Below are 72,089 nucleotides of genomic sequence, written 5' to 3' on the forward strand. Positions count from 1 at the left end.
GAGCGTTCCGACTCTAGGAATGTTGAAGTTACATGTTAATAACAGTTCTGTGTAATATGAGCCTTATGATATTGCCTGGACACCATCTGATGTGAATCATGGAAATGGCTAGCGGTATCGACATCACAACACATCTAGTCAGTGAAGGGCAAAAAGGAAGCTATTACTCATCAAAACTGATTTGATAAAGAGAGCCAATAAAATGATGTAGTCAGAATAGTGCATCGGATCGCAAGAGCTTTTCTCTAGCTGGGGATTAATGTGTCTGCAATGCAGTTACTGTAGTTTCTTTTTTACATGCTTCTTCTTGGAAGTCAGTAGTAGAGAGTGCTTCTTTTTAATTTACTTACTTATTTCTGACTTCACGAGAGTTGTCAGCCACATAGTTGTATATCGGAGCACCACAACAAACGATACAGTCTCCTGATTCAGTGAGAAACAGAGACTGGTAGCACTTTGGCTCCTGTGTAATCGGAGCAACATCTCAATAGTAGGACATGGAGGCTTTTGCGTTGCTCAAGCTTAGAATCTCCCGTAATACTCAATTTAAAATTAGAACGCGATACTATATTATGTCTCTGTAAGGAGCGAGCTTCACGAGTTGATAGACTAGAAGTTATGGCCATTGCAGCTGGCTTCTGAACTGACAAGTGTCTCTCGATGTCATATGTTGTTGTTGTTGTTGTTGTTGTGGTCTTCAGTCCAGAGACTGGTTTGATGCAGCTCTCCATGCTACTCTCTCCTGTGCAAGCTTCTTCATCTCTCAGTACCTTCTGCAACCTACATCCTTCTGTATCTGTTAAGTGTATTCATCTCTTGGTCTCCCTCTACGATTTTTACCTTCCACGCTGCCCTCCAATACTAAATTTGTGATCCCTTGAGGCCTCAGAACATGTCCTACCAACCGGTCCCTTCTTCTTGTCAAGTTGTGCCACAAACTCATCCTCTCCCCAATTCTACTCAATACCTCCTCATTAGTTATGTGATATACCCATCTAATCTTCAGCATCCTTCTGTAGCACCACATTTAGAAAGCTTCTATTCTCTTCTCGTCCAAACTATTTGTTGTCCATGTTTCACTTGTATACACAAATACATTCAGAAACGACTTCCTGACGCTTACATCTATACTCGATGTTAACAAATTTCTCTTCTTCAGAAACGCTTTTCTTGCCATTGCCAGTCTACATTTTATATCTTCTCTACTTCGACCATCATCAGCTATTTTACTCCCCAAATGGCAAAACTCCTTTAATACTTTAAGTGTCTCATTTCCTAATCTAATTCCCTCAGCATCACCCGACCTAATTCGACTACATTTCATTATCCTCCTTTTGCTTTCCTTGATGTTCATCTTATACCCTCCTTTCAAGACACTGTCCATTCCGTTCAACTGCTCTTCCAAGTCCTTTGCTGTCTCTGACAGAATTACGATGTCATCGGCGAACCTCAAAGTTTTTATTTCTTCTCCATAGATTTTAATACCTACTCCGAATTTTTCTTTTGTTTCCTTTACTGCTTGCTCAATATACAGATTGAATAACATCGTGGCGAAGCTAAAAACCAGTCTCATCCCCTTCCCAACCACTGCTTGCCTTTCATGCTCCTCGACTCTTATAACTGCCATCTGGTTTCTGTACAAATTGAAAATAGCCTTTCGCTCCCTGTATTTTATCCCTGCCACCTTTAGAATTTGAAAGAAAGTATTCCAGTCAACATTGTCAAAAGCTTTCTCTAAGTCTGCAAATGCAAGAAACGTGGTTTGCCTTTCTTAATCTCTCTTCTAAGATAAGTCGTAAGGTCAGTATTGCCTCACGTGATCCAATATTTCTACGGAATCCAAACTGATCTTCCCCGAGGTCGGCATCTACCTGTTTTTTCATTCGTCTGTAAAGAATTCGCATTAGTATTTTGCAGCTGTGACTTATTAAACTGATAGTTCGGTAAGTTTCACATCTGTCAACACCTGCTTTCTTTGGGATTGGAGTTATTGTATCCTTCTTGAAGTCTGAGAGTATTTCACCTGTCTTATACATCTTGCTCGCCAGATGGTAGAGTTTTGTCAGGACTGGCTCTCCCAAGACCGTCAGTGGTTCTAATGGAATGTTGTCTACTCCCGGGGCCATGTTTCGACTTAGGTCTTTCAGTGCTCTGTCAAACTCTTCACGCAGTATCGTATCGCCCTTGTATAGACCCTCTATATTCTCCTTCAACCTTTCTGCCCTCCCTTCTTCGCTTAGAACTGGGTTTCCATCTGAGCTCTTGGTATTCATACAAGTGGCTCTCTTCTCTGCAAAGACCTCTAATTTTCTTGTAGCCAGTATCTATCTTACCCCTAGTGAGATAAGCCTCTACATCCTTACATTTGTCCTTTAGCCATCACTGCTTACCCATTTTGCGCTTCCTGTCGATCTCATTTTTGAGACGTTTGTATTCCTTTTTGCCTGCTTCATTTACTGCATTTTTATATTTTCTCCTTTCATCAATTAAATTCAATATTTCTTCTGTTACCCAAGGGTTTCTAGTAGCACTCGTCTTTTTACCTATCTGATCCTCTGCTGTCTTCACTACTTCATCCCTCAGAGCTACCCATTCTTCTTCTACTGTATTTCTTTCCCCCATTTGTGACAATTGTTCCCTTATGCTCTCCCTAAAACTCTGTACAACCTCTGGTTTAGTCAGTTTATCCAGGTTCCATCTCCTTAAATTCCCACCTTTTTGCAGTTTCTTCAGTTTTAATCTCCAGTTCATAACCAATAGATTGTGGTCAGAGTCCACATCTGCCCCTGGAAACGTCTTACAATTTAAAACTTAGTTCCTAAATCTCTGTCATACCATTATATAATCTATGTGATACCTTCTAGTATCTCCAGGATTCTTCCATGTATACAACCTTCTTTTAAGATTCTTGAACCAAGTGTTAGCTATGATTAAGTTACGCTCTGTGCAAAATTCTACGAGACGGCTTCCTCTTTTATTTCTTACCCCCAATCCGTATTCACCTACTATGTTTCCATCTCTCCCTTTTCCTACTCTCGAATTCCAGTCACCCATGACTATTAAATTTTTGTCTCCCTTCACTACCTGAATAATTTCTTTTATCTCATCATACATTTCATCAATTTCTTCATAATCTGCAGAGATAGTTGGCATATAAACTTGTACTACTATAGTAGGCGTGGGATTCGTGTCTATCTTGGCCACAATAATGCTTTCACTATGCTGTTTGTAGTAGCTTACCCGCACTCCTGCTTTTTATTTAGTATTAAACCTACCCCTGCACTACCCCTATTGAATTTTGTATTTATAATCCTGTATTCTCCTGACCAAAAGTCTTGTTCCTGCTGCCGCCGAACTTCACTAATTCCCAGTATATCTAACTTTAACCTATCCATTTCCCTTTTTAAATTTTCTAACCCACCTGCCCGATTAAGGGATCTGACATTCCACGCTCCGATCAGTAGAACGCCAGTTTTCTTTCTCCTGATAACGACGTCCTCTTTAGTAGCCCCTGCCCGGAGAGCCGAATGCGGGACTATTTTACCTCCGGAATATTTTACCCAAGAGGACGCCATCATCATTTAACCATACAGTAAAGCTGCATGCCCTCGGGAAAAATTACGGCTGTAGTTTCCCCTTGCATTCAGCCGTTCGCAGTACCATCACAGCAAGGCCGTTTTGGTTAGTGTTACAAGGCCAGATCAGTCAATCATCCAGACTGTTGCCCTTGCAACTACTGAAAAGGCTGCTGCCCCTCTTCAGGAACCACACGTTTGTCTGGCCTCTCAACAGATACCCCTCCGTAGTGGTTGCACCTACGGTACGGCCATCTGTATCGCTGACGCACGCAAGCCTTCCCACCAACGGCAAGGTCCATGGTTCATGGGGGGAGAACACTGAGAATGTGTACCATTGATGGTGTGACAGGGTCGTGTCCTGTAGGAAGCTATGTGAGGAGGTTGCGAGTACTCAAAAGTGTACACCTGATGGTACATGGCAGGCTGTCCACGTATCTGAAGCTGTTTTCTGGGAAAAACTGGTGAAGGCTAGCCTAACAGCTCTAGTAAATAACTTTCATACATTTAATCCCTCCGTTGCAAGACAGTTCCACTGTTGAATCAAATGGCTCTTGTGATAAGTCAGCAATAACGATGTCACGAAGGCACGCACTGCAGCCATGTTTCTATCTACGTGCCACGTCACACAAACACGCACTTAGTATGCAAGAACCAGTATTCGGCAAGCTGAAAATGTGGAATGCTCCAGTATTGTGTCCTCAAGGTCCGACTGCATGAAGAATTTAATGACTTCAATGTAGTATTAACACGGGCCATGGAGGAGTTGAGACGTTCTTCCAGTGCTAAATTTCTTGTTTTCAGCGATTATTGAGTGCCTTTCACCCAGCGGATAAGTAATCCAGGAAATCCAGAATACACTCCTCCAGCTACAACGATTGGGGTAGTGGGTGTAATTCTTTTGGCTACCTGGGAACATGCGTCTTGTGAGGAACAAATGGGCTGATCCAGCACCCAAAGAGGAGTGCAGTGATTAACAGTTATTTCATTGTGTCATCCCTCTGCATGATACCACTTCACTGCTGAGTGCAAATGTATTGATGACCTCGCCGTTGAGTGCTGATGAGACCGGCACACACACACACACAAACGCCCATTCGTTTAAAATAACCAATAAATGATATTATCTTTTAAAACTGTGCATTTATTTATTCAGCTCCTCCGACGCCTCTTTTAATATTTTAAACGCTGTTGCTGTGAATAACATGTATCGCTACACGGTTCGGCGAATGCCTCACCACAGAGATATCCTTCGCGAGCTGCTATGGACATACAGGGCACGTCATATATCAGAAAAGAAGCTTCGCGCTCGCTGGCAGCATCGTGCCAACGTACTATTGGTTCTGTTAAAACACATGGTCAACTATTACGCACTGATGTGTCAACGACTTCTGGTCATGTGCACAACCAAATGCCTGTGGTGAAATATCATTTGCTTCTCGTAACCAACAGAAAAAATGCATGATTCGTCAGTGTAATGTCGTACTTGTGGTCAGGACTATTAACTGTATACCGGGAATATTTGATACCTTTGTGCTATGCCGAACCCTAATGCCTAATAATGCCGTTGCCGACATATCGACGGCCTTTTGGAACTTTCGGTTCCAGATGGCTGCAGTCGCAAATCCACAACTCTGTGATACTACACAATTGGTCATTAAAATTGCTACACAAGAAGAAATGCGGATGATAAACGGGTATTCATTGGACAAATATATTATACTAGAACTGGCATGTGATTTCATTTTCACGCAATCTGGGTGCATAGATCCTGAGAAATCTGTACCCAGAACAACCAACCACCTCTGGCCGTAATAACAGCCTTGATACGTCTGGGCACTGAGTCAAACAGATCTTGGATGGCGTGTGCAGATACAGCTGCCCATGCAGCTTCAACACGATACCACAGTTCAGCAAGAGTAGTGACTGGCGTATTGTGACGAGCCAGTTGCTCTGCCATCATTGACCAGACGATTACAGTTGGTGAGAGATCTGGAGAATGTGCTGGCCAGGGCAGCAGTCGAACATTTTCTGTATCCAGAAAGGCCCGTACAGGACCTGCAATATGCAGTCGTGCATTATCCTGCTGAAGTGTAGGGTTTCGCAGGGATCGAATGAAGGGTAGAGCCACGGGTCGTAACACATCTGAAATGTAACGTCCACTGTTCAAAGTGCCGTAAATGCGAACAAGAGGTGACCGAGATTTGTAACCAATGGCACCCCGTACCATCACAGCAGGTGATACGCCAGTATGGTTATGACGAATACACGCTTCCTATGTGCGTTCACCGCGTTGTCGGATGCGACCATCACGATGCTGTAAACAGAACCTGGACTCATCCGGAAAAAAATGACGTTTTGCCATTCGTGCACCCAGGTTCGTCGTTGAGTACACCATCGCAGGCGCTCCTGCCTGTGATGCAGCGTCAAAGGTAACCTCAGCCATGGTCTCCGAGCTGATAGTCCATGCTGCTGCAAGCGTCGTCCAACTGTTCGTGCAAATGGTTGTTGTCTTGCAAACGTCCCCATCTGTTGACTCAGGGATCGAGACGTCGCTGCAAGATCCGTTACAACCATGCGGATAAGATGCCTGTCATGTCGACTGCTAGTGAGACGAGGCCGTTGGGATCCAGCGCGGCGTTCCGTATTACCCTCCTGAACGCACCGATTCCATATTCTGCAAACAGTCATTGGATCTCGACCAACGCGAGCAGAAATGTCGCGATACGATAAACCGCAATCGCGATAGGCTACAGTCCGACTTTTATCAAAGTCGGAAACGTCATGGTACGCATTTCTTCTCCTTCATGAGGCATCACAACAACGTTTCAACGTTTCACCAGGCAACGCCTGTCAGCTGCTGTTTGTGTATGAGAAATCGATTGGAAACTTTCCTCATGTCAGCACGTTGTAGGTGGCGCCACCGGTGCCAACCTTGCGTGAATGCTCTGAAAAGCTAATCATTTGCATAACACAGCATCTTCTTCCTGTCGGTTAAATTTCGCGTCTGTAGCACGTCATCTCCGTGGTGTAACAATTTTAAAGGCGAGTGGTGTAACATCCCTTGTTTGCGGAGAGCGTCAATCGGAATTTTTCTTCAGTGCTCGTTATGTGTGATCACAATGATTGTATCGAATCGTATAAGTCGTTTTCTTGGCTGAGTTACGTGTTGATCACGATTATTCATGAGGGGGCACAAAAATATCCCTGTGAAATTGCTGTTTTAGTTTAAACCTATCCCACTACTCTCCGACATATGGTCCCTAAATGATTATTATTAGAAAACATTTATTCTGTGTAAGTCTAAGAGATGTGGAATCAGGCAAATAGGAATATGGAGATGAATCACAAAAAATTGATCATCAATAGAATATGACAGCCCACATCACAGAAACCATTTGAAAACAATGTATGCTGTGAGTAAGATTTTGGGTAAATTTTATCGTTTTAGACGTGCTTTTCGTATATAATTTGTCATCCCAATCACCTTATTGCTGAAGGTCCCCAAGAAGAATCTCTTAGAGATCATACCTTATTTAGGGGATGTTTTACCTGGATGTAATTAAAATGTAGATTGTTTGTTTTTGTTTGTAAGATGTGTATTGCGGCCCGAAGATTGGTTAATAATATTCTTACACTGGAGTGTTGATGACTACGCTTACTCAGTTTTGGAACTTTAGATATTCCTGATCATTCCCTTAATTGCACATGTCATGTAAACATTGCTGACTTTCATTTTATATCCTGCTGTGTATTATAACGAGTCAGTGCTTGATTATTAAATGGCCTTTGCTGCCAGGAACGGTGCAGAGGCAGTTACCGAACACAGGCAACGAGCAAGGCCCACTCTGACTGGAAGATGGATTATTGTGAATCTGTAGAAGAAAACGTACTTAAAGCGGCACCTAGGTGGCCATGGCCTTGTCGGCGGCTAATAATAAGATTTTGCTGTCTGAATGGTGGGAGAGCGGTATGTCTGACGCTGTTTTGCTGTAGAGCAATATGTTACTTGCGGTTCCTGCAGAACACTAACTGTAGCAATGCATTGAGTTCAGTATGTGTGTGTGTGTGTGTGTGTGTGTGTGTGTGTGTGTGTGTGTGTTTGTGTGTACATTTCACATACAGTGCTACCCTGGCTTCAGTGGTAGTTGTTACTAATTCTGCCCATTATACGCCCGGCATCGCATTTACAGGAAAGAGCAAACAGCAGTGTTGTGTGGTGTACTTGGGTAGTTACTCTGTGTAAGGATGTCCATATGATTGCTACCCTTCTGTTAACTGATTTATAAATGAATGCACCTGTTTCTGAGAAGACAGGCAATGACTATTTCGGGCTATTCATACATCACTTTTCAGTGAACCAAATTGTATCTGTGACTGGTGATGCTTGTGTGCCAGAGTAATGAAACTGTTTTGGGGTAAATAAGGCTTGATGAATACAGTAATTTCATGTCATCCTGCAGTGTGCCATAGCCTATGGGCACTTTCAGTAGAAGTACTTTAACGAGTATTTTTTGTCTCTTCTCCAGTATGATTTCATTACGCCTCTGGTAGCATTTGCTTTGAGGTTATTGTGAATGTTGTCTATTCTCTCTTAATTGTTTTTAATCCGTGTCATTGTCCCAGAGCAAATTAATTGTCCCATGTGGCAACTATGTCTTTCATCTTGTAGTACTTGTTCTTCCATGTTGGACTGTAATTATAATTGAAATCACTTTCGTATTCTGCCTTGACTGAGCAAGCCCTGGTTTGAAACTTTTTGTTTCTTCTGTGTGCCCCTGTGTCGGGTGATTTAATGTTTTTTATGAAGGCTCCAATCTTAGTGTAAACTGAAAAATGGCTCTTACTGTTAAATTAAAATTATAAAGTTTCTGTTCACTCACAGCTCTGCGTAGGTCACCACTTCCCTGCTTAACTACAGTACGCTTATCTTCCAACCATAGATTCTAAGGGAAATGGTCCTTCCAAATGGGCCACGAATCATTGGATTCTACAACAGAAACATATTTTCATTTGAGAAGCAATGACAGTCACGTCATAAAACATGTAAATACACAACATAGAGAGGTTCAAAAACGGTTCAAATGGCTCTGAGCACTATGGGACTTAACGTCTAAGGTCATCAGTCCCCTAGAACTTAGAACTACTTAAACCTAACTAACCTAAGGACATCACACACATCCATGCCCGAGGCAGAATTCGAACCTACGACCGTAGTGGTCGCGCCGTTCCAGACTGTAGCGCCTAGAACCGCTCGGCCACCCCGACCGGCCATACAGAGCTCCATACGATTATTCTTAGGCTGTTGTAGGCACGCATCAACAAACAGGTAATTAATGTACAATACTTAATTACGCAGGTCACCTCCAGCGCTAAAGTCAGTCAAAAGACAGATTTCACTCAATAAATTACGTGAGTAATATAGACAGAGAGTTTCAGCTAGTACGTCTGTCAGTGCAACAGAGGTAGTTTTCCACCTACATATCGTTTAAGCTGAACTTTATTTAGTAGTTAAACTTGTTGTGATTGGTGGCGAGATGCTGAAAATCTATGTTCTAAAATAATGGATTCTTTTCTTGTCAGTGTAAGCGAAACCTTAAGTTATTAAAAATATAATTTTGCCGTCTAGCACTCATTCCATGAACCAAATTGTTAATATCAAAAAGATGCAATATAAATGACAAACTTAACTACGAAACAGGTATGTTGGTAAGCATTGCTTTGTATCCCCAGTTCCTTGAATAAGCCTCTGTAAGACTTTCATGAGTTCACACGACAAGTCATTTCTATTTCAAAATTCTGGACTCAAAAAACCTTGTATTGGCTGAATGAGTTGCCCCTAAAAATTAAATGTCTCTTTTATTTTATTTTGTAAATCATAAACGCCTGATAACATACGAGTAGGAAACAAGGATTAGTTTCGACGCATTAGCTGTTCTGCTGTATGCTCCTGCGAAATTAGGAAATTATTAATTTGTAATCTCAATAACTGTATACCTTTTCTACCTGCTCGTCGTCATACTTTAGAGTTATACTGGCAGGACACCTCCGGCACGTTCTGAACTCTATATGGGCTTCAATAGGCCCATTTGAAGTTTCCACATGTGTTTCGAAGCTGGCAACATTGCAAAATCTTTTCTTTCGTTTATGTTAGAACACTCGATAGAACAAGGACCTGCTTCTGCATCTATAGCGAATCCAACGATTTTTAGCGTGTGTGGTAAGTGGCTGTACCGTAAAATAATACCAAATATTTCCGATTTTTTAGAAGAAGCTTTCTTTTATCAACGACTCTTTGAAGTAGATTGGTATTAGCTTACTTACTGTTTATTACTTGAATTTTGCAACACCTACAGTACCGTCATCTCGATCTGTCATTTTCAGTTATAAATGTGACTAATATCTTCATATTTTTTGTCAAGAGTGTCGTGTAACATAAAATAATCATACTGTTTTGTCAAGATTTGCAACTATAGTACAAAGCGATATAATTTTTAACAAAATAAGCTTGAATTTCGTTTAAGATAATGTGGTTCTATGACCATTAACACCATCGGGTGCAACCTATACTGGATTATGGGCTCCTGTCGAAATAATAAAAGTTCTCCGCACGCCGAACGTGGTAGATACGATACTGTTTTTGGCATATGTCTTTGGTGCTTATGCCCCCAATGATGCGAATCATTGCCCACGGGCAAAATAAGACTATTTTTGCCCTGTTATTTGACTACGTCTACACAGCTATATCCCCATGAAAGTATCATGGATATTCACATAGTTTTGCCGGCCGGTGTGGCCGAGCGGTTCTAGGCGCAGCAGTCTGGAACCGCGCGACCGCTACGGTCGCAGGTTCGAATCCTGCCTCGGGCGTGGATGTGTGTGATGTCCTTAGGTTAGTTAGGTTTAAGTAGTTCTAAGTTCTAGGGGACTGATGACCTCAGATGTTAAGTCCCATAGTGCTCAGAGCCATTTCACATAGTTTAGATAAACGATCAAAGATTCTAAGTAATCCTCTTAATGTACCACCAGGTTCCACAATTTTCATCATCACTCACTTTTCAATCTGTAGTTTGTCTACCACGATTCACTATGACTGTCGAAATAAAGTCATGGGCATAAACATCTGTTACACTTTATTCCCAAAAACTTAAGTGTATCAGGCATAAACCAAAGGTTTCTACCATATTCGAACAGACAGTTTAAAGAGGAACATTTACCACATTCATCAAAAGTCTACATTAAACCGCACTGTTTTGGTACCACCTCGTCTATTCTACAACGTAAGAGCTACGTCAAACTTGAAATGGCTTAAAGGATAGCAGCCTAATATATTTTAACGATAATCACACCAATACTTAAATACCAACCAATCTGTTGTCAAAACAGAAAACATCACGTCACTGAATCGTTGCAGGAAGCATATACCGATAGTAAGAGTGCTTGCAAGAAATCGCACTCGATGAAATGAATAGCAGCACATCTCAGCCGTCAGTGAGAACAAGATAATGGATATACAGGGTGGTTGTAACTGAACTTTCGCTACCTGACATTCCCCCATGGTAATCCGGTGATTATAGGACAATGCTACATTGTAGGAAATTAGTAAGGATGTGCGGAAGGAAATTAAGATATAAACCACCGAAAGAAATACCCTTTAATATCCACATTAGGGCGTAACATTTGTTAATTGCGTACCATGTTTACGTTCCAGGTTATAAATGTTCCTTGGTGTGACAACCATCCACAACCCCTAAAGCCTGAAAGTTTGTACAGATACCATTTTACAATACTTTACTAATGGTGGGCCATGAAATGTGCAGCTATAGTGCCACAGCTCATGTACTGCTTGACGATCATACGCTACATCCAGCATTCTCAGCCAGGGAAACACTATCTTCTTCAACAACCGCTGCCGTTTTGATAAAATAGCTCAACGAATAAAACCCTGCTTATCCTGTCCATACACTCGTTGACTGCCTGGAACTGGAACTGTTATGCTCTGATGCTTGTGTTTCTACCCTAGATCCCCGTAACAGTGGATCTCAACTTTTCTTGTTCCCCAAGAAAAGGTGGAATATGTTTAAGACAAACGTGGCTTTGGTTTCATTAGGCATTTCTTGGAGACAAGAGAGCTACAGAAAAGTTGTGGAAAATATAGAAGAAAGACTGGTACTTCAGTAAGTCAATCCTGTTGTTATGTCATGGTGAAGCATACGCAACAATGATAAGAGGTGTGCACAAAGAGGTATGTGACGGAGGAGGCTTTATGCTAGCAATCCGTCGTCAGTAAAATTGGAAAGAAAACAGTAGGTAATGTTTTAATATAGCCTCAGTTGTACCCTACAGAGTGGCAAGGGCAATAAGCATGTAAAAGAATTTTTGTTCGAACAACTGTAACAAATCATTCATACATGTGTGTTTCAATCTACAAGGAAAACAAAGCTGCCGTCAGTTTGTCGCTTACTGATTTTGTTGCGTAGGCAGCCACAAACAAACCACTAACAATTATTGTTAAGACGACATTCATTTGTAAATGAAGAATATAAATGCAATCGAGCTGTTGCTAAGGAACAGTATTCCGCAAGATGGACTGCATATGTATGTTCCTGTTATCGGTAGTAACTATGACGGAGTTAACTGTGTTAGCGTTGGTCGAGTCGGGGATAATATTTGAGCGCGTCCCAGTCGCCTGTAGCTGGTGCTTCCCGCAATGGTTTACCTGTACCATCTTCGTAGTGATAGTTGTCTGCCACGCGTTCTACGAGTTTTGGGATCCCCATAAAGAATCTAAACCTCCATCCTACCCGCCTTTACCAAGTGTAGAAGATAATGAGGCAAGTATTAACCATAGTGTGTCTCACTATTCTTGTTATGTGTTCCTGTCCGCAGCTCTTAAATTTGGTTAATGGTGATGTACGTTCATCAACATATCGTTATATCGGCTGTGATGTTGTTATTAAAAATATTCTCTAAGTTGGGTAGCTACAGCTACACACGTAAGGGTAAATTATTTTACAACTAATAAGAGGTGAAATAGTGTGGATACAAAAAGACAACTGAATTTAAGTGTGGTTCTCCTTTGTACGCACATCATTGTTTGACCTTCATTATTACTGATTAGGTATTGGTGACAGATTTTATACTTAATATTATATTTTACTCTGGATGTATATTATTTAATTTGTGAGTGAGTTCTTGATATGAGCAACACACGTAATTTTTTGTAGGACTGAGTGTGTCATTCTCCCCCTAGTTCCAGATAATTACAGTCTTATTTTTCCTGTCTAGTTTCTTAGACTTTGATCTCAATTAGTTTCTCACTGTTAACGAGCAATGTGTACAATAAAAAGTTGTCATCATGTACGTGATTGTATGGAATTATTTTCAGAAGCGAGGCCAGGCGCCTGTATGAGGACATGGACGGAGATCTGCGTCTCCAGCACGAGTGACTCTCCCAAATGCCGCTGCCACCTCAGCGAAAATCCAGCGCTGAGATAGCTGTGGATCGCGTCCCGTTCTACTGGCAAATTTTCTGAGCCCAGTTACAGCGACGTGTAAACAGAAACTGACGTCTTGGCCGATTCTGGAAACCTCAGCGTACTCTCTCTTGTGCGCTGCAGTTGTTGAGCCAGCAGAGAAATACCAGTAGTATTTTCACTACATATCCTTACAAGTGACTTAACAAGCTACAATTGTGACGTGCTCTGGCATACGCCAGCAGATAAATTTCAGTGGGATCAGAACAGTAAAGTGATAAACAAGACTGGTTATTTCTCAGTTCCTTTTGGAGCCACAGCCATTATGAGTGAGTATCTAATGTATCAAGAAGGATGTATCATTGTGAGAACTGAGACCACTGTGTGGAAACAGTGTGCCGTTTATAAAGTCACTGCTGCATGACGTCCTCAAGATATTCGTCAGCACCTTGATGGAACGTTAAGAAAATGTAGAACAGGAAACTGATGTAATGATTTCTTCATCGATGTACTGCCACATCTGTGTACCTACTGGAAAATGTGTATTGTTAACAAGGACGCTTGCAATGCCTGCGAATGTAGTTGATTAATCTTGTAGTACAAAAGTTGTTAATTTCTCCTACGCACGCCATTTGAAATTATCAACCGACTCTGTGTTAATATTTGTTTATGAAGAAGCAATAAATGATTCATGGACGTTATCAGTGTTGTTTTACTGTCACTATATAGCACAATATCTAAGGTTACATATCTGCGACTAGATGTGGAATAACTGTGGCTTGCGCCAGTCAATTTGGTGGTTTGTGAAAGCTTTCTACAAATCATTAACTAACTCAGCTATGATAAGATGCACATGTTTATCTTGGAAAAAGGCGTATATGACAGTCAGCTAATGTCATCCTGATGGTATTACTCTCACGCGAAGTATTTTGTGGCCATGGTTCGTACTGGTAAGTCACAGGAGGAACCATCAAACTTGCCACTTCTTTAAAGGCAAGACCAACTCACCCAAGGACTGAGTAGATAACATTTAAGTTGTCATGAAGCTTGTCTACTGACTATTAGCTTGAACCGCAGTGTTCAGTTGTAAAAAAAATGGTTCAAATGGCTCTGAGCACTATGGGACAACATCTATGGTCATCAGCCCCCTAGAACTTAGAACTACTTAAACCTAACCAACCTAAGGACAGCACACAACACCCAGCCATCACGAGGCAGAGAAAATCCCTGACCCCACCGGGAATCGAACCCGGGAACCCGGGCGTGGGAAGCGAGAACGCTACCGCACGACCACGAGATGCGGGCGTTCAGTTGTAAATCTGCTTCTGACTAGTGTTAAAAGCACAACTGTTGGTGACATGAGTGCACTAAAATGATTGACAGATCATAATGAAGGTCACAGGACAAATCTTCTTCTTTTCAGTCACATCTATTTTAATGTGACAAACATTGAACAATAGTTCATTTGAGGAATTTTTAAGTTGAGCGTTCTGACTCTAGGAATTCAGGTTCCTGTGTGATAGCAGCTCTGTGTAATATCAGACTTAGGCTATTGCCTGGTCTCCATCTGACGTGAAACTTAGAAATGGCTAACAGTATCGACTTAACAAGACTTCTAGAGAGAGTGATCCGGTATGTCAGCGAAGGCAAGGGGAAGTTGTTCCCCATCAAAACTGATTTGATAAAGAGCGCTCATGACAAGATGTACAGTCAGAATCGTGCATCAGATTTCAAAAGCTTCTTCATTAGCTTTGGATTAGTGTGTCTGAAATGCAGTTAGAGTAGTTTCTTTTTTACATAATTCTTCTTGTTAGTTAGTAGTAAAATGTGCTTTTTTTCAAATTCCCTTACTTATTCTGAGTTCACAAGAGTTGTCAAGCACATACTTGTGCATTTGAATGCCATGACACAAACAATACTATCACCTACCATCACCTGAGTCCGTGAGAAACGGCGACTGGTAGCTCATTGGCTCCTGAGTTATTGGAGTTAGTGGCAACTTTTCAACAACAGGACACGGAGGCTTTTGCGTTGCTCATAGCTTAGAATCTCCCGTAATAATTTAGAGCTTGAAAATGATATTATTTTGTGTCTCTGTAAGGAGCAAGCTGCACGAGTTGACGGACTAGAGGTAATGGTCGTTTCATAATTGAGGTAAACAGCTGAGGTGAAGAACTGTCGTCTGAACTGACAAGTGTCTGCCGATGTCATACGAGCACTGTGAATGTGTACCATTGATGGTGTGACAGAGTGGTGTCCTGTTGGAGACCATGAGGAGGTTGCGAGTATTCAGTGTGGTCTGCAGAGAAGCCCGGTCTGACGTCAAGTGTTCGCCTGATGTTACACGGCAGGCTCTCCACGGATCTGATGCTGGTTTCGCGGGGAAAACAGCTGAAGGCTAGCATGAAAATTCTAATGAATAACTTTCAGGCGTTTAAACTCCCTGTAGCACCACAGATCCACAAGTGAATCAGAAGGCTCAGCAATAGCGATACGATATCATAAAGATCCGCACGGCAGCTATCTCTGTAACTACGTGTGTTGTCGGACGAACACGCATTCAGTACGGCAAGCTGAGAATGTGGGAGTCACTGAACAAGGTTTCTGAAAGGAGAACCTTGGACACTATTTAAAAGTTGCACCAGGATGCTGAAGTGCTGATGTCATGCAAGGGTCGGAGCAATGAGATAATGGCTGGGGCTCGCGCTTTTGCTTATAAGGAAAAACTGCTGCTGTTGCAAAGAGAACAGCAGACCTGGCCTGGCTAAACACTGTCAAATTTAGGCAAATATTCACATTCATTACCAGCCACTAACTGCTGGGACGTCCGTTCCACTCGATGGACCAAGATGACCAGCCAGCTACCGTCACTGGACTACACCACTACTAGCGCAGGACATTGCGTATGGTGAGTCCAACGTGACCTAGTAATAAGGATCGCACAGGAAACCCGCCAAGGAAATGGAGTCGTGAGGCCTGAGGATGGCGGTAATGTGCAGCCGAAACTAGCCATGTGATAGAATACAGACATTCTCGAGATATAGCTGTAGTTCCTCATAGATATCTTCATCCTGGAGCGTCCGTGAAATGATTGACTGAATGCTCATGACTGTTTTGCCTGATTGGCATACCGATTATGGACAGTTCGGTCTTCAAACAGAAGCTTTTGGATCACCTCTTATACAGTTAGAGCCGTTAGAAACTTATTTGTGAAGGTAGGATCACAACTACAATCCAGAAAACAAACGACGCACAGAAGTAAAGGCGTACGAGTTAATCAAGGCAAAGACGGATTTCCAAAATTTCTCTTCAGCATATAACGTCCTTTTGTCACATTACTAGCAAATAAACCTTCTCTGCCGTATGGAGAATGTTTGCGAAAACTTTTCATTTGCCAAGATCGTAAGGATCCCTCCTTGCGAACGTACTAAATAAAAGATTTACCTAAAGAAGACTACAACACTATTTTTATAGATGGCCTCCTACAACATTGAAAGTGGCAGGTTAAATGGGTCAAATGGCTCTGAGCACTATGGGACTTAACATCTGAGGTCATCAGTCTCCTAGAACTTAGAACTACTTAAACGTAACTAACCTAAGGACATCACGCACATCCATGCCCGAGGCAGGATTCGAACCTGCAACCGTAGCGTTGCCCGGCTCCAGGCTGAAGCGCCTAGTACCGCTCGGCCACACCAGCCGGCAAAGTGGCAGGTAATTATGATCATAAAGCACTCGCAGTCTTTCATGACCTTCCCCATAACTTTACAAGGTGAATTTTTTGTGTTGGTCCGTAGATGATACAGCATTTCCGTGATGATATCTGTTCGACTGTCATAGTCCTCTTATTTGTCTTATGCCGTTAATTTTGGCTCGCAGTCCAGTTGACAAATTCCATGCTCATATGAGCGAAGCCTTCAGGCAGCTACCTCGTATCTTGATTTCCAGCGACATTGGCAGCTCGCAGTACGACAGCTTGACTGATCCGAACGAGAATCAGTAGTTCTGAATGGAGCTACCACCCTGAATCTAGAAAAAAAGGAAACAAAAGAATATAAATGAACAGTGAATAGCTTTGAAGAATCTATCTGTAGTAAATTGTATTTCCAGTGCGTTCCTCTGTGGTTGCAGAATTTCATTGCCCCAGAGGCGAAGTCGTAGAACCGCAGCACAGGTATTCCAGCGCTATTAGAACCTACATCCACGTGATTTGTATTCTGAGTATTGGCTGATTCCAGGAACTGCAGTCATATCTCATTAATACAGGTACCTGCTAGCAGGGTGGACATATGCTGCTGCCGCATAAGCCGTTCTGTAATGAAAATTCGCAGAACTGAAAAGGGTAATGTTTAATCGATTGGGACAGATACACTGCACCGCATGCACGAGAGCAGTAGTGGACGTTTTTTGCCGACAATGTGTCTTTTGCTTTCGTTTATTTTTTTTGGACTGCGTCCGTTACTCTGCTCGGATTACAGTGAATTGCGTGGACATTTAAATAGCATTAATTACCTCTCAATGTTTTGACAAAAACCGTTCGCTGCCTGGTAACATGTTTCCGTCGTTATCCTTTAAATTCAAAGTCTCCACAGTTCCGTTTCAGTATTGCTTCGTACAAAGGACGTAATACAAAAATCATACTTATATCTTTTATTATAAACGAACCAATAATCCCCACCGCCGGTTATCTAATGACGCTAACTATCAAACACGAAACATGCATTGTACGCACCTCAGTATTTTTCACGCCATATCTATTGAAGTATGGTTTGTAATATAATTGGCATTTCCGTCGTATGAAAGCCGTGAGTACCCTTGGATATGCATTCACCTAGCTGTGTATTAAATGATCAACTTATGAGATGAGACCCATTCTTTGAAAGACATTTGTTTTATATAATTTACGTAACTAAAGATGCGCCTCTAGCGCGGACGCTAATTCAACGATTGCGCAGTCAAAGATACATTCTAACAGAAGCTGAACTGAATGTTCCGCTTCGATCTAAATAAAAGATGACAGTAAAAAACCTTTATAGATCTTCAGATTTTATCGTACTTCTGCTTGTAATGTGAAAACGTAAAGAAGATCGTCTTTAAGCCATGAATGTGAGCTGTCTGGCCAGCGTGCAGACAACATTATTAATTAATAAAATTCAAGTAATTTATGTTCGATACTGTAAACCGGGAAGTTATTGTTATGAAGTGTTGAACGGTGCAAGAATTGTCTCGAAGAAAGGAGAAAAGTAATGACTGTAATATGTGACAGAAACGGGAACCAAAAAAGTTAGCACAGGACAGTCTGAAATCTGGTCGGACCATACAGTTAGAAAATTACTTATGTAAATTATACTGTTTATAAATAAGCCAGATCTCTTATTCTATTCTTTTCCTTTATTTCTCTTTTTTTTTACCTTCATGTCATATTATTTTTATAAATGTCAAACAGCCTTTTCTACAGCAGAGAATACTGTGGCATCCTGATCGTAGACAGAAGGCCACTCCTTGTCTTCTATACAACTCATAGCTGCCTTATTTATTAATGATTTCATTTGCAAATGCAATTTTTTTTATTGTTCATTGTTAAAGGTCCCTTAGGTAATTATAAAATTCATACTGATTACGTAAAGAAATCCGAGTTGATCTTATCCGAATAATAGAAACCTTTGCGTAATCAAAAACTAGCCTCCTCCTGACAACAATCAGGAGCCGAGCAGAGGACGGACGTCTTGACCGCTTTCGTGTTTCCTGTGGCAAAGTTGTGCCAAACTGGGAACACGACATTCTAGTATGAAACTCAATATATATATATATATATATATATATATATATATATATATATTTCTTTTATCATACTAGAGGTTGCATAGTGATACAATTTGCAGATACATTCAGAGATCTGTATCTGCAAAATGTGTTGTGAAAAGAGTTAATAGTAAAGAAGTAATAAATTAAAAGGTCATACCTAATTCTGAAGTTTTACTGCAAGATCAGCGAGTATGAAGAAAGTGACAAATTATTTTCCTATATTTCGCAGGAAGTGCGAGGAAGAGAAAGCTTCTGAAAGATTTTAAATTTTGAATAAGTTTGTTGGGAGTGACTCAGTGTCTTCATTTTCAGATACTGGACGATTGTTGCTAGGTAATCTGCACGCCATGAGAGTCCTCAGACATATATGCAGTTTGTAACTGTAATGCTTGGCTTATTATGTTAAATCTTTAACGTAAGATTATACCTATTCATGATCAGATTATAATACCATTTTAAAGTATTAAATCGCTCAGTAATTATACGAAATTCTGAAAAGCAAATTTTTGTTTCCCCTAGAAGCCATTAACACGCAGCTTCCAACACGGAACTTATGACCGATTTAGCTGTTTAGTAATATAAGAATACCGGCTAGGATTCGAAAATACAGGTACACGTACAGGTGGTGGAATACACTCAGCACTACGTGGACTAAGTAGGTAATTTTATGACCACACGTGAACCACAGGCGCCTCAAAAAACCTACTGAGGACTACATAGTGTGAAGTGTTCTTGATACACAACATTTTGACTAATCAACTGAACTTCCGCTCCCCAGTTGTAACATTGATATTTCAGCATTAGGTACTTATGTCTTTAACATTAACAGAGCAGGGCACCAGTTAGCGAATAGTTGCCCTGGAAACATTATGGTAAAGCCTCTACATTTCCTTTCCACCTGTTTTCTGACTGATGTGACATGTGTCGCGACATGCTCTCCTACACCAACCTCTTCATCTCGCAGTATCATTTACATCTGTAATCCCCAGCTATCTGTTGGATATATTCCAGTATCCGTCTGTCCATAATGTTTTTCAATTCTGTAACACCCTCGAGTGCAATGGAAGTTAATTATAATACGAACCCTTTCATTTTATAAAATTCCCTTTTACTCTGATTGCGCATACGTCCTATTAAGTATTCTTCCCTCGATTAAATCGATCAACATAACGCCTCATACGCTTCTTTTCCAGTTCTCACATACAAACCTATCGAATTTCTGTGGGGTACTAGCCACTCGTCGATTATAGGGTGCCTAAAGGTTGCTGACTTTTCGGACAGCTATTCAACAATTCAAGAATATCAGAATCCATGTAGAACTGTGTGGCTCTGTTAGACTCCGTCTAGTACTCTGCTGGTCTGCTAGCCTCTGTATTGTACTCTGCTGGTCTGCTAGCCTCTGTCTAGTATTGTGCTGGTCACCTAGTCTCTGTCTAGTACTGTGCTGGACTGCTAGTCTCTGTCTAGTACTGTGCTGGTCTGCTAGTGTCTGTCGACTACTGTGCTGGTTTGCTGGTCTCTCACTAGAACTGTGATGGTCTGCTAGTCTCTGTCTACTACCATGATGGTCTCTAAGTCTCTGATTAGTACTGTGTTGGTCTGCTAGTCTCTGTCTAGTACTGTGCTGGTCTGTAGTTTCTGTCTAGTACTGTGCTAGTCTGCTAGTCTCTGTCTACTACTGTGCTGCTCTGCTAGTCTCTGCCTAGTACTGTGCTGGTCTGCTGTTCTATGCCTAGTACTGTCCTGGTCTGCTAGTCTCTCTCTAGTACTGTGCTGGTCTCCTAGTCTCTATCTAGTTCTGTGCTAGTCAGCTAGTCTCTTTCTAGTATTGTGCTGGTCTGCTAGTCTCTTTCTACTCGTAGTACTGTGCTGGTCTGTTAGTCTCTGTGTAGTACTGAGCTGGTTTGCTAGCCTCTATATAGTACTAAGTTGGTCTGCTTGTCACTGTCTAGTACTGTGTTGGTCTTCTATTCTCTGTCTAGTACTATGCTGGTATGCTAGTCTCTGTCTAGTACTGTGCTCATCCGCAAGTCTCTCTCTAGTACTGTACTGGTCTGCTACTCCCTGTCTAATACTGTGTTGGTTTGCTAGTCGCTGTCTAGTACTGTGCTGGTCTGCCAGTCACTGTCTAGTACTGTTCGGGTCTGGTAGACTCTCTCTAGAAATGTGCTGGTCCGCTAGACTCAGTCTAGTTCTGTGATAGTCAGCTAGTCTCTGGCTAGTATTGTGCTCGCCTGCTAGTCTCTGTCTAGTACTGTGCACAGTCTGCTAGTCGCTGTCTAGTACTGTGCTGGTCTCCTATTCTCTGTCTAGTACTGAGCTGGTGTGCTATTTTCTGTCTAGCACTGAGCTGGTCTGCTAGTCTCTGTCTAACATTGTGCTGGTCTTCTAGTCTCCGTCTAGTACTGTGCTGGTCTGCTAGTCTCTGTCTAGTACTGACCTGGTCTGCTAGACTCCGTCTGGTACTGTGCTGGTCTGCTAGTCTCTGTCTAGTACTGTGCTGGTCTGTTAGTCTCTGTCTAGTACTGAGCTGGTCTGCAAGCCTCTGTGTAGTACTGCGGTGGTCTGATAGTCTCTGTCTAGTACTGAGCTGGTCTGCTAATTTCTGTGTAGTACTCAGCCGGTCTGCTAGTCTCTGTCTAGCACTTTGCAGGTCTCCTAGTCTATGCCTAGTATTGTTCTGATCTGCTATTTTCTGTCTAGTACTGAGCTGGTGTGCTACTCCCTGTTTAGCACTTAGCTGGTCTGTCAGTCTCTGTGTAGTACTGTGCTTGTCTGCTATTTCCTGTCTAGTACTGGGCTGGTGTGTTACTCTCTGTTTAGCACTTAGATGGTTTGTTAGTCTCTCTCTAGTACTATGCTGGTCTGTTAGTCTCTATCTAGTTCTGTGCTGGTCAGCTAGTCTCTGTCTAGTATTGTGCTGGTCTGCTAGTATCTCTCTAGTACTGTGACAGTCTGCTAGTCTCTGTCTAGTTCTGAGCTGGTCTGCAAGTCTCTGTCTAATACTGCGCTGGTCTGCTAGTCTATGTCCAGTACAGTGCTGGTCTGCTACTCTCTGTCTAGTACTGAGCTGGTGTGCTAGTCTCTGTATAGTGCTGAGCTGGCTTACTCAGACTCTGTCTAGTAATGTGCTGGTCTGCTAGTCTCTGTCTAGTATTGTGCTGGTGTGCTAGGCTCTGTCTAGTACTGATCTGGTCCGCTAGACTCTGTCCAGTACTGTGCTGGTCTGCTAGTCTCTGTCTATTACTGTGCTGGTCTGTTAGTCTCTGTCCAGTACTGAGCCGGTCTGCAAACCTCTGACTAGTTGTGTGCTGGTCTGCTAGTCTCGGTCTAACACTGTGCTGGTCTTCAAGTCTCTGCCTAGTACTGTGCTGGTCTGCTAGTCTCTGTCTAGTACAGCGCTAATCTGCTACTTTTGTCTAGTACAGAGCTGGTGTGCTAGTCTCTGTATTACGCTGAGCTGGTTTGGTCAGACTCTGTCTAATACTATGCTGGTCCGCTAGTCACTGTCTAGTACCTTGCTGGTATACTAGTTTCTGTCTAGTACTGAGCTGGTCGGCTTCTTTCTGTCTAGCACTCAGCTGGTCTGCTTGTCTCTGTCTAACACTGTGCTGGTCTTCTAGTCTCTGTCTTGAATTGTGCTAATCTGCTAGTCTCTGCCTAGTGCTTTGCTGGTCAGCTAGTCTCTGTCTAGTACTGCGCTGGTCTGCTTGTCTCTGTCTAGAACTGTGCTGGTCTGCCAGTCTCTGTCCAGTACTGTGCAGGTCTGCTAGTCTCTGTCCAGTACTGTGCAGGTCTGCTAGTCTCTGTGTAGTTTTGTGCTGGTATGCTAGTCTCTGTCTAGAACTGTGCTGGTCTACTATCCTCTGTCTAGTTCTGTGTTAGCCTGCTACTCTCTTTCTAGTAATGTGCTGGTTTGCTAGTCATTGTTTAGTACTGCTCAGGTATGGTATTCCCTGTCTAGTACTGAGCTGGTGTGCTATTCTCTGTTTAGCACTGAGCTTGTCTGTTAGAATCTGTATAGTACTGTGGTAGTCTGCTAGACTCTGTCTAATATTGTGCTGGTCTGCTGCTCTCTGTCTAGTACTGTGCTATTTTGCTAGCCACTGTCCACTGCTGTGCTGGTCTGCTAGTCTTTTTCTAGTACTGTGCTGGTGTGCTAGTCTCTGACTAGTAATGTGCTGGTCTTCTAGTCTCTTTTTAGTACTGTGCTTGTCTGCTAGTCTCTGTCTAGTACTGTGCTGGTCTGCTATACTTTGTCTAGTACCGAGGAGGTTTGTTATCTCTGTTTACGACTGAGCTGATCTGTCAGTCTCTGTCTAGTACTCTGCTGGTCTGCTAAACTCCGTCAAGCATTGTGCTGGTCTTTTGGTCTCTGTCTAATACTGTGCTGGTCTGCTAGTCTCTGTCTAGAACCGTGCTGGTCTGCTAGTCGCTGTCTAGTACTGAGCTGGTCTGCTAACCTTTGTCTAGTACTGTGAATGATTGCTAGTCAGTGTCTAGTACTGTGCTGGTCTGCTAGTCTCTGTCTAGTACTGAGTTGGTCTGCTAGCTTTTGTCTAGTATTTTGCAGGATTGCTAGTCAGTGTCTAGTACTGTGCTAATCTGCTAGTCTCGGACTAGTACTGTAGGGGTGTGCTAGTCTCTGTCAAGTACTGAGCTGGTCTGCTAGTCTCTCTCTAATACAATCCTGGTCTGCTAATCTCTGTCTAGTACAGAGCTGGTCTGCTAGTCCCTGTCTAGTACTGTGCTGGTCTGCTAGTCCCTGTCTATTGCTGTGCTTTTCTCCTAGTCTCTGTCTAGTACTGTGCAGGTCTGGAAGTCTCTATCTAGTACTGTGCTGGTCTGCTATTCCCTGTCTTGTGCTGTTGTGGTCTGCTAGTCTCTGTCTAGAACTGATCTGGTCTGCTAATCCCTATCTAATACTGAGCTGGTCTGCTAGTCTCTGTCTAGTACTGGGCGTGTCTGCTAGTCCCTGTCTAGTACTGTGCTGGTCTCTTAGCCTCTGTCTAGTACTGTGCTGTTCTGCCACTTTCTGTCTGGTTCTGGGCTTGCCTGCGAGTCTCAGGCTAGTACTGTGCTGGTCTGCTAGCCCCTGTCTAGTACTGTGCTGGTCTGCTTGCCTCTGAATTGTAGTGTACTGGTCTGCTAGTGGGTTTCTTGTACTGTGCTGGTCTGCGAGTCTCATTCTAGTACTGAGCTAGTCTACTGTTCTCTCTGTTGTACTGAGCTGGTTTACTTGTGTCTATCTACTACAGTGCTGGTCTGCTAGTCTCTTTTAAGTGCTGTGCTGGTCTGTTAGCCTCTCTCTAGTACTGTGCTGGTTTGCTAGTCTCTGTCTAGTACTGTGTTGGTCTGCTTGTCTCTGTCTAGTACTGTGCTGGTCTGTGAGTATCTGCCTAGTACTGTGCTGATCTGCTAGCCTCTTTCTACTTAGTACTGTGCTGGTCTGCTAGTCTCTGTCTAGTACTGCGCTGGTCTGGTAGCCTCTGTCTATTACTGTGCTGGTCTGCGAGTCTCTGACTAGTACTGCTATGTTATTCTAGTGTTTGTCTAGTACTGAGCTGGTCTGCCAGTCTTTGTCTAGTACTGAGCTGGTCTGCCAGTCTCTGTCTACTACTGTGCGGTTCTGCTAGTCACTGTCTAGTACTGAGTTGGTCTGCTAGTCCCTGCCTCATTCTGTGCTGGTCTGCTAGTTCCTGTCCAGTACTGAGCTGGTCTGCTACTCTGTATATAGTACTAAGGCGGTCTGCTAGTCTCAGTTTACTATTGTGCTCGTCTGCTAGTCTGCGTCTAGTATTGTGCTGGTCTGGTAGTGTCTGTCTAGTATTGTGCTGGTCTGCCAGTCTCTGTCTAGTAGTAAGGTAGTCTGCTATTCTTTCTCTAGTACTGAGCTGGTCTTCTTGTGTCTGTCAAGTGCTGCGTGAGTCTGCTAGTCTCTGTTTAGAACTGTGCTGGTCTGGTAGTTTCTTTCTAGTACTGAGCTGGTTCGCTAGTCTGTATATGGTACTAAGTTGGTCTTCTAGTCTCTGTCTAGTATTGTGCTGGTCTGGTAGTCTCTGTCTAGTACTGAGCTGGTCTGCTAACCCCTGTGTAGAACTGTTCTGGTGTAATAGACTACGACTAGTACTGTGCTGGTGTGTTAGTGTGTGTCCAGTACCGTGCTGGTGGTCTAACGTCTGTCTAGTACTGTACTGGTCTGCTAGTCTCTGTGTAGTACTGAGCTGCTGTGCTACTCTCTGGCTAGTACTGAGCTCGTCCGCTAGTCTCTGTCTAGTACTGAGCTGGTCTACTACTCTCTGTTTAGTAATGTGCTAGTCTGCTACCCGCTGACTACTACCGTGCTGGTCTACTAGCCTCTGCCTTGTACTGTGCAGGTCTGCGAGACTCTGCCTATTACTGCTCTGGTCTGGTAGTCCCTGTCTATTACTGAGCTGGCCGCTGGCTCTATATAGTACTAAATTGTTCTGCTAGTCTCTTTCCAGTACTGTGCTTGTCTGTTAGTCTCTGTCTAGTTTTGTGGAAGTCTGCTAGCCCCTATCTAGTACTGATCTGGTCTGTCAGTCTCTGTCAAGTACTGAGCTAGTCTGCTAGTCCCTGTCTAGTACTGAGCTGTTCTGATGGTCGCTGTCTAGAACTGTGCTGGTTTGCTAGTCTCTGTCCAGTACTGTACTGCTCAGCTAGTCCCTGTCTAGCAGTGAGCTGGTCTGCTAGGCGCTGTATAGTACAATGCTTGTAAGGTAGTCTCTGTCTAGTACTGTGCTGGTCTTCTAGGCTCTGTCAAATACAGTGCTGGTCTGCTAGTATCTGTCTAGTACTGTGCTGGTCTTCTTGTCCCTGTCTAGTACTGTGCTGGTCTTCTAGACTCTGTCTAATACTGTGACGGTCTGCTAGCCACTTTTTAATACTGTGATGGTATGCTTGCCACTGTCTAGTACTGTGCTGGTCTGTTAGCCACTGTCTAGTACTGTGCTGGTCTTATAGTTTCTGTCTAGTACTGTGCTGGTCTGCTAGTCTCCTTCAAGTACTATGCTGGTTTGCTAGTCTCTGTCTAGTACTGAGCTGGTTGCTAGTCTCTGTTTGGTACTGAGCTGGTCTGCTAGTCTCCGTCTCGTACTGTGCTTGTCTGCTAGTCTCTGTCCAGAACTGAGCTGGACCGCTAGTCTCTCCTCTGGTACTGATCTGGTCTGCTAGTCACTGTCTTGTACTGAGCTTTTCTGCTAGTTTCTATATGGTACTAAGTTGGTCTGCTAGTCTCTGTCGAGTATTGTGTTGGTCTGTAAGTCTCTGTCTAGAACTGTGTTGGACTGCTAGTCTCAGTCCACTACTGTGCTACTTAGCTAGTCTCTGTCTAGCAGTGTGCTGGCCTGCTAGCCGCTGTATAGTTCTATGCTTGTAAGGTAGTCTCTGTCTAGTACTGTGCTGGTCTTCTAGGCTCTGTCAAATACCGTGCTGGTCTGCTAGTATCTGTCTAGTACTGTGCTGGTCTTCCTGTCTCTGTCTAGTACTGTGCTGGTCTTATCGACCATGTGTAATACTGTGACGGTCTGATAGCCAATTTTAATACTGTGATGGTATGTTAGCCACTGTCTAGTACTGTGCTGGTCTGTTAGCCACTATCTAGTACTGTGCTGGTCTGCTAGTCTATATCAAGAACTATGCTGGTCTGCTAGTCTCTGTCTAGTACTGAGCTGGTCTGCTAGTCTCTGTTTGGTACTGTGCTGGTCTGGTAGTCTCTGTCTAGTACTGTGCTGGTATGCTAGTCTCTGTTTAGTACTGTGCTGGTCTGCTAGTCACTGTCTAGTACTGAGCTGGTCTGCTAGTCAGTATACGGTACTAAGTTCGTCTGCTAGTCTCTGTCTAGTATTGTGCTGGTCTGCTAGTCTCTGGACAGTACTGTGCGGGACTGCTACTCTCTGTCTAGTCCTGAACTGCTGTGCTAATCTCAAACTAGTACTGTACTGGTCTGGTAGTCTCTTTCTAGTACTGAGCTGGTGTGCTAGTCTGTGACTAGTACTGAGTTGGCGTGTTAGTCTCTGTCTAGTATTGTGCTGGTCTGCTAGTCTCTATACAGTACTGTGCAGCTCTGCTACTCTCTGTCTAGTACTGAAATGCTGTGTAAGTCTCAAACTAGTACTGTACTGGTCTGCTAGCCTCTTTCCAGTACTGCACTGGTGTGCTAGTGTCTGACTAGTACTGAGCTGGTGTGCTAGTTTCTGTATAGTACTTAGTTGGTCTGCTAGTCTATGACAAGTAATGTGTTGGCCTGTAAGTCTCAGTCTAGAAATGTGCTGTTCTGCTAGTCTCTGTACAGTACTGTGTTGGTTTGCTAGTCCCGTCTAGCACTGTGCTGGTATGCTAGCCTCTGGTTAGTATTGTGCTGATCTGCTAGTCTCTGTCTAGTACTGATCTGTTATGGTACACTCTGTCTAGTTCTGGGCTGGTCTGCTAGTCTCTGTCTAGTCCAGAGCTGGTCTGCTAGACTCTGTCTGGTACTGTGATGGTCTGCTTGTCTCTGTCTTGTACTGATCTGGCTGCTAGTCTCTCTCCAGTACTGATCTGGTCTGCTAGTCTCTGTCTAGTACTGTGCTGGTCTGCTAGTCTCTGTCTAGTGTTGTGCAGGTCCGCTAGTCTCTGTCTGATTGTGAACTTGTGTGCTAGTCTCTGACTGGTACTGAGCTGGCGTGCTTGTCTCTGTCCAGCACTGGGCAGGTCTGGTAGCCTCTGTCTGGTACTAAGCTGGTCCGCTAGTCCCTGTGTGGAAATGTGCTGGTGTGCAAGACACCGACTAGTACTGTGCTGGTGTGCTAGTGTGTGTCTAGTACTGTACTGGTTTGATAATCTCTGTCTAGTACTGTGCTGGTCTACTAGCCTGTTTCTAGTACATAGCTGGTGTGCTAGTCTCTGACTAGTACTGAGCTGTCGTGCTAGTCTCTGTCTTGTACTGTGCTGGTCTGCTAGCCTCTGTCTAGTACCGTGCTATCCTGCTAGTCACTGTGCAGGACTTTGCTTGTGTGATAGACTCCGATTAGTCTGTGCTGGTGTGTTAGTGTGTGTCTAGTACCATGCAGGTATTCTAATCTCTGACTAGTACTGTACTGGACTGCTAGTATCTGTCTAGTATTGAGCTGCTGTGCTAGTTTCTGTCTAGTACTGCGCTGGTCTGCTAGCCTCTGTCTAGTACTGTGTTTGTCTGCTAGTCTCTGTCTAGTACTGATCTGGTCTGCTAAACTCTGTCTAGTACTGAGCTGGACTTCTAGTCTCTGTCTGTTACTGAAATGGTCTGCTAGTCTCAGTCTACTGCTGATCTGGTCTGCTGGTCTCTTTCTAGAACTGTGTTCGTGTGCTAGTCTCTGTCTAGTACTGTGTTAGGCTGCTGGCCTCTGACTGGTACTGCGCTGGTCTGCTAGGCTCTGTCTTGCACTGGGCCATTCTGCTAGTCTCTGTCTACTAATGTGCTGGTCTGCTAGTCCCTGCCTAATTCTATGCTGGTCTGCTAGTTCCTGTCTAGTACTGAGCTGGTCGGCTAGTCTGTATATAGTACTAAGTCGGTCTGCTAGTCTATGTTTACTACTGTGCTGGTCTGCTAGTCTGCGTCTAGTATTGTGCTGGTCTGGTAGTGTCTGTCTAGTACTGTGCTGGTCTGCCAGTCTCTGTCTAGTAGTGAGGTAGTCTGCTATTCTTTCTCTAGTACTGAGCTGGTCTTCTTGTGTCTGTCAAGTACTGCTCTAGTCTGCTAGTCTCTGTTTAGTACTGTGCTGGTCTGCTAGTCTCTTTCTAGTACTGAGCTGGTCTGCTAGTCTGTATATAGTACTAAGTTGGTCTGCTAGTCTCTGTCTAGTATTGTGCTGGTCTGCTAGTCTCTGGACAGTACTCTGCAGGTCTGCTACTCTCTCTCTAGTACTGAACTGCTGTGCTAGTCGCAAACTAGTACTGTACTGGTCTGCTAACCTCTTTCTAGTACTGAGCTGGTGTGCTAGTCTTTGACCAGTACTGAGCTGGCGTGCTAGTCTCTGTCTAGTACTGGGCTGGCCTGCTAGCCTCCGTCTAGTACTGTGCTTGTCTGCTAGCCGCTATCTAGTACTGTGCTGGTCTGCTAACCTCTGTGTAGAACTGTGCTGGTGTAATAGACTACGACTAGTACTGTGCTGGTGTGCAAGTGTGTGTCTAGTACCGTGCTGGTGGTCTAACGTCTGTCTAGTACTGTACTGGTCTGCTAGCCTCTTTCTAGTACTGAGCTGGTGTGCTAGTCTTTGACTAGTAGTGAGCTGGCGTGGTAGTCTCTGTCTAGTACTGTGCTGGTCTGCTAACCTCTGTGTAGAACTGTGCTGGTGTAATAGACTACGACTAGTACTGTGCTGGTGTGTTAGTGTGTGTCTAGTACCGTGTTGGTGGTCTAACGTCTGTCTAGCACTGTACTGGTCTGCTAGTCTCTGTGTAGTACTGAGCTGCTGTGCTAGTCTCTGGCTAGTACTGAGCTCGTCCGCTAGTCTCTGTCTAGTACTGAGCTGGTCTGCTACTCTCTGTCTAGTAATACGGTAGTCTGCTACCCGCTGACTACCACTGTGCTGGTCTACTAGTCTCTGCCTAGTACTGTGCAGGTCTGCTAGACTCTGCCTAAAACTTTTCTGGTCTGGTAGTCCATGTCTATTACTGAGCTGGTCCGCTGTTCTCTATATAGTACTAAATTGGTCTGCTAGTCTCATTCTAGTACTGTGCTTGTCTGTTAGTCTCTGTCTAGTGCTGTGGAAGCCTGCTAGCCCCTATCTAGTACTGGTCTGGTCTGCCAGTCCCTGTCAAGTACTGAGCTAGTCTGCTAGTCCCTGTCTAGTACTGAGGGGTTCTGCAGGTCGCTGTCTAGAACTGTGCTGGTCTGCTAGTCTCTGTCCAGTACTGTACTACTCAGCTAGTCCCTGTCTAGCAGTGTGCTGGTCTGCTAGCCGCTGTATAGTACAATGCTTGTAAGGTAGCCTCTGTCTAGTCTTGTGCTGGTCTTCTAGGCGCTGTCAAATGCTGTGCTATTCTGCTAATATCTGTCTAGTACTGTGCTGGTCCTCTTGTCTCTGCCTAGTACTGTGCTGGTCTTCTAGTCTCTGTCTAATACTGTGACGGTCTGCTAGCCACTGTTTAATACTGTGATGGTATGATAGCCACTGTCTAGTACTGTGCTGGTCTGTTAGCCACTGTCTAGTACTGTTCTGGTCTGTTAGCCACTGTCTAGTACTGTGCTGGTCTGCTAGTCTATATCAAGTACTATGCTGGTCTGCTAGTCTCTGTCTAGTACTGTGCTGGTCTGCTACTCTCTGTCTAGTACTGAGTTGGTCTGCTAGTATCTGTCTAGTACCTAGCTGGTCTGTTAGTCTGTATACAGTACTAAGTTCGTCTGCTAGTCTCTATCTAGTATTGTGCTAGTCTGCTAGTCTCTGGACAGTACTGTGCAGGACTGCTACTCTCTGTCTAGTCCTGAACTGCTGTGCTAATCTCAAACTAGTACAGTACTGGTCTGCTAGCCTCTTTCTAGTCCTGAGGTGGTGTGCTAGTCTGTGACTAGTACTGAGCTGGTGTGATAGTCTCTGTCTAGTATTGTGCTGGTCTGCTAGTCTCTATACAGTACTGTGCAGCTCTGCTACTCTCTGTCTAGTACTGAACTGCTGTGTAAGTCTCAAACTAGTACTGTGCTGGTCTGCTAGCCTCTTTCTAGTACTGAGCTGGTGTGCTAGTCTCTGACTAGTACTGAGCTGGTGTGCTAGTTTCCATATAGTACTTAGTTGGTCTGCTAGTCTATGACGAGTACTGTGTTGGTCTGCAAATCTCTGTCTAGTACTGTGTTGGTCTGCTAGTCTCTGTCTAGTACTGTGCTGGTCTCCTAGTGTCTGTCTAGTACTGTGATGGTCTGCCAGTCTCTGTCTAGTATCCTGCTTGTCTACTAGCATCTGTCTAATACTTTGCTGGCTTGCTAATCTCTGAGTAGTTTTGTGCTCGTCTATTTGTCTCTGTCTAGTACTGTGCTGCGTTTGTAGTCTCTGTCTCCTTCTGTGATGGTGTGCTAGCCACTGTCTAGTACTGTGCTGGTCTGTTAGCCATTGTCTAGTACTGTGCTGGTCTGCTAGTCTCTGTCTAGTACTGTGCTGCTCTGCTTGTCTCTGTCTAGTACGGTGCTGGTCTTCTAATCTCAGTCTAATACTGCGCTGGCCTGCTAGCCACTGTCTAGTTCTGTGCTGGTCTGTTAGCCACTGTCTAGTACTGTGCTTGTCTTCTAGGTGCTTTCTAGTACTGTGCTGGTCTGCTAGTCTGTGTCTAGTACTGAGCTGGTCTGCTAGTTTCTATACAGTACGAAGTTGGTCTGCTAGTCTCTGTCTTGTACTGTGTTGTACTGCAAGTCTCTGACTCGAACTGTGCTGGTCAGCTAGTCTCTGTCTAATACTGAGCTGGTCTGCTAAACTCTGTCTAGCACTGTGCTGGTATGCTAGTCTCTGTCTGGTACTGTGCTGGTCTGATAGTCTCTGCCTAGTACTGTGCTGGTCTGCTAGTCTCTGTCTAGTGATGTGCTGGTCTGCTGGTCTCTGTCTAGTACTGAGCTGGTCTGCTATTCTGTCTCTAGTGCTGAGCTTCTCTGCTTGTGACTGTATAGTACTGTGCTGGTCTGCTAGTTTCTGTTTAGTACTGTGCTGGTCTGTTAGCCTCTGTCTAGTACTGTGCTGGTCTGCTAGTCTGTGTCTAGTACTGTGTTGGTCTGCTAGTCTCTGTCTAGTACCATGCTGCTCTGCTAGCCTCTGTATTACTGTGTCGGTCTGCTAATCTCTGTTTACTACTGTGCTGGTCTGCTAGTCTCTGTCTAGTACTGTGCTGGACTGCTAGCATCTGCCCAGAGCTGTCCTGGTCTGCTAGGCTCTGTCTAGTACTGAGCTGGTCTTCTAGTCTCTATATAGTACTAAGTTGGTCTTCTAGTCTCTGTCTAGCACTGTGTTGGTTTGCTAGGCTCTGTCTGGTACTTTGCTGGTCTGCTAGCCTCTGTCTAGTACTGATCTGTTATGCTAGTCTCTGTCTAGTACTGAGCTGGTCTGCTAGTCTCTGTCTGGTACTGAACTGGTCTGCTAGTCTTTGTCTATTACTGAGCTGATCTGCTAGTCTATTTCTGGTACTGTGCTGGTCTGTTACTTTCTGTCTAGTGCTGAGCTGGTCTGCTAGCCTCTGTCTAATACTGAGCTGGTCTGATAGTCTCTGTCTAGTACTGTGCTGGTCTGCTAGTCTCTGTCTAGTACTGTTCTGGTCTGATAGTCTCTCCTCTAGTACTGATCAGGTCTCATAGTCTCTGTCTAGTACTGAGCTGTTCTGCTAGTTTCTATATAGTACTAAGTTGGTCTGCAAGTCTCTGTCTAGTACTGTGCTGGTCTGCAAGTCTCTGTGTAGTACTGTGTTGGTCAGCAAGTATCTGTCTAGAACTGTGCTGGTCTGCTAGCCTCTGTCTAGTACTGTTCAACTCTGCTAGTCTCTGTCTCGTACTGTCTTGGTCTGCTAGTCTCTCTCTTGTACAGTTCTGGTCTGCTAGTCTCAGTCTAGTAGTGTGCCGTTCTTCTAGTCTCTGTTTAGTACTATGCAGGTCTACTAGTCTCTGTTTAGTACTGTGCTGGTCTGCTAGTCTCTGTTTAGCACTGGGCTGGTGTGCTAGCCTCTGTCTGCTACTGTGCTGGTCTTCTAGGCTCTGTGTGGAATTTTGCTGGTGTGCTAGATTGCGACTAGTACTGCGCTGTTGTGCTAGTGTGTGTCTAACTCTGTGCTAGTGTGCTAATCTCTGTCTAGTAGTGCGCTGGTTTGTTAGTCTCTGCCTAGTGCTATGCTAGTCTGCTAGCCTCTGTGTAGTACTGTGCTGGTCTGGTAGTCTCTGTCTAGTACTGATCCGGTGTGCTAGTCTCTGTCTAGTACTATGCATGTCTGCTAGTCTGTGTCTAGTACTGTGCTGGTCTTCTAGTCTCTGTCAAATACTGTGCTGGTCTGCTAGTCTCTGTCTAGTAATGTGCTGGTCTTCTTGTCTCTGTCTAGTACTGAGCTACTGTGCCAGTGTCTGTCTAGTACTGTGCTGGTCTGTTAGTCTCTGTCTAGTGCTGTGCTAGTCTGCTGGCCTCTGTCTAGTACTGTGCTGGTCTGCTAGTCTCTTTGTAGTACCGATCTGGTCTGCTAGTCTCTGTCTAGTACTGAGCTGGTCTGCTAGTCTATTTCTAGCACTGAGCTGGTCAGCTAGTCCTTTCTAGTACAGTGCTGGTCTGCCCGTCTCTGTCTAGTAATGTGCTGGTCTGCTTGTCTCTGTCTCGTACTGTGCTTTTTCTTCTAGTCTCTGTCTAATACTCTGCTGGTCTGCTAGTCTCTGTCTAGTAAAGCGCTGGTCTTCTTGTCTCTGTCTAGTACTGTGCTGGTCTTCTAGTCTCTGTCTAATACTGGGCTGGTCTGCTAGCCACTGTCTAGTACTGTGCTGTTTTGTTGGCCGCTGTGTAGTACTCTGCTGGTCTTCTAGTCTCTGTCTAATACTGTAGTGATGCGGGTGGTACAAGATGAGGTGGTGGAGGGGTCGCCACGCTGTGTCGTTATAACACCCTCTAGCGGCTGCTGTGACCGTGCTGTCCTCTGGATCCTTGAATCTGGGGGAATTGTCACAGATAGGTCATCGGGTACACGACAGAGGCGCAGTTGATTGAGATGTCGGCGCTGCAAGCCATCTGGACCTAAAATATGATACATGCAAGAGCCAAGTCGACGAACGCTCTCCCATCGCGCCCTACATCTGCTGCCGCCAAATACTCCTGTAAAAGTCTATATCATGGGGAGCAAAGCAATACTTGCGGCCTTTCTTCGGCGCCGGACGCTGAGGAGGGTGGAGTAATTCCGCCGGTGATGCTCCATCTCGTGGGTGCGATCGATATGAGGCGAGAATCATTTGCAATGCTTGATCCCTGGTGTGTGCTCAGCGAAGTTTGGTTATCTGCCGCTTGAAGGTTCTGGCAAAACGTTCCGCTTCACTGTTTGACTATGGATGGAACGGTGCACTAGTTAGGTGCTGTATACCATTGCGTTCATAGAATGTTTCAAATTCATGTGACATTAAATGATGGTCGATGTCCGACACTGTGACCTACCGTAAACCTTCGAGGCAAAAAATCGATGACAACACCTGAATTGTGCTACACGACGTTCTCGAGGTCATTGGCACAGCAAAAGGAAACTTGCTATACGAGTCAACCACAATCATCCAACGGGTATTCCAGAAAGGTTCCTCAAAATCTGTGTGCACACGTTGCCATGGCGATAGCAATTTAGGCCAAGCAGAAAATTTTTATTGCCGAGCGGACTGATTTTCCGCACATACATGACACTGTGACGTCATCTGTTCTATTTAGGCGTACACACCCTGGCGAGTACAGTGTCGACATGCTAACTATTTTGTACGAACAATATGGTTGCACTATCGGTCGGAGGATGGCATTCACATACTTTACAGGGCTCCTTCCATGACCAGCAGGCTCCAGACAATGCCACCCGAAAAACAGCAGGGAACCTCTATCTTGCTGCACTCGTTGGACAGTGTGTCTAATGCATTCAGCCTGACCGCGTTGCCTCCAAACACGCCTCAAACGATTATCTGGTTGAAGGCCAATGCGACACTCACCGGTGAAGAGAACGTGATGCCAATCCTGAGCGGACCATTCGGCATGTTGCTGGGCCCATCTGTACCGCGCTACATGGCGTCGGCGTTGCGAAGATGGACATTGTCATGGACGTTGCGAGTGAAGTTGCGCGTCATGGAGCCAATTGCGCACAGTTTCAGTCGTAACACGACGTACTGTGGCTGCACGAAAAGCATTATTCAACATGGTGGCGTTTTTATCAGGGTTCCTCCGAGTCATAATCCGTAGGTAGTGGTCATCCACTGCAGTAGTAGCCCTTGTTATCGACAGTTCCTGTCTCTCTGTATCTCCTCCATGTCCGATCAACGTCGCTTTGGTTCACCCCGAGACGCCTGGGTACTTCCCTTGTTGAGAGTTCTTCCTGACACAAAGTAACAATGCAGAGAAAATCAAACCGCGGTATTGACCGTCTAGGCATGGTTGAACCACAGACAACACGAGACGTGTGCCTCCTTCCTGGTGGAAGACTGGAACTGATCGCCTGTCGGACCGCCTCCGTCTAATAGGCTCTGCTCTTGCGTGGTTGTTTACATTTTTGGGCGGGTTTAGCGACATCTCTGAACAGTCAATGGGAGTGTGTCTGTGATACACTATCCACAGTCAACGTTTATCTTCAGGAGTTCTGGGAACCGGGGTGATGCAAAACTCTTTTTGACCAGAAACTGCTGTCATAGCGGTCTCTGCTAGGCCGGGTATAGCACTCTACTGTTTTGCTAGTGTCCATCTAGTGTTGTGCTGGTCTGCTGATCTCCATCAAATACTGTCCGACCGTGGCTGTCTGGAGCAGCGCCTGTATTTTCTTGTAGAGGCTGCTCCTGCCCTGGTGACGTCCTGGTCAGAGCGCTATTGGGTGACGTCGTCTCACAGCCTTCCTTGCGGTTGCGTTCTTCGTGCCATCGCCTTTTGTTAACCTGGAACGATTTCCAATGTAGCAGAATTGCGTTGTGACTACTTATTGGTCACCAGCGCGTACGTTAAGTTTACTGGTAGTCGATTGTCTTGAACCACTCATTACTTTCGTATTTTATTTAAGTACTCTCACAGAGTTTGTGTGTTCAGTCGACTGTTCATTCCATTTAACATGACGTCGAGTTCTCCCTCTCTTTAGGTGGATAGCAATGTCATCAACGGATTTTGTGAGAGATATCATTCCACCCAAAACTTTAATCCCACTGCTGAATCTTTCCTTCTTGTCCTTCGCTGACGGGTAGAGGCGGAAAACTGGTTCCTCGTCTTTCGTTTTTCATCCGAGTACTTTTCTCTTTTTGTCATTCATTTATATTGTTTCCTCTTGAATCCTGTACGTTTCGCACATTACCCTTCTTGCCCTATGTCCTGTTCTAATTTTCATGAAACTTTAAAATGTCGAGTGTCATTCTACTTTGGAATCTATATTTAGGTCAACAAATTGTATTACGGTGTCTTAAATTTTCTTACGTCTTTTCACGGGTGGAAGAAGTAAAAACAGAGCTGTTTCTTGTCTGTCCTCAATTTTCTTCTCCATTCCTATGTAAATTATTCTGATCAGTATCTTGGATTACTAAACCGTTAAGCAGATTATGCGGTAGTTCATAGACTTATCGCCCTTTGCTACCTTCAGGATTTTGTGGATGATGATCTTCCTTATACGAAATGGCGCCTCTCCGCTCTCGTAGAGTGCACGAGTCGAAACGGAAAAGCTGCCATTACAATGGTTAGCACTTGAGATACTTAGTGTCTCTCGGTGCTGGCATTCCTATCCTTCCTACAGTGGTTGATATCTTCATGTGGCAATACAGGATGCACACTTTTCCATAAAACTCTGTATCTGGCGCTCGACATTTGTCTAAGCCAAGTGCCGCCCATAAACTTTATGTAAAATTTGTGGTTAGAGAGGGAGTTGACTTCTGAGCACACGTGGTGTCCTTATGCTGCAGATACTAAGCTACCAGCCCGTTCCTTGATACTCACTCACTATTCCTGTCTCAGACGTAAGCCAGGTCAGTATATACCCGGAAAGGCGTACCGTATTCCGTAACGCCGATTCTGCAAGCTACTGTCGTCACCATAACTTATGTTTCAAGACTTTTATTGTCTTTTTGCTGAAAGTACTCCTCTTATTTTCTATTTGCTGAAAGTGCTAAAGCTTCGATGTTAACATTATAATATTACAAGCTTTATCCGAACTGGTTCTGAAGGATCAACGATACCGACCGATCGCCGTGTCATCCTCACTTACAAGGTCATTGGATTCATATATCGACGGGCTTGTAGAGGGGCTGGTGTCCCTTTTTGTGACGCACCTGCTACTTCTCAATCAAGTACCTCCTGAACTGTCCTGAAAAGGACTGAGTGTAGCCGCGCGGGATTAGCCGAGCGGTCTTGGGCGCTGCAGTCATGGACTGTGCGGCTGGTCCCGGCAGAGCTTCAAGTCCTCCCTCCGGCAAGGGTGTATGTGTTTGTCCTTTGGTTAATTTAGGTTGAGTAGTGTGTAAGCTTAGGGTCTGATGACCTCAGTAGTTAAGTCCCATAAGATTTCACATACATTTGAACATTTGATTGACTGAGTGTACGCCACTTGCCAATAGCGCTCAGCAGACCCGGGTGGTCACCGTCCCAAGTGCTAGCCAAGCCCGACAGCACGTAAGTTCGATGATCTGACGGGAACAGGTGATACCACAAGTGCAAGGATGTTGGCCTATAATATTATATGGTCATTTCAAATCGATCATCAACAAATTTCACTTGTTTGTCCCTAATATTCCATAGGCAATCCCAAATTGCAATAGGATAGTAGGTAATATTGGAGAGAGATGCGACAAATCACTAAAATGTAGACATCAAACATATTCACACGCCCGTCGGACTTCAACCCTCTCTTTTCCTTTTTTTCTCGTTTGAGTCAGTAGTCTTTTGAACGGTCTGATGTGGTTTGCCACGAATTACTGTCCTGTCCCAGCCTTTTCATCTCACAGTAGCACTTGAAATCTGCGTCCTCTGTTATTTGCAGGATGTATTCCAATATATGTCTTTCCCTACAATTTTGACTCTCTACAGCTCTCTACAGTACCATGTAAAGTATTTCCTGATGTCTTAACAAGAGTCCTAACATCCTGTCTCTTCTTCTTGTCAGTGTCTTTCCCTACAATTTTCACTCTCTATAGCTCCCTACAGTTACCGTGGAATGTATTTCCTGATGTCTTAACAAGAGTCTTAACATCCTGTCTCTTCTTCCTGTCAGTGTCTTTCTTATATTCCTTTCCCCACCGATTCTACGGAAAGCCTCCTCATTCCTTATCTTATCAGTCCACTTACATTTCAGCGTTCTTCTGTAGAAAAGCTTCGATTCTGTTCCAGTTTTCCCACTGTCCACGTTTGACGACCATGCAATGCTGTGCTCAAAACGTATATTCTCAAAAATTTCTACATTTGATATCAACAAACTTCTCTTTGGCTTGGAATGCCCCTTTTGGTCAGAGATAGTCTGCTTTGATGTCCTCCTTGATCCGTCCTTCTGGAGCTATATTGCTGCATAGATAGAAGAATTCCTTGGCTTCATCCATATCTTGATCCCCAGTTTTCCACTGTTCGCCAGTTCAGTTGTACAGAAAAGGTCATCTCTAAAAAGGGCAGTCACAGAAGCTGGAAAGAAAAACGTAGATACAAGGGTACCATGGGTAAAAGAAGAAACACTTCAGCTGATCGTTGAAGGAAAGATGCACAAAAATGTTCAGTGGAATTAAGGAGTACAGAAATACAAGCTGTTGAGGAATGAAATAAATAGGAAGTGTAGGGAAGCTAAGAAGAAATGGGTACACGAAAAATGTGAAGAAATGACTGACTCAGAATATAGAAAAGTCAAAAGAACCTTCGGTAAAACTAAACGCAAGGGTTGTAACATTAAGATTACAGTATGAATGCCACTGCTAAATGTATCGAACACGTTAGGCAGATGGGAGGAATAAACTGAAGGTATCTATGAGGGGGAAGACTTTTCTGATAACGTGATAGAAGAAGAAACTGGAGTCGATACAGAAGACGCAGAAATCCAGTATTGGAATCAGAAGACTTTAAGATAGAATAAGGCAGTAGGGATGGGTAACATTCCATCAGAATTTCTAACATGATTGGAGACTGTGGCAACAAAACGACTGTTCACGTTGGTGTGTTGAATGTATAAGACTGACATTCGGAAAAACATCATTCGCACAATTCCGAAGACAGCAAGAGCTGACCAGTGCAAGAATTAAAGCATAGTTAGCATAACAGATCATGCATCCAAGTTCCTGATAACAATATTATACAGACGAATGGAAAAGAAAACTGAAGATGTGTTAGTTATGATAAAAAAGTTGATGACATTGCTATCGCCAGTGATAGTGAAGATGAATTTGAGGATCTGTTGAATAGAATGAACAGTCTAATGTGTTTCTCCTTTTACCCATGGTTAATTCGCAGTGCCCTTCTTTGTACCTTTTTTTTTTCCATCTTCCGTTACTGCTCTTTTTACAGATGCCCATTTCTCTTCAACTCAACTGGCTTCTGAGCTATTCCTTACCGCAATATCTATAGCCTTAGAGAACTTCAAGCGTATCTCCTCATTATTTAGTACTTCTATATCCCACTCCTTTTTGTGTTGATTCTTCCTGACTTATGTTTTAAAGTTCAGCCTATTCTTCACCACTACTAAATTAATTGTAGCCTGAGCCTACATCTGCTCCACAGTACGCCTTACAATTCAGTATCTGATTTCGGAACCTATGTCAGACCATGATGTAATGTAATTGAAATCTTCCCGCATCTCCTGGCCTTTTCCAAGTATACCTCGTCCTCTTTCGGTGATTCTTGAACAGAGTGTTCGGTGTTACTAGCTGAAATTGGCACAACTCTATTAGTGTTTCTCTACTCTCATTCGTACTATCAACCCCATGTTCTCCTGTAACCCTTTCTTCTGCTCCTTCCCATTGCAGCTGCTTTTCACTCCCCCATGACCATTAGATTTTCCTCTACTTTTAAGTACTGAATTACAATTTTAGTATCCTCACATACTTTCTCTGTCTCTTCATCTCCAGCTTGCGATGTCGGCTTGTATACCAGGACTATCGATGTCTGAGTTGGTTTGCTGTCGATTCTGATAAGAACAAACCTGTCATCAAACTGTTTGCAATAATACACTCTCTTCTCTACCCTTCTATTCATAACGAACCTTACTCCCGTTGTAACATGTTTTACTGCTATTGATATTACCGTATACTCATCTGACCAGAAATCATTGTCTTCTTTCCATTTCACTTCACTGACCTCCACTATATCTAGATTGTGCTTTAGCATTTCCCTTATCAGATTTTCTAGCTTCCTTGCGAATTCAAGCTTCTCACATCCCACGTCCCAACTCTCAGAAACTTAAACTTCCGTAATTTATTGAATCTTTTTCTCATCGTCACCTCCCCCTTGGCAGTCCCATCCTGAAAATTCGTATGGAGGCCTAGTCGTGAATCTTTCCCCGATGGAAAGATCATCATAGCACTCTTCAGTTACACGCCACATGTCCTGTGGATACAAATTATGTGTGTTTAATGTAGTGATTTCCATTCCCTTCTGGATCCTCATGTCGTTGCTCATTGATGATTCTTCCACCTTTAGGGCAGATTCCAATGCGAAGGGCAAGTGAGTGCCCTAAACCTATGTCCCCTCATCCGACTTTCGGACAAGGCAGTTGGCAGAATGAGGATGACTTCTTATGCTGGTATTGTTGACCATTTGTGTACAAAATTTGATCAGTGGTGGGGATCGAACCTTGGACAGAGGACGTTTTGATTACTAGTCAAAGACGTTGCCCTTGGAACATAAGAGAAAATCACCAATGCTTGTTAAGTTTCTGATAACAATAAATTAAATGAGAAGAGCTACAAAATTTACAGATCGCGTATCTGACACATTGATGACATACGACAACGCCTTGGAAGATACCCGCTAGTAGTGTAGCAGGGAGAGGACAAGATAGCCTTAAATCAACAGAAAGGTCATTCCGGGAAATCTCAGGCTTGTTGCTTGTCATATTCACTGACATCAGCATCAGCACATCCTTATCCCCAAGGTCATTCAAGGACTCTTGAGATCCTTCCTCGTATCATTGTCAAGGAGGGAAAGGCGTCTCCACCCTCCCAAGTACTTCAGCAAGTTTTGCAAGCAGCGCCCCCTACCCCAAGCGCACCTTCCCTGCTGTGCGTTCGTGGGATCGACAATCGACTTCAGTTCACATGCATTTCATATTTCACTCACAACAACAACATCCAGCTATTAGCATGTCTGCGCCCTGTACCTCCACTCCAGCAACTTACATGAACGAACCCCTTGCTGCGCATTGTGCATCGCGCGCCCGAACGCCGGCCCGCCCGCGCGCATACTGACCCGTGCACCTCAGGTCTCCACTCTGCAGCTACGTTTGCATTACTGAATACCATAAATTTGTTTGAACACTGGCACACCAGTCCTGACATTGGAAACTTTGATTTGAAGCTATATGTCATTCGCCAAGGAATACTGGTATGATTAGATACCATATATCCCTACAAAAAGTTAAAAACCAACATTTGCTTATAAAATACAAAATAACAAATTGGGAATTCATATTTGACGAACATAGGTTTCCCACAGCCCATATTTCACTACCCAGAAATTTCTTCCTCAAATTAAGACCTATATTAGATACTAGTAAACTACTCTTGGCCAGTGATACCCTTTTTGTCCTTGTTAGTTTTTTTTTGCATCCTCCTTGCTCTGGCGATTATGGATTATTTCTCTGTCTAAGTACCAGAATTCCTTAACATCATCTACTTCGTGACCACCAATTTTGGTATTAAGTTTCTCACTATTCTCATTTCTGCTGCTTCTCATTACTTCAGTTCCGCTCGTCTTAATTTTCCACTTCTTAAATCGTCAGTATTGACAAGGCTCTCCGATATTGTAACAAAACACCAGCTTTGTAAGATGGGGAAATGCTGCTGAGGTACAGGCAGGATTTACCCGTTACAAACAAAACTGGGTTACTATTACAGTATCGGGAACCCTCGGCAATACTGAAGTTTTAAGAATGGGAAAATCAAAATGGGCTGAGAGGTAGATGGAAGTTTGTGTTATGGAAATGCATTGCACTGAGGTAGTCCGTATAGCTGAGTTAGCCGCAAAGCCCGGTTGGTGTAGCGAAAAACCCAGAAACGTAATAAGCAACAGTCCTGGGCTCGGGTACCGGGATTGGCACAAATTTTAAGTCATTGCTTCGAATTATATCCTTACCGAAGGTAAGGTTGCGACTCATTATGTCTCTAGGAAAATTTAATTACATAGGATCAATAGATATGTATTAATTTGTGAATGTGGAGTTTAACATGTTGCAAAGGCAAAATAAAAAAATAAATCAATTAAATAAAGTATTTGCTGGTACTTCGTAATTACGCCCACATGGATGAAACATTGTACCCACTCGTCCTGGAAGCAAATTTTACCACATTCTGTTGAGATGACACTGCTTTGATCAGAATATCTGACTCAAGTATAGTATTTAACACATTGCTCGCTGTTAATTATCGCATTTTTCGTCTAACACTGACAGGACACTAAAGACGTAATCTCAGTTAAACATGAATAAAATTTGCACCCATCGCACTGAGGGGAACTTGACTATGAGTCAGTGGAATCTGCTCACCAATAATGATCTTCGTTGGCTTTCCTTTCGGTGTACGCTTTCTGACAGCGTTAACCAGAGTCCGGACAGGATGGTTGGCCAGAACGAATATTTAGAGTGGACAGTTTTTAATCAATTTTTATCCGCTGATGATAAGTTTCTATTACTAAAGAATTAGATGGCGATGATCTCTCTGTTCCTTGACAAAGACTAGTGCCCGATGGAGAATGTTTAGTCTGAATGCAACAAAACAGTGGCGCTACAAAGAAGAGAAATTCCATAGTTTGTATTAAAAAAACTATTGGGCTGTGAGGATGGGCTCTCACCTGACTGCATTAGTCGTTAAAGGCTTTTTCTGTTTTCACAATTATATGATATTTCGTGTCGGGCCATCTCAGTTTACTGTCCAGATGAACACCCAGTAGTTTTGTCAGTGATTGATCAGTAAATCTAAACTGCGTAAATTTCCGCTATGCGTTCAGAGCATTGGGAATTTTTGCCTAATATAATCTACTGTATACTTTTAACGCACCAGCAGAATTCATCCATGCGCAACTAAGTTCTCAGCTACCAAGTTATGGACATATCGTCTGCATATTCTAAGAGTGGAACATAACTGCCGCGAATAAAGCATCTACATCGATAATCCGCAAGCCACTGTATGGTACCTGGTGAAGGGTACCTTCTACCACTATTAATCATTTTCTCTCCTATTCCACCTGAAATAGAGCGACGGTAATGACTATCTATATGCGTCCGTATGGCAGTTAATTTCTCTTATCTTCTTGATCATCATGCGAATATGTTGGCGGCAGCAGAATTGTTCTGCAGTCAGCTTCAGACTCCGGTCCCCTAAATTTTCTCAACAGGGTTCCGCGGAAAGGATATCGCCTTCCCTCCACTGATACCAATTTCAGTTCCCAAAGCATCTCCGTAATACTTGCGCGTTGTTCAAATCTACCGGTAACAAATCTAGCAGCCCGCCTCTAAATTGTTTCTGTATATTCCCTTAATACTACATGGTTCGGATTCCAAACACTACAACAGTATTCCACAATGGGTTGCACTAGTACCCTATATGCAGTCTCCTATATAGATGAATCACACTTTCCTAAGATTCTCCCAGTAAACCGAAACCAACCATTAGCCTTTCCTACTACTATCCTTAAATGCTCATTCCATTTCATATTGCTTTGCAAAATTTCACCTACCGACGAGACAGTTTCAAGAGCACACTATTAATGTTTTCAAACATTACGGATCAGTTTTCCCTAATCAACTACATTAAGTTACATTTTTCTACATTTAGAACAAACTGTCATTCATCACATCAACTAGAAATTTTGTCTGAGTCATCTAGTGTCCTCCTACACTCACTCAACGACGAAACCCTCCTGTACACCAGGGCATCTTCAGCAAACAACTACAGAAAGCTGCTCACTGTTTGCACCGTATCATTTATGCATGCAGAAAATGACAGCGGTCCTATCACAATTCCCTGTGGCATTCCTGACGACACCATCATCTCTGATGAATACTCGCCCTGGTTATGTTTCAGAAGTCATGAAGCCGTTCACGTATCTAGGAAACTATATCGCATACTCTTACCTTCTTTAACAGTCTGCAGAGGTGCATTTGTGTTTCGGAAATCGAGGAATGTGGAAACTACCTGTTGCCCTTCATTCATGGTTCTCCGGATATCATGTGAGAAAAGAGCACGTGGGTTTCGCACGAGCGATGCCCTTAAAAACCATTCTGATTCATAGTCAGGAGCTTGATCGTCTCAAGAAAATTCACTACATTCGAGCTGGGAATATTTTCGGGAAATCAGCAACAAACTAATGTTAAGGAGATTGGTATAAAATTTTGTGGGTCCGTTCTTTTGTCCTTATTACATATGGGATTAAGCTGGACTATTTTCCAATCGCTGGGGACTTTTCTCTTGACGAAAGATACACGGTAAAAGGAAGCTAAGTAAGGGGCTATTGCTGTAGAGTACTCTTTATAAAACGGAACTGTGATTCCATTCGGACTCTGCGACTTACTCGTTTTCAGTCTCTTAAAGAGAATAAGTTTGGTTTCCGAACAGTTAGAGTTCCGTCAGTTAGTCATCTGAGGTCATCCTTACCCCCATGTTGTCGTGAAACCAAAGGTTCCGTGTCGGAAGAGAATAAGGGACAAAAATTCCATAACAGGTGTTACTCCCTGCTGCGCGACTGAGAAGACAAACAGGAAAACTACGCAACTTTCAGTTGTTTCTCTACGCCAGGTCTGGTTGTTATTACGCCATCCGTACGGAAATCTGTGCGATCGTCAAACGATAGTATGCATGTATGATCCTCCTGCGTGTCCTATTTCTTAAATGCGAAATTAAATCCTCTCCTTTGCTTTTGCCATCATGTACTGCTGCACCAGACTGCTTAGCGGGTGAATGGATAGAAGCCTTAAACACGCTTAATCATTTAACGCAGGACCACTGTTTTCTCGTGTCCCCGACAAGATCTTTTGCTAAAGTACAAAGACGGCAGTTATATCCTTCAAGCACCGACTTTTCTGCAGCCGCAGCGCAGCCTCCGTATGCCTGAGGATAGTAAAAACAGATAACTGCCGACTGCATTGATCCAAATATTTTTACGAAAAACGTGACTTATATGTTCGTAAGAAAAACATCAATGGGGTTGTATGCATCCGATATATCTAAAACTAAGGCTCTAAAATAAATAATGTAGCACCAGCTTTTTTCGATATACTTTGTACGAGTATTTACGTAGTCAGTGGTTCTTCTCTCTTTCCGAAGTAATCTTTGTTACGATACTGGAAGAAGTAATTGCGAGAATATACTGGAATCAAAAATACTCAAGATAGCAAGAGTAGTAAAACATAGTTTCTATTTGTATTTACAACAGCTTCTTTGTTGTTCAGAGCTAATCTACTTATTAGAAAAAAATTATTCATGCTATCCATGAATTAACGTAAGTTAATATAGGTCATGTTTTCTGCAGTGCGGTGCACTGTTGTAACAAATAGCATAGCTAGCCTTACGAAGTAAACGTCACAAGAAGATTGCGTCTAACGAAACCAAGCGAGGATAGGTGTCGAAAAGTTTGCGTAACTTTGAATCTTCACCTTAAATAACTGCTTTCAGCTATATTAGTAACTGCGCTCTTACGTGACGCAAATTGGATTCAGTGCGTACATTTCCACCTATCATCAGTGGTTAACTGCCGTTTGTTGTAGTTCCGCAATATTAAACTTGTGACTTCCGATTATATGTCAATTTTAGTTCCTTACGTGACCTAAGTATGGCGTTCCTTTCCCCATACTGTATGTCCACTGACGCATTGTGTCTAGTATGGTTCCCTGATACGTAAGTTCACACAGTGCGGATTAAGAAATCTGGTGGAGGAGGACAAAGGTAACGCGTGAACATTAAGTCGCTATTGAAACTCCGATGCAATAGCATGTGATGGCAAGCACGGTGCGGTGTGGGTTATACACTTATTACGCTACTGCAGCTTAAATAGACGCTGACAAGATTAGTCGAGATGTCCCTCTGCAGTGAACGGCGCATTTTCGACTACGAACAGCAAAGTCCTGCGTCCATGATTCGGACCCAACTACTACTTAGATTTGGAATAAATAATCGAAACTGGCTGTCGAAGACTTCTGGTATAAGGCGTCACTGCCCCTAGAGATAGACGGCTCAGCAATGATCAGTGGAAGGAATGAGTGGAAGCCAGTGAAACATTAAAGGCATACAATATCTCTCCATGGAAAAAGTACTGCACAAATGTCTCAATCTCACTACTGCAAAAGATTCAGGACGAATCCCCCTGTCGGAACTACGGGAGAGGTCAGCCCACAGGGAGGTGCCGATAAAAAAATTTATTGAGAAATCAACAGTAGAACATTACCCTATGAGTTGGAGTGTGTAGTGACGTACGTCTGGATGTGGCAGTGAAGCTAAAAAGTCAGGAAAAGGAATTGTAAATAATGAATCCAGATGTAGTAGAAGACAGTGAAATGGTTGGGAAGGAAGATAACTATATCCGTTGAGAAGGTAAATCCAATAGTAGCAGAACGTGGTATGAATGGAGTGCGAATCATTACGAACAGGAAGATAAGATACGGATGTCACAAGTCAGACGTGTCGAGGTACAGAAATTATACTAGGAATCTGATCAGGTATTTCCGTATTACAAGTAAATGAAAATCAAATAATCATATTCACCTGTAATACTGCAGAACGGTAACGAATTGTAGGCTAAGAGAGAATACGAGATCATCAGTAGAAACGATGTCCGCCCCTGGTAGCTGAGTGATGCCGGCACGGTAGCTCAGCGTGTTCGGTCAGAGGGTTAGCTGCCCTCTGTAATAAAAAAAACTGAGTTAATCGATCAACAACAAAACTAAACGGATGTCTTACGACGTCCGCCATGAGCAGATGCAACGAACAAAAGCGAACCAAAAAAAAAAAAAAATTGTGGTCAGCGCGACGGACTGTCAATCCTAAGGGCCCGGGTTCGATTCCCGGCTGAGTTGGTGATTTTCTTGTGTGTTGTCCTAATCATCATCATTTCATCCCCATAGACGCGCAAGTCGCCGAAGTGGCGTCAAATCGAAAGACTTGCACTAGGCGAGCGGTCTATCCGATGGGAGGCTCTCGTCACACGCCATTATTATAGCAGACACGATAGAAGAGGAATTTTTTTTTGGTCATCAGTCTACTGACTGGTTTGATGCGGCCCGCCACGAATTCCTTTCCTGTGCTAACCTCTTCATCTCAGAGTAGCACTTGCAACCTACGTCCTCAATTATTTGCTTGACGTATTCCAATCTCTGTCTTCCTCTACAGTTTTTGCCCTCCACAGCTCCCTCTAGTACCATGGAAGTCATTCCCTCATGTCTTAGCAGACGTCCTATCATCCTGTCCTTTCTCCTTATCAGTGTTTTCCACATATTCCTTTCCTCTCCGATTCTGCGTAGAACCTCCACCTAATTTTCAACATTCGTCTATAGCACCACATCTCAAATGCTTCGATTCTCTTCTGTTCCGGTTTTCCCACAGTCCATGTTTCACTACCATACAATGCTGTACTCCAGACGTACATCCTCAGAAATTTCTTCCTCAAATTAAGGCCGGTATTTGATATTACTAGACTTTCTTGGCCAGATTGCCTTTTTTGCCATAGCGAGTCTGCTTTTGATGTCCTCCTTGCTCCGTCAGTCATTGGTTATTTTACTGCCTAGGTAGCAGAATTCCTTAACTTCATTGTTTCGTGACCATCAATCCTGATGTTAAGTTTCTCGCTGTTCTCATTTCTACTACTTCTCATTACCTTCGTCTGCCTCCGATTTACTCTCAAACCATACTGTGTACTCATTAGACTGTTCATTCCGTTCAGCAGATCATTTAATTCTTCTTCACTTTCACTCATGATAGCAATGTCATCAGCGAATCGTATCATTGATATCCTTTCACCCTGTATTTTAATTCCACTCCTGAACCTTTCATTTATTTCCATCATTGCTTCCTCGATGTACAGATTGAAGAGTATGGGCGAAAGGCTACAGCCTTGTCTTACACCCTTCTTAATACGAGCACTTCGTTCTTGATCGTCCACTCTTATTATTCCCTCTTGGTTGTTGTACATATTGTATATGACCCGTCTCTCCCTATAGCTTACCCCTACTTTTTTCAGAATCTCGAACAGCTTACACCATTTTATATTATCGAACGCTTTTTCCGGGTCGCCAAATCCTATGAAAGTGTCTTGATTTTTCTTTAGCCTTGCTTCCATTATTAGCCGCAACGTCAGAATTGCCTCTCTCGTCCCTTTACTTTTCCTAAAGCCAAGCTGATCGTCACCTAGCGCATTCTCAATTTTCTTTTCCATTCTTCTGTATATTATTCTTGTAAGCAGCTTCGATGCATGAGCTGTTAAGCTGATTGTGCGATAATTCTCGCACTTGTCAGCTCTTGCCGTCTTCGGAATTGTGTGGATGATGCTTTTCCGAAAGTCAGATGGTTTATCGCCAGACTCATTATTCTACACACCAACGTGAATAGTCGTTTTGTTGCCACTTCCCCCAATGATTTTAGAAATTCTGATGGAATGTTATCTATTCCTTCTGCCTTATTTGACCGTAAGTCCCCCAAAGCTCTTTTAATTTCCGATGCTAATACTGGATCCCCTGTCTCTTCTAAATCGACTCCTGTTTCTTCTTCTATCACATCAGACAAATCTTCACCCTCATAGAGGCTTTCAATGTATTTTTTCCACCTATCTGCTCTCTCCTCTGCATTTAGCAATGGAATTCCCGTTGCACTCTTAATGTTACCACCGTTGCTTTTAATGTCACCAAAGGTTGTTTTGACTTTCCTGTATGCTGAGTCTGTCCTTCCGACTATCATATCTTTTTCGATGTCTTCACATTTTTCCTGCAGCCATTTCGTCTTAGCTTCCCTGCACTTCCTATTTATTTCATTCCTCAGCGACTTGTATTTCTGTATTCCTGATTTTCCCGGAACCTGTTTGTACTTCCTCCTTTCATCAATCAACTGAAGTATTTCTTCTCTTACCCATGGTTTCTTCGCAGCTACCTTCTTTGTATTTATGTTTTCCTTCCCAACTTCTGTGATGGCCCTTTTTAGAGATGTCCATTCCTCTTCAACTGTACTGCCTACTGCGCTATTCCTTATTGCTGTATCTATAGCGTTAGAGAATTTCAAACGTATCTCGTCATTCCTTAGTACTTCCGTATCCCACTTCTTTGCGTATTGATTCTTCCTGACTAATGTCTTGAACTTCAGCCTACTCTTCATCACTACTATATTGTGATCTGAGTCTATATCTGCTCCTGGGTACGCCTTACAATCCAGTATCTGATTTCGGAATCTCTGTCTGACCATGATGTAATCTAATTGAAATCTTCCCGTATCTCCCGCCCTTTTCCAAGTATACCTCCTCCTCTTGTGATTCTTGAACAGGGTATTCGCAATTACTAGCTGAAACTTGTTACAGAACTCAATTAGTCTTTCTCCTCTTTCATTCCTTGTCCCAAGCCCATATTCTCCTGTAACCTTTTCTTCTACTCCTTCCCCTACAACTGCATTCCAGTCGCCCATGACTATTAGATTTTCGTCCCCCTTTACATACTGCATTACCCATTCAATATCCTCATACACCTTCTCTATCTGTTAATCTTCAGCTTGCGACGTCGGCATGTATACCGGAACTATTGTTGTCGGTGTTGGTCTGCTGTCGATTCTGATTAGAACAACCCGGTCACTGAACTGTTCACAGTAACACACCCTCTGCCCTACCTTCCTATTCATAACGAATCCTACACCTGTTATACCATTTTCTGCCGCTGTTGATATACCCGATTCTCATCTGACCAGAAATCCTTGTCTTCCTTCCACTTCACTTCACTGACCCCTACTATATCTAGAGTGAGCCTTTGCATTTCCCTTTTCAGATTTTCTAGTTTTCCTACCACGTTCAAGCTTCTGACATTCCACGCCCCGACTCGTAGAACGTTATCCCTTCGTTGATTATTCAATCTTTTTCTCATGGTAACCTCCCCCTTGGCAGTCCCCTCCCGGCGATCCGAATGGGGGACTATTCCGGAATCTTTTGTCAATGGAGAGATCATCATGACACTTCTTCAATTACAGGCAACATGTCCTGTGGATACATGTTACGTGTCTTTAATGCAGTGGTTTCCATTGCCTTCTGCATCCTCATGTCGTTGATCATTGCTGATTCTTCCGCCGTCAGGGGCAATTTCCCACCCCTAGGGTAAGAGTGTGCCCTGAACCTCTATCCGCTCCTCCGCCCTCTTTGACAAGGCCGTTGGCTGAATGAGGCTGACTTCTTATGCCGGAAGTCTTCGGCCGCCAATGCTGATTATTTATCAAAATTTAGGCAGTGGCGGGGATCGAACCTGGGACCAAAGACGTTTTGATTATGAATCAAAGACGCTACCCCTAGACCACGGGTACAACACGGAGGAATACTAGTAGAATATGGCAATATTTATTTAATTATTTCTTATTTGACCTATACAGTGTAGGGCCTTAATATACAGTCTTACTTATGACCAGGAATAACACGTATCAAAGATACTACAATAGATTCACAGCAAAAATTATAATAAATGGAATAATTTAGTAATAAGAATTAACACTAATAATGATAGTAAAACGTATTAAGAAAGTTATAAATTAGTTTAGCAACTTTGAGACCACGTTAAGCATTATCAGAAGGAGAAGGGGTAAAGTAAAAGGAAAAGACCTGAAATGATAGTGACAGTGACTTTTATGAAAGAACAGAACCTAAACAAAGAACTCAGACACAGGCGAAGGAAAAGTTGTGGGGAGGGTGGACTGACGAGTGTGAGCTGCAGAGAGAAGCTATCGTGACAGAAGATGGACCGATAGCTGTCTCCCGAAGTTTGAAAGGAATTTCATTCCTCAGATATTTTGACGAGTGTTAAGATATTCTGATGACTAGCTACATTATTAGGAACAAAATTCAATTTAACCAGCCATTATTATGAGCTCTAGGATTTATTTTCCTATTCGCAATTGATGGATAAACAGGTCTATTATTAGCAGACTCAATTTCTCAGATATTTTGACGAAGTCCATGGACCATTATCTGTCTTTGGAGTTAAAAAGGAGTGTAAGTTCCCTGATATTTTTATGAAGATTCTGCAATGATTCTCCAATGATTTAGAGAACGTGGCAGGCATATGTAATGGTACAGAGAGGATTTTACTTTGTTGAGAACGAGTATTTCTGGTGTGCTGTTCAGATAAAGGTTGAAGAAAAATAAGGGTTGAAGACGAATAAGGGTTGAAGACAAATAAGGGTTAAAGACAAATAAGATAGAGGGCAATGATTGAAAAGACGATAGAGTAAACTTAATGATACTATCTACGCTTGGCGGCACATAGCCATGTTAATTGTTCGGAAGCGGGAGTCATGTGGTCGAAGTAGCGTACGTCACAAGCATTCATCGTCAGTTGTAGCCGGTGCAACCTTTTGTACGAGAGCTCTTGAATTATAGCATCGCCATAATCAAATATGAGAAGTGTTAGTGACTGAAACAGTTTCCTTTCAAGATCGAAAGGAAATATATGTTTCTTTGAAATAGGCATCTAAAGCAGACAAAATCTCTTCGTAGGACAGAGTTGCTACGTCGCGTCGGGGAAACAATTTCACTATCACACGGTAGGTGGACACACCAACACAAGACAGCAAAAACGGCTGCCGCTCATTACCTTGAATTCTGTAGGCGGCTAGGTGAAAGCCGAACTGTCGGGACCATTCTGGCCACGATTCGTGCGCCGCGTTAAAACTGCGAAACGGCGGTGCAACGGCATGGTGTGGCTGCGCGAGCGGTGAAGCGGCGGCTGCCGCATCGGTTTGAATGGCACGTTGACCCTGGACGAGCTGTCCAAGGGCATCCAATAACGCCTGCGTCTGCTGATTCTGCAAGCGATAAAATTCGGACAGTACATCTGGCGAAGCCATGACACAAGTAAATGTAAGCAGTTAGAAAAATCCCATCCTCGTCGCCAATCTGTTGTGACGTAACAAGACTGTTACGCCACACTGAAGTAGCCGAAAGAAAGGCACGCGTACACACACGCCGACTGGCGTCAAGTCTGGAACAAGATACGTTATGACTGCTATCAAGAAAATACGTAGCTTTGGAATATACTTAACTTTATTTACTCCTTGTGATACATCTCTCTGGACTATACAAATGAGACTCGTAAGATACATCCACTGTTACAATTGGCGCCTTGCTAGGTCGTAGCCATGGACTTAGCAGAAGGCTATTCTAACTGACTCTCGGCAAATGAGAGGAAGGCTTTGTCCGTATTGTCGCTAGCAATGTCGTCCGTACAACTGGGGCGAGTGCTCTATCGTATCTCGAGACCTGCCTTGTGGTGGCGCTAGGTCTGCGATCACACAGTGGCGACACGCGGGTCCGACATGTACTATGTGGACCGCGGCCGATTTAAGCTACCACCTAGCAAGTGTGGTGTCTGGCGGTGACACCACAGTCATCTTCGTATAACTGATATTTGCAGTGGGAGAAAATAGTTCAGACATCACCAACATATTACGAGAAAAGTAATGATTCCAATACCGATTCTTGTACGACCCATGATATTACAACCCTCCACTGGGACTTTTTTGATGCAGTCATGATGCACTGTTGTGATGAAATGGGTCTGAAATTCGCTAAAACTGTGAATATTGGATACTGATAGGTCAGTTGTGGAGGAATGGACATATCCGTAAAGAGTAATCTCAGAGTATGAATCTACAAATATAATTTTAAGAAGCGTCGTATGATAAGATGTTGAGTAACAAACGATACACTCAAAAATATCAAGGAAAAAAGGAAACATTAGAATGTTCAGAAGAAAGGTAGGAATGTACCACTTTAAGTACACTTAATCTAAGAACAAAGCCAGTTTTAAGTGCAAAGGAGATTAATGAAATGTGTAGAAGAAAACGAGAAGAAATTGAAAAAAAATGTTTGTTTGAAGGGCAGAGTCAAAATAATTCTCGGAGAATTGAGATACCTAAGCATTATGTTCATGAGAGTAACATCGTTGTTCAACGCAGAGGAGAGAAGGATTTAGGTAGAAAGAGTGCATTGAGGGTTTCTAAGAGTCTGAAATGTGTCGGCCACTGCATTGGAAATATGTTTAATAAATCTGTTTCTGGGAGATAATTCGTCCCTAACTGTAGATCTAATTTCAGAATATCCGTTTCGGCCTCAGTTTCCGTGTGATACTACTTCCTGTAGACTATGTATTAGGCATTATGTGCGTCTGGCAAAAGGTAAACAAAAATATGTGTCAGTACCCAAATTAATCAAGAAATGAGCAACATAAGAGTGAAAAAAATTGAATAAACGTACCTGATAATGCTTTCCTCCTGATTTCCTACGACTGCCTCTGGAAGGTGTCTTCTTAAGGTCTAGTAGTAGTCGGACATCATCGCTGTACTTCAATTGCCTTGATAACGCTTTTGCATTTGAGAAATGTCCTGATGGAACAGTTATCCATGTTACTTAGTAACAACACCAAGATTTCCTGGAAATAACTCCAAATGGTTGACCAAGAAATGTATCCTAAGTTACCTGTTAGTTACCATGTGGCGATATGACCTCACTAATTGTAGTTGCCTAAAAAAGTTCTTACGAGATAGCCATGCCTTTTTCAACATCATCCAACAAATCAAGGAAATGTTCATCAGCCCTTAATACCGTTATCTGTCGTCCTACAAATATCCCCTCCCTAATTTTTGCTTAACTGGTCTTTGGTATCTGTTCTCGCAAGTATATGAATCCATAAGATGTTTTGTCGGTGGCCTTCACGACGTTTTTGATAAGACCCATTTTAATATGCAATGGAGGTAGGTACACTCTTTTCCGGTCAACAGGAGGAGTCTTCAAGACATATTTCTCTTCAGGCAGAAGATTTTCTCCGAGCAGGTTATTTTAGCCAGATTAACGGTTTTTTCTGTCTGCGCTGCTTCTCTCGCATATGAAACAGCAGTAACTCGTGTACATGAGATGCAAGCAGAGCAGAACTGCAATAACCTTGAGATCACATTTATGCCATTTGGACTGGATATATGTGAACAGCAGATTAAGAGTTCTCATGTGTCTCATTCTTGTTGAAAGCATGAACCTTCAGAAACCTCATGCAAGATTTTTATATTCTCTCGCTCGCTAGGTCTAAACTATTAGTCGTACAGAAAATATGAATGGGACCATTTAGTAGGAAATTTAATGTATTTAAATTTAATACTGGGAGATGTTTTCGCTGGAGGTCACTTTTGAGTTATTCAGGAAAACCAGTTTGAGTGTAACTTGTATGGTTTTCTTAAAATAAGTCGAAAACTATTTCCTCAAGCGGAAACGTATTACATTAGAGCTAACTACATTAAATTGCTTCCAAAAGAAGTTGTGTTCAGTTTTTGCTGTATGACTAACAGTTTGCACGTGTTCTGGAAGAAAAGATGGAAATCTTGCTTATGGTATTTGAAGGCATTGTAGATCACATAAAAGCATAGGTAGGAACAACTGATTCACCCTGTACAGATCTTAAAGCACATGGGAAACTAGGATGTTACACAGTTTTCTTTGTATTGGTCCTGATGACCAGATATTTCTGTCACACAGCGATAATGTCTCTTTTGTGATCCGTTAGTTCCCAGCAAATCATGGGGACACCAAAGGACATGTGACGTGATCCTGTTATCCAGGCGGTCAGGAGTGTAGCACATATCAAACAGCATATACGTGAGGGGGGGGGGGGGCGGCGTCACTTTTTGCCTCGGTCGTCGGACTTGCACTCAAAATGAAGTTCACAGGAATTTTATTCGAGAGAACTTAATTTTCGTTTCTGAGAATTCTGAGTTAACTCACCATATATTAGGAACGAAGCATTTCCTATTTCCTCTCTTGAATTTACACATAGCACAGACTTTCGCCAACCTACAGCAAATCACTTCACAAAGTCAAAGCTCTCCAGTATTGAGACTTATGCAATAAACAGCGCGTTGCGATGCAAAAAGAACGTGATTTAACGGCCTCCTTAGCATCCTGGTGCTGAATGTCAGAAATAAGAATCATAAATGGAATTCCTTGTATATATTTCGATTGTTTGTCAACAATCATATGAGCAAAAAATAAAACAAGATAATTAAGCAATACCATAGTAACCAACATCCATCATTTTCAAGTTATTTTATAGACAGAGGGTAGTGTATCACAAAAACTGAGTCCAATACAGCAAAAAGGATTTCGTTGTAGAATCAGTAACTGCGACTTAACTAAGAAAGCCAGTCACATTCTTTGTGATACAAATGGTATTCGCCAGTGAATTTAGTAGACTTGGAGATATGTCCCCCATACTTCTTTCCTCTTATCAGTCTGGTGATAGTAACTGAGTTCCTCTCTTAGTGACTTGCAGTAATTTCAGGAATTTTCAAAAGAAACTCTACAGGGTATGTTTGTTTCTGTGTTGCACAGGAAAGTCTCCGACAAGAGAAGTTTCCGTAGTTGTAGAAACCTTTTCTGTCGTCATTAGAAGTAACCAGGTAACATAAAACATAGCAAGGCGGAAATTGTTAGGGGAAAGAAAGCAGGGTCGCCAAAGGTCAAGAAAAACTTGTTCTCTAGGAGTGCTCGTGAGTGGATGCAAATGCTGCTGGTCCTCCCAAGTATAATTTCGTTCGACCTGAGGAGTATGTATGTCTATTTTTCATATATTTCTGATTGCTATTTAACAGTTGAAAACTTCGTGGAAGCATTTTGATTATTGATTCCCTATAAATCCCCCTTTTACTGTGTGAATATATGCAACCGCTTTTGTGCACTGAACCATGTTCACTGGTCAGCTTAGGCACTTCGTAATTCCAATAAATGTTTCGCTAGTGCTTCCATTAATATATTATTTTATATACAATATTTATATCGCGAAGTGTTCTGCTTATTGGGTCTCTATAAATTCCGATTTAGTTGTGTAAATATTAGCCATCTTCATTGTGCAATGAACTATGTGGCCTAGTTCAGTTTGCCTCTTATGAAACAAGTAATGGTTCTGTGTGCAATGCATTTTGTTTCGCATGTTTCCCTATTTCTGTACTACGTAAATAATGTCTCCAATCTATTCGGAATGATTAAGAACCGCGGATGAACATTACATCTTAATATTCCTGTCCATATCTGAAACGTGTGTTCTACTGTGATGGTTTGTACTATGTGCTCTCCACCACCAATTTATTGCTTCTAGTACGTTTTTATTCTTTTTTATTGTCTGTCATGTCATTGAATTCATGTTCATGGTATGACTGTTTATCATACAAAAGGTGTGTCACATGATACCGCACCACTATAACTGCTGCAAATGTCTTCTTTTCCCACACAGGCTTCGGTGTCAATCACAATGAGGCACAACTCTACACAAGCGGAAGACACCCCCGGACATTGACATCTAGCGATGAACTGACACCTCGTCCCGCAAATACTCAAATAGTCGCTACAGAGGCGAGTAAAACATTTCAGTATTAAGTTAGATTAAGATAATTTATCTTTATGTAACAGCTTTCTGTGTCAATAAGCGCCTGATAAGTAGCAAAACATGCCTGAAGCGTGTTGCAATATGTTAAACCAAACACTAAATATGTAATTAAACTGCTTCTCACTGCATTGTTCTGTGCTACACCAATGAGAGAATGTTCGCATTCTTGATTAAACAGTGCATGTGTGCTACTAAAACTGAATCCACAGGTACAAATCCCGCTTGAATAATATATTTACAGTTAGACATTTTCCTCTCCCTCTACTGAACTGGTAAAGACCGCAACGAATTTAAGTGTCAGGTTCGTACTAAACGCTTAAATTTGTACTGCAGTACTGGGTGGGTCAAAAAACAGTTTTCATGGTCGTCAGATGACTGGTGTAATATGCCAAATTTTAGTGCTTATTATTTATTAACTGATGATTGCTTCTCTGTCCCATATTTTCACAATTTTTCGAATTATGTGCCTGGGAGAATAGAAACACTGGATGACCGTAATACAGAATATTCGTATTTACCTTAAGCATTTCTCTTCAGGGTAACGACAGGACACCAGGTCAGAAAATTTGATAACAAGCTGGTTACTTTCGGTATAAATCTGCGTTAGCGTCATAATTTACGAGACATCCACAGTGAGTGTGCGGGTGGGGAGAGGGAGTGGGCGTGAACGATGGTGAGGGAGACCATAACATTGTTTATCGCCCGGTTAAGGGGTGACAGTCCAGCCATAGAAATGAAGTCGTTTGCAGTATGATGCAAGCAAAGAGCGCTTAGCAACCATCAACTGGCATGGACTGTGTTGTGTCTAGGGTGCTATTCAACCATTGCTGAGCATTTCTGTCGCAGATAGAAATTAAGTATAGCCTATAATCTGATGTAGTGGTAGTTCGTTGTTATGATTCAGCAGCGTATGGATTGTCTCTCCAAATTCTAGAGCCATGTGCCCATCTTTGCCGCCGCAGTGAAACTCGATAATTCTCATATGACTGTTGATGTAGCCTAGAAGCGTCGTTAATATTAAAATGTTAGGGGCTTAATAAATAACACTTTGCGCAAGCCATGCATAGAAGCTCAGCACCAAGCTCAGCTCAATGAACCTGTCGTTATTTCGAGTTCTCTGTGTCTTAAACATACTGCACTTTGAAAAGCTCTTCAACATAAGCGCTTTTCGCTTTTACAGTGAAAGTGTGAGCAGCCGATATATTTTAATCACAACGAACAAGTGATACTTTTCTTTCTTTTAGTATTTATGGACTGAATGATAGTTTTACTTAATGGTGACATTTTTAGACATTACTATCGGCATTTTGTGTTCCTTGTCACACTTTCTGATAGCAAATGCTTCTCCTTTCACGTCAACAGTAGCTGAAATCAGAGTTGCCCTGCATACACTGGCTAGATTAATTTTCAACGGAACTTTGTGCCTGCGTTTTCTGTCATTTCTTATGATTTCCTGCATGGTAGCCTTTCTTGATTCGGAACTTACGAAGTCTGCCTGTGGATGTTACATTTTGTAATCGGAGCTGTCTCTTCATTTGTGTGCCTGTCTTCCATGGATAGTGCCATTGACACCGATCTCAAGATAAATATTTTCCAATCCTATTATTGTAAAAAGTCGTGTTGTCCACACATAACGTTTGCAGTATAACTCCAGGAGATGTTATAAAAATTTGAACCACGTCTGGCGATGGGATTTTTGGTTTCAGTACATTTAGGGGAGAAAAACACAAATAATTGTATTAGTTAATGATTTATGTTGTTTGGTCTGCAGTCGGCACATCTGAGTGTTACTAGTGACGACGCTCTACTCCCCGAACTCAGTTACAGAAACGCAAATAAGTTTCACTGACATCTATTTTTGGTACATCGACGCTCGGCAGCCACGTCTTTGGGACACGAACTGTAGTTACTTCCTTGATCGCTCACGGCTAGTATTCTTCCTGCTAGAAGTATAACTGTTTATTGACAAAAACGCGGGATACGTTTAGCAACCCTGTGACCGATAAGTTACTCCCTGGATGACACAAAAGTAACCTACAATTCAGTTGATACATTCGTATCCTTTGCATTAAATAATGTGATAGATTTTCACGTACGGTGCGAAAAGCCACCAGTTCTGGTTTTGAGTCCAGTAAAGTAATGCGATCTGGAAATTCCAATTAATCTCGCTTCTTACATTGCGAGCTGATATATTCTAGCCAGTACTACATCAATAAGGGGCGGCACAACGTTGAAGTATTCCGCTAGCTGTTAGGTCAAGTGTTCGACTGTAAAGGTTGCGCCGAGGGGGGAGGGGAGGGGGTTCCGCTTTGGTTGTCGATTCCAGTCTCGCTCAACAAAACGTTTTCAACTGTTTCGTGACAGACCTACGAGCAGTCAGATCTAAAATCAATATATGAAATGCCATGTTTCCATACTATTGAACTGTGAGACACGACATTAAGTGAACATAGACCCTTTAGAAGACCAAAATGAGTAATATGTTACTAAATCGAGCTGATACAGGCACGTTCATGTTACAGTTTAAATAGACTTCCGACGTAAGGATATCGCGGTAATTTGAATATCATTTGAAATAGTACGGTGCATATTTTAATAGCGTTGTCAATTATTCTATTGAACAAAAGCAAACAGGAAAGACAAATTAATCAACAGTATAATCTCTCGCATTATGTAAAACGACATATTTGAAGTGCATTTTCATCCGGAGAGGAATTTTCTTGACTGTTTCCCGCTAAGGAGCTTGGAAGGTAAACATCTGAGGGCACAATATCAGAAGGATAAGTGTGTGAGGGAAAACTTCTTGAACTTCTGGATAGTTTTGTTAGTGAAATGGTCAGAGTATATACACTCCTGGAAATTGAAATAAGAACACCGTGAATTCACTGTCCCAGGAAGGGGAAACTTTATTGACACATTCCTGGGGTCAGATACATCACATGATCACACTGACAGAACCACAGGCAACAGAGCACGCACAATGTCGGCACTAGTACAGTGTATATCCACCTTTCGCAGCAATGCACGCTGCTATTCTCCCATGGAGACGATCGTAGAGATGCTGGATGTAGTCCTGTGGAACGGCTTGCCATGCCATTTCCACCTGGCGCCTCAGTTGGACCAGCGTTCGTGCTGGACGTGCAGACCGCGTGAGACGACGCTTCATCCAGTCCCAAACATGCTCAATGGGGGACAGATCCGGAGATCTTGCTGGCCAGGGTAGTTGACTTACACCTTCTAGAGCACGTTGGGTGGCACGGGATACATGCGGACGTGCATTGTCCTGTTGGAACAGCAAGTTCCCTTGCCGGTCTAGGAATGGTAGAACGATGGGTTCGATGACGGTTTGGATGTACCGTGCACTATTCAGTGTCCCCTCGACGACCACCAGTGGTGTACGGCCAGTGTAGGAGATCGCTCCCCACACCATGATGCCGGGTGTTGGCCCTGTGTGCCTCTTTCTTATGCAGTCCTGATTGTGGCGCTCACCTGCACGGCGCCAAACACGCATTCGACCATCATTGGCACCAAGGCAGAAGCGACTCTCATCGCTGAAGACGACACGTCTCCATTCGTCCCTCCAATCACGACTGTCGCGACACCACTGGAGGCGGGCTGCACGATGTTGGGACGTGAGCGGAAGACGGCCTAACGGTGTGCGGGACCGTAGCCCAGCTTCATGGAGACGGTTGCGAATGGTCCTCGCCGATACCCCAGGAGCAACAGTGTCCCTAATTGGCTGGGAAGTGGCGGTGCGGTCCCCTACGGCACTGTGTAGGATCCTACGGTCTTGGCGTGCATCCGTGCGTCGCTGCGGTCCGGTCTCAAGTCGACGGGCACGTGCACCTTCCGCCGACCACTGGCGACAACATCGATGTACTGTGGAGACCTCACGCCCCACGTGTTGAGCAATTCGGCGGTACGTCCACCCGGCCTCCCGCATGCCCACTATACGCCCTCGCTCAAAGTCCGTCAACTGCACATACGGTTCACTTCCACGCTATCGCGGCATGCTACCAGGGTTAAAGACTGCGATGGAGCTCCGTATGCCACGGCAAACTGGCTGACACTGACGGCGGCGGTGCACAAATGCTGCGCAGCTAGCGCCATTCGACGGCCAACACCGCGGTTCCTGGTGTGTCCGCTGTGCCGTGCGTGTGATCATTGCTTGTACAGCCCTCTCGCAGTGTCCGGAGCAAGTACGGTGAGTCTGACACACCGGTGTCGATGTGTTCTTTTTTCCTTTTCCAGGAGTGTATGTTATCGTGTTTTGTCAACACGTGATGAAGAATTGCAGGTCGGTTTCCAAGCACTGCGACTGATACATGACTCAGTTGTTGGCAAAAGATACTAGCTGCGGTATTCTCTCTCCTGGTGAGGTTTGCGTAATGCATAACTCCCTTGTTGAGTCTAAATATTATGTTCATACTACCTTTTGCACAGGTATATGTTTCTTCTTAGGGCCCAGGCATTAATTCTTAAGACGTTAACATGAAGTCATCTAACTAATCACCAATAGCAATCTTGCATAGGAATTTTCAATGAGCAAGTTGATGACGACTGGACCTTATCCATCGAATACAAATGTTACCCGACACTCAAATGGTCGAACATCATCCCATATGGCTGTTATCGAAGCTTCCTGAATGTGCAAACACATTCATATCAGAACAATGTTTCTTGACTCAACAAGATCTTTTTCTTATCTGTTTTGTCGAAAAGTACTCGCCCCACATACAGTACAAAGGTTCAGGACAGCCTCTGCAACATTCACCCCCCTACTAAACCCAAAGCAAATGTTAGACATTTATCCAGTTGCGTCTATATGTTATCACACTTGAACAACTTCATAAGTTTCAGCCATGAAAAATCCAAATCGTAACTGCGAGATAAATAAGAGAACTACAGAAAACAACCGTTTATAAATGAGCTCACAGCGCCGCACCATGTTCCCCTGGTCAGAGGCATCTAGAAAATGAGACGAATTATGTTTGAGGTTCCATCAGACAAATAACCTTATCAGATGTCCGACACGCGGTTTGAAGAAATTAGGGAATAGGGTGGACGCGAAAGTGCGACTTTATGTTTAGAGAGCATGACGCTCATAATTTTTTTTATTTTTACAGTCGGGCCCTCTACATTACCTTCAGCCCGTCCTTACGCTCGCCAATATTCTTCCTTCTCGGCCTGGCTTCATTTACTTTAATGTTCTTCACTGCAGCCGTAAAACGATAGGCTAATTTCTTCATTCTTGAAACTAAAAATAAATACATAAATAAATCTTCTTTTCTTAACAAAGAATTCACTTCTTTGAGACAATATAAAACAATTCCTAGAATTTTTTTTCACTGATTTTATTCTTCCGTGTTGTGGCTCCTGACTACAGTATAGTTGTTCTGACGCACCCTGACATGTCAGCAGCACAAACTTTTGTGCCAAATTAATTAAAATGATGCCCACTTCGTCGAAGCTCTCGCAACTGTAGTATGAAACCACAAATTACCTCTTCTTTACATTACAGTGGAAAGTAAAAATTTTTAAACCAACGCTTTATGTTTCGGACTCTTTGTAGATTATGATCTGGATATACTCTTCTGTACTTGTATTTTTGTCCGTAGTTGCGAAATATGCGAACTGGCTGTCTGCACGATGCAGTTGCCACATGAGCAACTTTGCCATCACTGTCGAAGTTTTATGACACTTGCGTTAGTAGTTATTAAGTTCTCACACTGTCACACACACGGAATCTCCAAAATAAGCAGATCTGATAAAACCTAGCGGAATACCTACTGTGTCAGTTTCAATGAGTTTATGTTCTTCATAATTCCGTTTATGGAATTCAAAATGAGATGGACTGCTTGCATTTCCGTCGAAGACGCAATTCGCCACGTTCTCTCGGTATATCATTTCTTTTTTCATGGAAAGGGTGTGAGATCCCAGTCCATGTAATACCATTTCGTAAGTGAAATGTACGCGATTCGTGGCCAGTTTCCGATCTGCAGGTGAGCGTTTCGAAACCTGTCACTTACATGAATTTTAATTCGTGGTAAGAGCTTTTAGTTTAGGAATACAACGAGGATGATTAAGTATTCATAATTTTAAAGTATTCATAAGTATATAACTGAGGATGTAGTGGACTCAAACGCTCGACTAGAATTCTATGCTACCGTTCTTGTGCCACTTTTCTCTTTATGGATTGGGATTTCTCCTTGGAATTAAAAGAAAATAACATCTCCTTTGTGCTTTCGTCGGTATTGGCATCCTATTTCCACATAAATATGGAGAATACAAATCAAGATTATGATTTCTCTCGGCGAAGAAAAACTAAACACTTTATTTTTTATACCTTCATTGGCACTGACGTCAAGCGCCAAGTGAGAAAGGAAATTAATTTCATATTTGTCTCAGCATTTTTGGTCAAAGGTCATAAAGCAATTTAAAATCAAGAGTCTCTCGAACTTCATATTTGCTATCTGATACTAGTGAAAACTTCGATATTTCACAACATTTTATGTCTAGTTAACAATGACGAACGTTGCTTTGGTCGGATCTCGAGCAGGCACGATAGCTTTGGTTAGTTACAGTGGCTGTAGGTGCTTGGTTTCAATTCACATCCAAAATAAAACGTCCATGATGACATTTAAAGTTCTGTAATGTGCGCAAATAATTGTTTAGTCATGAGTACAAAGCAATTATTGGTGATACGATGCTAATTTTGAGATTTCGATAAGAGCGCTTGACGCTGTTAATCGCGTTGCTTGTTATTAATTAGATCAACGTCCAGTTTACGATCAAACACAAGTATCGGAAACGACGTTACAGAGTTGTAGAAAAAACTTTTAAAAAGCAAAAATTCTTCGAATTCTCATAGAACTTCAGGGGTGCAGATATTGTCTCGAAATATGTTGTTCATAAAAGTATTTATTTTTGCCTAACGTTTACTGGAATGACTTCGTGACAGAGATAGTTAACTCAGGTTCTAATGTGTGTTGTAGTGATTTTGAAATGTCGCTTACTGTAATAAAACTGAGTTTACAAGTGCTATGGACAGTCTTATCTCTAATGAAGCGTTTACTAATACTTACAAAATTCTGGTGTTGATTTTCATCTGGACTGATTACCTTAAAGAACAGTGTTCTCTAGTGATCAGGTGTGTTATCCGTTTTGTAGAGTCAATTGAATGTACTGCAAATAGGCTAGAGGACCTGCAAGACAACTGTGTTATGTGTCCTGCATGCAAATCAGCTTAAGCTTCAATACGTTTTTTGTGGTTATGTGAATGTAGCTTCAACTCTCCCAGTAACTAGACGTGGGGAAAATTTTTCGTTTCATTATATAGTCTTTACCTTTCCTCTCTGTCACTTTTTTGTTCTCGCATCGCATGACAGAGAGAGCGTGTTCTCTCCGTGGTCTGTGCTCCACGTTTTGGAAGAAAAAAACTAATGCTGTATGGAGGCACAGGGGATTAGTGCATGTTTGCACAAAACGCTCTCACACAAATGCTTGGCAAACGTGCTGTTGATTGTGTAGCCACCTTTAATCAAAGATCGTTGTTAAAGTAATGATAAAACGTATTGTAGATATCCATTACTTAGTATGTACATTCGATTCCCGTTGCTGGATTACTGACAGCACTGAAGGTGCTGGTAATTCGTTTTCTGAACACATGATGGCTATCAATTATTACACTCACAACTACACTTGGCATCCCACAATTTACATTACAGGCATTTAGGATTTTGTGAAGAGGATTAAATAACAAATTTTCAATAAGGAACCCGTCCATAAATATACCGTTTGGATATACGTCTGAAGATCAGATCCCTTTAAAATTTCTAGATTTTCCGCAAGCATTTGACTCAGCAGCGCACCTACGCATAGTGTCAAAAGTACGGTCATATGGGTTATCAAGCGAAATTTGTGACTGTATTGAGGACTTTTTGATGGTTAGGAGATAGCATATTATATTGGAAGGAGAGTTGTCGTCAAATGTAGAAGTAAATTCGGGTGTGCCACAGGGAAGTGTGTTTGGGCCACATGCTGTTCATATTTTATATTAATGACCCAGCAGACAATATTAATAGTGAAATGAGGCTTCTTGCAGGTCATGCAGTCATATACACCGAAGGGCCAAGGAAATTGGTATAGACAAGCGTATTAAAACACAGAAACACGTAAACAGGTAGAACACGGCGCTGCGGTCGGCAACGCCTACATAAGAAAGCAAGTGTCTGGTGCAGTTGTTAACTCGATTACTGCCACTAAAATGGCAGGTTATCAAGATTGAAGTGAGATGGAACGTCGTATTATAGTCGGCGCACGAGGATGGGACACAGCATCTCCGAGATAGCGACAAAGTGGGGTTTTTCCCGTGCGACCATTTCACGAGTGTACTGTGAATATCAGGAACCTGGTAAAACATCAAATCTCCGACATCGCTGCGCCCTGAAAAAGATCCTGCAAGAACGGGGCAAACGACGACTGAAGAGAATCGTTCAACGTGAGGGAAGGGAATCCTTTCGCAAACTGCTGCAGAATTGAAGTAGACCATCAACAAGTGTCAGCGTGCGAACCATTCAACGAAATATCATTGATATGGTCCTACGGGAGCGATGGCCCACTCGTGTACCTTTGATGACTGCATGACACAAAGCCTTACGCCTCGCCTGGGCCTGTCAACACCGACATGGGACTGTTCATGACTAGAAACATGTACCTCCCGAACGAGTCTCGTTCAAATCGTATCGAGCGGACTTGTACAGGTATGGAGAGAACCTCATGAATCCAAGCACCCTGCATGTAAGCAGGGGACTGTTCAAGTTGGTGGAGGCTCTGTAATGGTGTGGGAGGTGTGCAGTTGTAGTGATATTGGACCCCTGATACTTCTAGATACAACTCTGACAGGTACATGCTGTCTGATAACCTGCATCCATTCATGTCTATTGTGCATCCCGACGGACTTGGGCAATTCCAGCAGCACAATGAGACAGCCCGCACATCCAGAATTGTTACAGAGTGGCTCCAGCGATAGTCTTCTGAGTTTAAACACTTCCGCTGGCAGCGAAATTCCTCAGACATTAACATTATTGAACATTTCTGAGATGCCTTGCAACGTGCTGTTCAGAAGAGATCTGCACCTCCTGATACTCTCACGGATTTATGGACAGCCCTGCAGGATTCATGGTGTCAGTTCTCTCTAGCAATACTTCAGACATTAGTCGAGTTTATGCCATGTCGTGTTGCGGCATTTCTGCGTGCTCGTGGGGGGCCCCACACGATATGAGGCAGATGTGTCACTTTCTTTGCCATCATAACGACCGGGAGAGCGGTGTGATGACCACACATCCCTCCTATCCGCGTCCTCATCTGAGGATGACACGGCGATCGGATGTTCCCGAAGGGCCACTTGACTGAAGACGGAATGCTATCAGTTTCTTTGGTCTTCAGTGTATAATGGAGTACTATCTGAAAGAAGTTGCATAAATATTCGCATAGATCTTGGTAAGATTTCAAAGTGGTGCAGAGATTGGCCACTTTCCCTAAATGTTCAGAAATGTAAAATTTTGGACTTCACAGAACGAAAAAACCTCGTATCCTGTGATTATAATATCAGTGAGTTACTATTCGAATCGGCCAACTGATAAAAATAGTTCTGTGTAGCACTTTGTGGGGATATGAAAAGGAATCATCACATAGGTTCAGTCGTAGGTAAGGCAGGTGGTAGGCTTCGGTTTATCGGTGGAATACTGGGGATGTGCCATCAGTCTACAAAGGATATTGCTTACAAATCACTCATGCGACCAGTTCTAGAAAATCGCTCAAGTGTGTGGTACTGGTTCCAGATAGGACTAAGAGGGATATAGAACGTAAACAGAGAGGGGCAGCACGAATGTACACAGGTTTGTTTAATTCGTGGGAAGTGTCAGTGAGATACAGAAGGAACTGGACTGCACGATTCTTGAAGATAAAGTATCCAAAGAAAGTCTATTAAGAAAGTTTTAAGAAACTGTCTTTAAATGACGACTCTAGGAATATACTACAACTCCTACGTATCGCTCAGATACGGATCGCGAGGATAAGATTAGAATAATTGCTGCCCGCGCAGAGGCATTCAGACAATCGTCTTTCCCTCGCGTGAATGGAACAAGGAGAAGCCCTAATAACTGGTACAATAGGACGTATCCTCTACCATGCACCTCGTGGTTTTCAGAGTAGAGATGTAGATTTAGATACCCTGCTTCACGGTGCACATGCAAAATAAGAAATGGGAGCCGTCGTCAGTCGTTGTTGTGATTGCATCACAAACCAATTTCCTCTGATCATAACAAGGGCTGTCGTCTATATAATGAGAGGTCACCAGCACAGTAGCTCACAGTGCTTATGTTTAGCCTGGGGACTGGCCACGCTCTTTGTAATGAGAGAACTGAACCACATTTTCAACGACGGGAACTGCGACATCTGTACAAAAATGCTGGGAAAAATGACGAATAAATATGTAGAACGGAAGAAAAGTGGTCAGCACAAAAGCCTGCTATGTGAAGGACCTGAGTTCAGTTCTCGGTACTAATAGCGATTATGCCCTGGTGGAACGACTGGAGGATGGTTCACTCAGCGTCGTAATGCCAACCGAGAAGCTGCTTGAATGAGAAGAAGCAGACTCCAAGGTCTGCAAAGCCTACAACGCATGGTCGGGGGGTGTGCTGACTCCGTGCCCCTCCGTACTTTTTACAGATGACGCCATTGGGTAAGGATGGCACGGCGGTCGGTAGTCACGATTGGCCACTCTGCGGCTAGAGGAGTGGTGTTCTGCTTTGGTTCTACACGAAACGCTGCGAGAAACTGATATATTTATAACTTAGAGTATTAACTGTGTTACTCCAGGGTCTGAAGAGGACGTTCTTCGTCACGTAGTAGAGAAGAGAGCACGCAGGTTAGAGCTCATTGCCTCCCTTGTGTGGGTGCAGTTCGTTCTGAACACTGAAAGTATTTCCTCTGTTCAGGTTAGGTTCACGAGAGTGATGAAACCTATTCAATAATATCCGTGTAGCCTTTCACCCTTAGTGTTCAATCTGTACGTCAAACAAGCAGTGATGGAAATAAAAGAAAGGTTTAGGAGTAAAGTTAAAATTAAAGGTGAAAAGCATATCGTTGACAGGAATTGCTGATGACATTGCTATCCTGAATGAAAGTGAAGAAGAATACATGACAGGATGAATGAAATAAACAGTGTAATAAGTACAGAGATTAAGAGTAAATCGAAAAAAGAAGAAAGTAATGAGGAGTAGCAGAAATGAGAACAGCGACAAACTTAACATTAGGATTGATGGTCACGAAGTAGATGAAGTTAAGGATTTGTACTACCTATGCAGAAAGATAACGAATGACTGACGGAGCAAGAAGGACTTCGAAAGCAGATTAGCACTGGCAAAAAGGGCATTTCTGGCGAAGAGAAGCCTACTAGCATCAAACATAAGTATTAATTTGAGGAAGAAATTTTTGAACATTCACGTTTGGAGAATGTCATTGTATGGTAGTGAAACATGGACTGTGGGAAAACAGAAGAGAAGCGAAGCATTTGAGATGCGATGATACAGACGAATGTTGAAAATTAGGTGCACTGATAACGTAAGGAATGAGGAGGTTCTCCGCAGAATCGGAGAGGAAAGGAATATGTGGGAAACACTGAAAAGGAGAAGGGACAGGATGATAGGACATCTGTTAAGACAGCAGGGAATGACTTGCTTGGTACTAGAAGGAGCTGTAGAGGGAAAAAACTGCAGAGGAAGACAGACATTGGAATAAATGCATCAAATAATTGAGTTTGTAGATGGCAAGAGCTATTTTGAGATAACGAGGTTAGTACAGGATAGGAATTCGTGTCGGGCCGCATCAAACCAGTCAGAAGACTCAAAAAAAAAAAAAAAATAAAAAAAAAAGGTCCTTGCGGGTACAGGAAACTTTATCTACAACAACCTCTACGCTCTACGAAGGTCAAGTTGCTATAAACTGTTTCATGAAGCAAAACTGAATGTTTGTCAGGAGCTGTGCGGATTCTGAACTCAGTACAAGAACCATTCGCTCTAATTCATTTCCGCTGTTGTATATGTTCCTCCCAGAGTTTAAACAGGCAGGTTAGTATCTCTTCATGAATACGCAAACCTTCCTGCCATCCAGGTTAAATAAAATAAGGACAATATCATTCTGCTGTGTTTCGTAACCTGCTGTAAAGATTTTCTGCCCTGAACACGTTAAGTGCTAAGAGCTACTGACATATCAGAATACAGTCCCGAAATCGCCCAATAACACGCACTGAAATTACGACTGTTGTCTGTGAGCACTCTCTGACGCCGAAATGTTCGTTTCTGATTCTTGATGGTCTTAAGTCTTGGCCGGCCGCCGTGGCCGAGCGGTTCTAGGCGCTTCAGTCCGGAACCGCGCGACTGCAACGGTCACAGGTTCGAATTCTGCCTTGGGCATGGATGTGTGTGTTGTCGTTAGGTTAGTTAGGTTTAAGGAGTTCTAAGTTCTAGTCGGCTGATGACCTCAGATATTAAGTCCCATAGTGCTCAGAGCCATTAGAACCATCTTAAGTCTCGGAAGTTCTACTGCTATAGTCTGGGCCATCTGTCTCAGTTATGTTTGATGAATTCCTTTAGATGGTTATTATTGGGTAAATGGTAAAGAGGAAAATGATTTGCTAACAGAAACTGTGTGCAGTCTACTGTTAAGTTCTGTGTACCACAAAATTTCGCTGCATCACCACGCAGTTCAATTAAAGCTGAGGAAACTTAATATACAACAGAACTGATTTAATCACTGATTTGGCAAGCATTACTAACGTGCTAGCATTACTAAAAAGATCCAAGTGAACATATGGAATGAGCATAAGGGAAAAATTTAAGTACAAACGGTAACTCAAATAACTTTGAACGTCAGGTTAGATGTACTAACATTATCTTACAAAAAGGGAAGGGTTTGACTGAGAAACAGTCCTCACAATTTAACACAGTTTATTGAAATAAAGCATAATATTAAATATTCACAAAGTAATTTTTAACTATAATTTCTTGTTGTCTATCATTTCATTAACTCACTTACATTGTTACTATGTTGGGTGCTGCGGTACATTGCAGCTATAAATGAAACGGAAATCTTAGGCGCGCATGGGAAAGTTCATACAATCATATTCAATTCACACAAACATGAATAGAGACAAACAGAATTTTGCCCGTCACAATAAGCCAAAGGCCCAGAGTTTTATCCGTGTCGCTATGATTGAAATACTGTGAATACGAGTACAAACGTATAGACACAACGTTAAAATATCACGCGGAGTCAAGAATAAGACATTCAGTATGATACGAACAAAGATATTCAATCTTAAAGCTTAACGAAATGAGAAGTACAAGAGACAAAACACATACACACGATAAAAGTCTATATACCTACTCTAGTTAGGAGAGAAATCCAGCAATTGAATTTACAACCCCTCACTGGAATAACACTCTTCCTACACCACGTGTTCTGGTTCAAATGGCTCTGAGCACTATGGGACTCAACATCTTAGGTCATAAGTCCCCTAGAACTTAGAACTACTTAAACCTAACCAACCGAAGGACATCACACACACCCATGCCCGAGGCAGGATTCGAACCTGTGACCGTAGCAGTCCCGCGGTTCCGGACTGCAGCGCCAGAACCGCTAGACCACCGCGGCCGGCCCACGTGTTCTGGTTACACAAAGCAAGGACGAGAAAATCTTATTAAACACTGAAAATATGCTCGTGGCGAAACTCTAAAAAATATAAGAATTCGACTACCGAACATGAAACCACGCGAGGTGGTGCTGTGGTTAGCACAATGAACTCGCAGTCGGGAGGACGACGGATTAAACCCGCGTCCGACCCTCTTGATTTAAGTTATCTGTAACTCCGCTAAATCGCTTCAGGCAAATGCCGGTACATTTCCTTTCAACGAGCTCGGCCGATTTCCTTCCCCACCCTTCCCTAATGCGAACTTCTGCTCTGTCTCTGATGACCTTGTTGCCGATGGGGTGTCAAACACTAATCTCCTTCACCTCTTCCTCCTCCTCCTCCTCCTCCTCCGACCTTGAAACTGAACTAGCAAATGAAATGGTTACGTCAGTTAGAACAGCTACACACCATCACACATTAACACACTCATCAGCCCCAAGTCATTCTTCGTTGACCATTGTCTCAGACCCGAGTAATGAGAGCACTCCCTCTCTGTAACGAATTTCTCCTGGGAAGCCGGAAGAGACCAGAGGGGTTCTTTCCACCACCAACATAAGTAATGTCGATGACTATCAAAGAGAATAAACCTCTCTGCCTTGACTGAGAAATCTACGTTGTCTACACTGTTGCTACCACAGCACCACAAAAGGCAAATTAAACATACATACTCACTCATTCATACAGAGAACGAAAAAAGAAAGGAATTTTGGAAGCGTAAACTGTAGGTAATATACTTACTATTAGGTGCTTACTGGAAAAATTGATACTTTAATGCAATTTTATATCACTACAAGGTGATAAACACGAAGTACAAAACTAAATAACAGTGATTGAGGGTGAGAACACAAAATACAAGATAAATAATATGAAACGATTCTAACAGACGTTTCACCCTCTGTATGCACAAGGTACTCCACCTTACGCATCGCCCTGAAATCCCACTTCCGGCAGTAATTGTATGTGCTGTTCAGGAACTGCCGCCGCATCTTGCTACTATAAAAACAATAATACTTTTCGCCCTCTACGCCTGGGCGTAAGGGTATAAGGGGGCAGCCCGCCTGCTACAGGTTGAAGAATCCTAGCTTTCAGTGTTACAAGGGATTGAATGACGTTTCAGGTCGATCTGAATGCTATGGGATAAACACATCGGTGTTGTAGCGTGCTCTCCATTTTTTTGGCGTACGCTGCTTCGCTGCAACTATGTACTGAATTGATGAGGAGGCCTCCAATTGCCAAATAGCTTATTTTTTCCATCAACCATTTCTGATTTTATTTTCAAGCCATTTTCTAGTGGAATCTGAAAACTGGGATATTCTAATAATTCCTCGTCACCAGAATTCTGGGTAGGTGATTTGGCTGGTGAATCCTAAAGTAGGCTACATTGTGTGCGTTGAAATCTCGACGTAGAAGGAGTGGTTACAGCATCTACATGATGACTTCAGCAAAACCCTATCTCGTCGAAAATTAGGACCAACGTGATTTTAGTTTAATAAGGCATTTCTTGCAGATGAGAGAGCTGCAGAAATCTTATGGAAAATATAGAAAGATAACTGGTAGTTTAGTAAGATAATATTGCAGTTATATCACAGTGAAGTTCACGCAACATTGATAACATGTGTGCACAAAGAGATTTGTGACATAGGAGCCTTTTATTCTAGTAATTCGTCTGTAAAATTGGAACGAGAACAATAGATAATCGTTTCATATAGCCTCAGCTATGCCCTATAGAGAGACAAGCGCAACTATCATGTCAAAATATTTTTGTTCGAACAACTGTAACACATCATTTATACGTGTGTGATTGAATCTAAAAGGAAAACAAAGTTGCAGTCAGTTTGTCGCTTACCGATTTCGTTACACAGTCAGTCAGAAACTAACAATTATTGTTAAAGCGGCATTCATTTGTCGGTGAAGAAGATAAATGCATCTGAGCTGTTGCTAAGGAACAGTATTCGGCAAGATGGACTGCATATGTATGTTCCTGTTATCGGTAGTAACTGTGACAGAGTTAACTGT

Source organism: Schistocerca americana, chromosome 4 (genome assembly GCF_021461395.2).
Source record: "Schistocerca americana isolate TAMUIC-IGC-003095 chromosome 4, iqSchAmer2.1, whole genome shotgun sequence".
NCBI classification, from domain to species: domain Eukaryota; kingdom Metazoa; phylum Arthropoda; class Insecta; order Orthoptera; family Acrididae; genus Schistocerca; species Schistocerca americana.